Source organism: Nicotiana tabacum, chromosome 19, assembly GCF_000715075.1.
Source record: "Nicotiana tabacum cultivar K326 chromosome 19, ASM71507v2, whole genome shotgun sequence".
Classification (NCBI taxonomy): domain Eukaryota; kingdom Viridiplantae; phylum Streptophyta; class Magnoliopsida; order Solanales; family Solanaceae; genus Nicotiana; species Nicotiana tabacum.
The window spans coordinates 17,252,898-17,324,986 of NC_134098.1; positions in this window are offsets into that span (position 1 = coordinate 17,252,898).

A 72,089-nucleotide genomic window follows, 5' to 3' on the forward strand; every position below is an offset into this window, starting at 1 on the left:
GAATGACATAGCTAACCGTTTACGCCACATGAGGCTGACCAAGAGCTGTCAATAACATATATAAAATTTAAGATGATATCCTCTATAACCATCTTTTCACAAAGGGGCCCCACCACCTCACCCCAATGTATGCAAGTGGAGGTGTAAGAACAATACCAAGACTCTACAGAAAGCGGCCTTGACGCTTCACCCCAACGCATGGGGGTGTAGGTGTATTCTACAATACCAAATCTGTCAATAAAGCGGCTTTGCCTCCTCACCCCAATGTATGTGGGCGAAAATGCATCAATGGTACCAATACCTACATAAAACGGCTGTACCGCCTCACCCCAATATATATACATATGGGTGGTGGTGCATCAACAATATAAAAATCATACACAAAGCGACATTGCCACCTCACCCCAATGTATGCGGGTGGAGGTGTAATCCCAATCACAATCTCTACACCATTTGACATAATAATTTCAACATAAATCACAATTTGGAATCATAACATGTAGATACACAATCCATAGTTTAGAACACATTCTCAATTTATAATACAATATGATAAGAGAATTTGAAACAAGAATTAAACATATATCTTTGTTACAAAATTTATTCGGAATACTCGATTTGTAATAAATATCTTGGAACTTACAAGGGTAGTGGAGGTTCCAATTCTTAAAGAAGAGTTTAGTCAACATACCTCAATTGAGCTTCCTTAAACTCTAAAATATTTCGAAATTCTTTGCAACTTCAATCTATTTTGAAACATAACAAGTTGAACCAAAATTAGGAAGATGATCATGTTTCTAGCTCATTTGGCCATTTTATCAAACACTAGGTGTGCATTAAGGTTTCAAGGTCCTTTTATGGAGGATTACATTATCCCACAACCCATTCTTTATCATTTTTAGCTCATAATCTTCCTATACCATTTGATAACACATGCATGCAAAATAAACAACTCCTATACCCAAGAATTGTCTTGCTAATTATCCATTTTAGATAAATTTTAAAATTAAGGGCTATGGTGTAGAATCTTACCTCTAAGATGAAGACCTAGTGAGTTTTTCTTGTTAATCTTCAAAGAGTTGAACAAGAATCGAAGGAAAATTTGTTGAGGATTACTCTCCCACTCTAGTGCACTCTCTTACTCTCAAAATATCAGGTTTTAGCTAAAAAATGGTCAGTTGCGTCTATTTAAACGAAGTAGGGTCGGGTTATAAAAATCAAAAAGTGAATCTTCGGAACAGGATTTGCGGTCGCATATGCAACCGTAGAATGGACATGCGGTCCGCATATCGGCCATAAAATTTGGTGTCCAAAATTGTTGTCGCCTGCTTGGGTCTGCTGTAGTTATGCATCTGGTAGACCTATTATGCAGTCACATAATGCACCACAGACCTTAATCCAAGTTGGCCTGTCTCTGATTCACTCTGCGTCCATTATGCGGTCCACAGAGTGATTCTGCGACCGCATACTGGGCCACAGAAATGACTGGATGAAATTTTTATTTACTCCCCTATGCATTGTTTAACCCAAAAAGTCCGAGCAAAGTTTTTTTTCTTCTACAATCCTCAAACACATAAGCTTATTTTGGCACCACGAAACCTTAAATTCCTTTGCGAAATTTTATGGGGCCTTATATATGTATGGCCCAACATGTGTGGTCAGATGTGTGTGAGTATATGGAAAGGTAAGGAGTGGGAATCTTGTGTAGAATGACCTGAGGCAGCTTGAAGGGACGATTTGACCAATCCCAACCCACTGGTGTTAAAATTGTGGAGACTTTTAGTGCTTGGTGGTTGTAAGGTAGTGGTCCTTGTATGAGAGATAGTAGGGTAGTGCCTTCCCCAACTCAGGGGTCATCCCAAAGTTTGATGTGCTTGCCGTTCCCAATTTTCCATTGTATACCAAGTTGACAGTGATCCCACCCTTTAGTGATATTACGCCAAGTGTGGGAGTGATTAGTGAGTGTAGTGGTATGTAGGTATTTGTGAAGTAGTAGAGTAGCTCACAGATGGGTTGGTGATTTAAAGAGTTGTTAGGCCAGAGTAGCTAGTAGAGCATTATTTTGATGTCGTAGTTGTAGTATACCAAGACCCCCATTTTCTTTTGGTTGGGTAACTAATTTCCAATTTAGAAGGGGTAATTTCTTCCTTGTTTGAGTAGTACCCCAATGAAAATTACGTTGGTATTTCTCCATTTTGTTGATGATAGATTAGGGACTTAAGATATATTGCATTATATGGTTTGGGAGAGCGCTTAGGGTAGATTTAATAAGGGTAGTGCGACCCGCCGTAGTGAGAAAGTTGGTTTTCCATCCAGCAAGTCAATTCTTAAAATTATCTAATAAGAACTGAAAATATGATATTTTGGGTATTTATAAGAAGACTGGGAAACCTAGGTATTTGCAAAAAAGAAGCCCCTTCCTTCATTTGAAAGGAGGTGAGAATAAAATTTCTATTTCCCTGTGAATAATTTTTCGAAAACAAAAACTTAGACTTTTGAAAGTTAACCTTTTGACCTGAGTGCTGTGTAAAGTGGTTAAGAATGTCAATGATTGTGTGACAAGTTTTGATATTTACTTTAGAAAATAGGATAATGTCATGTGCGAAGAAGAGATGGGATAATTGAGGCCCCATTTAGGATAGGCGAATTGGCTGCCAATTTAGGTAGTCCACAGATAGTGAAATGCTACGGGAGAATAATTCCATACACATTATGTATAGATAAGGTGATAGAGGATCTACCTATTGAATGCCTATTGATGGATAAAATATTTATGTGTGTGTTCCATTGATTAAAATGGAAGTAGAGGTTGTAGTAATACAAGACATTATGAGGGTTATGTGCTTAGGCGGAAAGTTAAAATACAATAATTTTTTCCTAATAAAAGACCATTCGAGGTGGTCAAAAGCCTTTTCTAGGTCCAGTTTAAGGTTCATGTCTCTACTTTTGACTTTCATTCTTTGGAAGTGAGCGAGAGTCTCTTGTACTATTATAGCATTGTCCGAGGTCCACTTACATTGTTGGAAGCTGGTTTGCGTTGGCCCAAAAATTTTTGATATATTGTAGTGCAAAGGCTAATTGGTAAGTATTGTTGGATAGTTTTGGCATTTTTCACTTTAGGAATGAGGCATAAATAGGTACGATTGATTTTCGGAGAAATTATATTGTTTGAAAATACTTGGTGGCAAAAGGTATTGACAGGAGTGTCGATTTGCCCCCAATATTTTTGGTAAAAATAAGGATGTAGTCCATCGTGGCCAAGTGCCTTAAGAGGCTTGAAAGAGTATAGAGCTTGAGTAATTTCACTATTCTTTAAGGGTGTGCCCAAGGAATAACAATCACCAGTGCTTAAGAGATGGGAATTAGTATCGTTGTGTAAGTATTGTGAATGAGTTTGTTCAAAGGTGAATAAGTTTTGGTAGTACCTGAATATAAAATTATGAATATCCGTAGGGTTAAAGAACCAATTACTGCAAGTGTCTTTAAGAGCTGAGATCCTATTCCTCCTACGTCTTTGAATAGTCGTCAAGTGAAAATATTTTGTATTGGCATCGCGGTCATTGAGCCAGTTGATGCGTGATTTAAGTTTCCAAAAGTCTTCCTCTAATCTTAAGATATTACTATATTTGTTAGTGAGATGGTGTTCGAGATTTTGGAGGAAGGCACTAGTAGGCACTAGAAGTGATTCTAACTTCGATTTGAGTTAAGATATTGAATGCCCATGGATTTTCATACCTAAATCTAAGTATTTTGGAGAAAGAGAGACGGTTTTGGCTTAAAGAGTAACTATTTTCTTTAGGGGTTTTCAACATTGATTTGAGGTTGAATTTAGAAACAAAGTACATATTTGGACTTGGGAGGTCATGGGTAACCAGATATTATTTTTAATTTTGGATTTTGGGCAAGTGGGTCTGGGTTGACTTTTTCTAAATTCATTAATGATTGAAGCCTTTTGGATTGGAATTGATTTTAAAGTATTGTTTGACTTCTTAAGTGTGATTTTCTTAGATTTGGGACATTTGGAGAAGAATTTCAAAGAAACAAATAGTATTTCGGGGTTGAAGCTATCCCGAGAGAAGGTAAGTCTTTTGGGTAACCTTGTTAAGAGGGAATTTCTTCCCAAATTATACTTATCTTTTACATGCTACATGATTTGGGAGTGTCGTATATACGAGGTGACGAACGTATATACATAGGCTAAGGCTATGCCATGTTTGGGATAGTTTTAGGCTTCTTTATGCCTTATTTTGTTGTATGCTCTTTTTGACTTATTCTTTGTTTGATTGTATAACTACGTGAGCATAATTTATTCAATCTAGAGATCATGTTTAGGCTTATGACATCTTATTTGAATATGATCGGCTATCCTTGAAATTTTAATATACTTGATTCAACCATTGTCATACTTTATATTATGAATTTTCAACGGTAATACTATTTATTATATCCTTGTGCATTTTATTTTTATCAGCGCATATGCAGTGTTCTTGGAGATAGAGATCTTAATATGGATTGATATGATTTTGGCACATTGAGACATTATGAGCAGAATAATATGTATGGAACGATGACTTTTCATACGACACTTGGATATGAATTCATCCCTCTGGAGTTCGATGATTACTTATGTTACTTTGGGCTCAGTGAGTGCAGGTGATACATGTATCATGTTGGAGCACAAATGATGTGCTGGATCACATTGGAGCACATGGGAAGTGCTGGATATTGGTTATGATAGAGTCTTGAGCACGCATAAACATCCTAGACTCATGTAGAAACATTCATATATGTCATGACCCAAACTCTCACCGGAGTCGTGACAGCGCCTAACACTACTTGCTAGGCAAGCCATCAATCAATAAGCAGGAAAAACTTAAATAGGAATATTAAATAATCTCAACAGCGGAATAATGATAATTAACTAAACTAATAGGCACAATAAAACTAAAACAATCTCACGACATAGTGCCACTGAGTACATGAATGTCATACAATTTAAATATAGAGTTTGATATCAAAATACAGTACTATCTGAAAGATAGAACAACAATAACATAAACTAAGAGGAAAGGGGCTTCAAGGCATGCGAAAGGACCACAATGCTACCTCAAAATCTCCCAGCTAATTCGAATCCAGCTCATAGGAAATTACCATTATAAGCAATACTTAGATCTGCACAGGAAGTGCAAAGTGTAGTATGAGTACAAACGACTCCATGTACTCAATAAGTAAAAAGCCGAACCTTGGACTAAAAGTGATAACGGGTTTTGCAAGGTCCGATGCTCACTTTTTACAAGCCAACAATAGCAATAACAACAAAATAATAGGATTTTTTAAAAAAAGTCAGCTCAAATAATAATAGGCTCAACTTAACACAATAGGAGGAACACCCGACATGCTTTTCAGATGCAACAATCAAGGCATCAACTTTCACAGAATTTACTTAGACCGGTATTTAACAATATAAAACGGTAATATCAAGCTCTAAACATTAAGTAGAGACATCAAATACTAATTAGTATGAGGAATGATATAATTCTATATCTGCAAGTCTTTCATACATCCCAAATCAACAAGAATCACTGTTTAAATATCAAGTATATGAAATCTCAGCACGTTAAAAGTGCCTGGCACACAGTGTCCCTCAATTATAGACTCAACACTCTCACGATGTTTGGAAATATGCCCATGGATCCTCACACACACATATACATACTCTCATCACTGTGCAGCTATTTGACTAATCACATCCAAATGCACACCTCAATAGAGATATGTAACGTTTATTTGCAATAATAGAAACCTGACTAAGAGTCGGATCGAATCCCCAGGGAGCTAAGATGGGAGTTAAGGGTATATTTTCAATGTGAGAAGTTGGACTATCCGGATTATACTTCCACGACAATGATTTGTTTTCTATTTCTGATTTTACTCTAACATTACAAAGTAAAGAAAGAAGACTAGCGATAATTGTTTTTGAGGTTTTTTTTTTAAATTGATAAAAAGCCTATTGTTGTGACCATTACCTAGGTGTTTGGTTGATGGGAAAAAGACTTTAATGCTTGTTTTATTGATTGAGGTGTATTATAGCTATCAACTCTAAATTACCAACTCAATACCTCTCGGTCAGATAGTGATTTTACCCAAATTGACTTTCTCAAGACCAAATAGGTATCACACAAACAGTTAATAAAAGCTCAAGTAGGGTTATTACTATCTCTAGGTTGAACCCTTTAATTGGGTCAATCAATCTCTCAATTGACCCAATTCCTTGTTAGCTAAGTTATCCTATACCAGGTCTCTATTTCTCACGTATAGACTAAGTAAAATAGGCATAATTTGCAACCATTAATTCCACAATAAAAGCATGAACTTAGCTAAATAAAAAATACCCAATCATAAACAAGCACTAAATTAGATACCCATAAGATTTACACACTAGGGTTGGGTCACAACCCTAGTAAACATCTAGCTACTCATACTTTGATTTGAAGAAAATAGAGAAGAAAGACTAATTAAACTCATAATGAAAGCTTGAAATAATTAAATCTATTGTAAAATACCCCAAAGCAAAGTTAACTTCCAAAAATGGCAAAGAAAAATGGTTACAATAATTGCAGAGGTTCAAAAACATGACCTAATTTTGTGAAAGTCATCTATTTATACAAGGCTAAAAATCTCGGACATAAATACCCATCGGGATGTTCTGCGACCACACAATTCCATGTGCGGTCCACATATTTCTTCACTTAACAGGAACTGGAGTTCTGCGGTCGCACATTTCTGCATTGAGGCCATAAGGCATTCTTTTGGGGCTGTAGATTTCTAGACAGCGACCGCAAGGCAGCTCTTCTATGGTCCGCAATATTAGGATTGCGGTCGCAAGGAAATCTTCTGCGGCCACACAAATCTTGTACGGTCCGCAATTCACTGAGGCTCCTGACTTGGTTTTTTTGTATACTCTCTAATCATCGACTCTTAGCCCATCTTTGCGGCTGTACAATTCATGTGGGGTGTGTAATTTGCACAAATGTCTGCTGTACATTTCTTCTTTGTTTGCGGCCGCATAATTCCTTCTGCAGACTGCACATTATATGCTTCTGTGCCTTTTGTTTCCTTGTGCTTGGACTACTCCTCTTTGAGTCGAATTTCATCTCGGGAGCCCAATGTCATGCCTATAACTTGGGGAGCACGACTGGTGCTCAACCGAGTGAACCCGACCGAGCAAGCATGTTAGATTTTCTTCTACCCAAACTCATCCATGAATAAAGAGGAGATGTACTCCACTAATCAAACATTCAAAAGATTTCATTAGCAACACCCATTTCATTTCCATTAGAAACTTCATTCAATAATGTGTCTCATTAGACCGTCCTTAGTGTTCACATATCATATTATACACTTATGTGTTTCGTAGACCGTCCATAGTATTTATTCATACCGTACACCTATACTTCTCATACACAATGCACATATGCGTTTTATAGACCGTCCACAAGATTTTATAACACAATATACCTATGCGTTCATAGACCGTCCACAGGATTTCATATCATAATGTACCTATGCATTTCATACACCGTCCACAGGATTTCATAAAACAATGCACATACGCATTTCATAGATTGTCTATAGGGTTTCATAACATAATATACCTATGCGTTTCATAGACCGTCCATAGGATTTCATATCACAATATACCTATGCGTTTCATAGACCGTCCATTGGATTCATAACACAATATACCTATGCGTTTCATAGAATGTACAAGCGGTTCCATAATACAATATTCCTATGCGTTTCATAGATCGTCCATAGGGTTTCATAACACAATATATCTATGCGTTTCATAGACCGTCCACAGGATTTCATATCATAATATACCTATGCGTTTCATAGACCGTCCACAGGATTTCATAACACAATATACCTATGCGTTTCATAGACTGTCCACAGGATTTCATAACACAATATTCCTATGTGTTTTATAGACCGTCCACAGGATTTCATAACACAATATACCTATGCGTTTCATAGACCGTCCATAGATTTTCATAACACAATATTCCTATGCGTTTCATAGACCGTCCATAGGGTTTCATAATGTAATATACCTATGCATTTCATAGACCATCCATAGGATTTCATATCACAATATACCTATGCGTTTCATAGACCGTCTACAGGATTTCATAACACAATATACCTATGCGTTTCATAGACCATCCACAAGATTTCATAACATAATATTCCTATGTGTTTCATAGACCGTCCATAGAGTTTCATAACACAATATACATATGCGTTTCGTAGACTGTCCACAGGATTTCATATTACAATATACATATGCGTTTCCTATACCGTCCACAGGATTTCATAACACAATATTCCTATGCGTTTCATAGACCGTCCATAGGGTTTCATAACATAATATGCCTATGCGTTTCATAGATCATCAATAGGGTTTCATAACAAAATATTCCTATGTGTTTCATAGACCGTCCATAGGGTTTCATAATACAATATTCCTATGCGCTTCATAGACTGTCCATAGGGTTCATTCATTATTCTCGTTTTGGCAATTGACCACAATTTATGTTCATACTATCGCTTACTTGTACTAGCCACATATGTAATTCTCATTCTAGGCACGATGGCCACATTTCATATTCCACACTGTCAACTCTTTCAATTTCAAAGATCACCATCAAATATCAACATATAGAATATCTCAGAAATCATATACTTCATATCCATTTGAAATTGGAATTTCAAACACAAATGGTTTCTTTCCAAAGAATGAGGCATACCAACCAACAATAGAAACACTCATGAAAAATCATAAACAATCAATACACCATTTATTCTTGCAATACTCTTCCCCAGAAATGACAATGTACAATTTAAACACATGAGTATATAGAACTCGAATCACACTGGATATATTTATAAAGCAAAGCATTAGTTAAAGCAGCCACTGATGGTCTTGATTTGAGTATAAAAGTTGTTAGGCAATTCTACTTTCGAAGTCATTTTAAAACAGTTGAGTCGAGGCTCATTTCATATTCTTTATCATATCATCTCATTTCATTGGTGCCACTGGCCACAAGTATAACTTTCACTCTTGGCACGTTGGCCACACTTTATATCCCCAATTCACTTATTTCACTTCCAACCATCTTTATAGATTATCAACAATAAGACATTTTCAATCAAGACTTTAGGTACACATATGGGAAATTAAGAGTCTTAAGCATATTGTGTTTTCTCACACAATTTGGCATCATAACCTTCATTTGAAACACAACTCAAAGGCATAGAATTTTAATACACATCCCATACTTTGAAACTTACGGGAACATTATGGAATTAGATTCTAAGAGATAAAGTTTAGCTAACATACCCCGCTTTGAGCATTCCTTAAATTACTACAACATTCCAGAAATTCTAACAATCCCAATCTATTTTGAGACATAACAAAATTGAACCATAATTAGGAAGATATTCATGGTCTCGGCTCATTTGAGCATTTTATCAAACACTAGGTGTGCAAATTTAATTACAAGGTTCTTCTACAAGATTTCCTTCACTCCGCAACCCAATCCTTACTTATTTGAGCTCAACAATCTTCTCACAAACCTTATTGGTACAAACATGTATAATTAATACTCTTACACCAAAGAATCATACTCCCAATCACCCATCTTTTACCCAAAATTGGAAATTGAAAACTACAGGTTTGAATCTTACCTCTTGAGTGAAGACCTTGTAAGATTTCCTGGTTGGATTTCAAGGCGTGAACAAGATCTCGATGAACAAAACACTTCATCTAGTTCCTCTCTCTAGAACACTCTCACTTCTCTCTAAAATATCAGATTTTAGCTCAAAAATGACTTAACCCCTCTCTCTACCCGGCCTTGGGGTATTGAATGAGCTCCTACATGCGCGGCCATGCGCCTGGGCAAGTGGCCGCGCACCTGAGGCAGAAATTCTCTAATATGCGCGGCCGTGCATCTGGGCACGCATATGACACAGGTCCAGTAAAATGGCCATAACAATGTGTAGAAATATCCAAATGACGAACGGTTAGATGCGTTGGAAACTAGACTCAAAGGCCTTAGTTGGATAGGTGGATAACCACCTAAGTCATTATATTGAGGGATTTCTACTTATTTGAAGTTGGGTCTTGTGCCAATTGAAACATCCTTTCCACATAATGTGTCCAACTTGTTCCACACAAGTTCTTACCAATTCTAAAACTCCTTAGTATGTCCCAACATACCTTACACATACATTATCAATTCAACGTGATGTGGCTCTATCCAATAGGTATCCGTTAATATTCAAATACGTTATTCCCAAATACTGTTGGCGCACTTTAAAATCTTAAATAATTAGAAACTTTTTACAGGGCCTTACATTCTCCCCACTTAAGATCATTCGTCCTCGAATAAGGAGTAGAGTCCGACCCCAAACACTTAACATAACTCGACTCTCCTTTCTAACATTTCAATCCCCCAAATTTGACTAACTCCAAAACTTTTCAGAAATTTCGGCAGAGTCTCCCCTGTAATTGGGCCTAACCATCATCCAGAGAATCACCAAAACAACCCTAACAACATATCTATAACTCTACAAAGCATCACAGTATATTTCAACAACACTGATCTCAACATTAAGTGCATTACATTAACATAAGTGGTATCTAGACATGAGTTGTACATATTTAAATCGTAACACATAACAAGTACCCTTTTGAACCACGACCATTTGGTTATACAAGAATGTGAGAATACTTCCTTTACTTTGACAGAGGCAGATCTCAATTTTCGGACTTATCTAACAGGGATGACAACTAGGTACCTCTTATATGCAAATTACCCATTAACTTCACCATCAATAGTTTCCACTGGAACGATAGGCAAAGGATGTCCAACAATCTTCTAGAACCTAGATACATGATGCATCGGGTGCATGGAGGACAACAATGAGAAAACATCATACTCATAGTTTGACCTGTTTTCTTCAATATTCTATAAGGCCTAATGTGACTACACATACTTTACCTTCCTTAACAATTCACCCAATATATTCATAGAGAAAATCTTGAGAGTAACCCGTTCACTTTCTTCAACTCTAAATCACTACGCTGAACACCCAAACTAAACCCTTTGGCGATCTCCAACAATTACTCTAAGATGTGTTAGCATAAATATGACCATAAAATTTCATATCCAATATATTAGATCACGGGATGATGCTTCTTCTTTGACATGTTTGAACCTTCAACCCTCATAGGTTACTATAAACAGGAACAATAAGGTCAGAGATTAGGCTGGAAATTTTCAAGAATCTATCAATGTGTTGAGCAGGGCATTTCAAGAGGTTATATCTTAAGAGACATGAAGGTTATTACCAATAGCGCTGGCATGGTTAATCATTGTGATGATGTCATTGATTCGACCAAATAAGGCATAGAGATGCCTAGTAGGAATTAATAATGTAAGGATCAAGTTCATGATTGTGAGATTTAAAAGAAATGAGTTATTTAGACATGTGACATATGGGAGGCATGGTCGGGAGGATAAAGAAATTAATGTCGGTTATTCTTGGAAGACTAAGAGTCATAAAAAGGACATCAACAATTGTTTCATTCCATATGTGCCTTGTTCGACAATAGTAGGCCTCAAAGAAAAATAGTCAAGTACGTGACACCAGTCGCCTCTTGGAATGTAGGGAAAATCAGTTTAACTCGAAATGAGAATATTCTGGCACCCTGAATGTGATATGGGTTTCAAAATACATATAGTTGCATTAGTCTCTTAATATTAACTAACACAACGAATAGATATGCCACAAGCCCATGAGGATGAAAAAAAGAAGTTGAACACTTGTGAGACTATTATCATTCTGACAGCTTAACCCTTGACAAAAGTTGATCCTATATGAGAGGACTAGAGGTAGGACGAACTTGTCTTTCGATTCAATATGCTCATCAAAAGGCTGCTTAACTTTCAAACTCACACAAGTGAAATCATGTAGCTAGGACATCATAATGTTGGGTTGAAATCATGTATTGGTTAGAGAGAATGAACACTTTGCCATGAGCTAGACATGATTTTGCCATAATAACTCTCAAGTTGCAATACTAGGCCAATTCATGGGCAACTACAATGCTAGGAATAATGTGAGTTACTCACGGAGGCATGATCTAGGTGGACATGAAAGTCAATACATGTATTAACCTAGGGTTATAACTCATTCCAAGGAAATCATTATAGAACTCAATTCCTCAAGAGGTCGTAGATAAAAGAATTTTGATAGAGAGGCTTCACGAATACTGCGTCTCGTTCAAAGAGTAGGTACGTGAAATGTTGTGTGATTCAACATTTTGGTTAAGACCATATTTCTGTAGGCCCCTTCAATATGGATGTACATATACAACAAGTAAAATAATACGGTGTTCACAATAAGGTGGCAAGGAGTGACTTACTTGATGACTTTAGATTGACAGGGTAGTACCTGAATTGATGTTCTTCAACTCCACATCCATAACATACATCGGTACTATAGTGACATACCCCTGAATGATATCTACCACACTGCACACAATGACGATGAGGCTAAATTGACTCGCCCCATTGACATGATATTCACCCTTTTTTTATAAGTCATAAGAATCCCTCTTATTTTTCCTCCAGGCCTTCACAACATGAGTAAAAATCTCTGTATCGGATTCCTGTGTGGGCCTCTAGAATTTCCCAAGCGTACCACCCCTAACATATTCCTGAGCATACTCACCATACAACATGACGCAAAAATGTTCCCGCCTGCATATCGGGCAGACCGGTAGGGGTATACCCAACCTAAGGGCATTTATTCTTCTTGTGCCCCTTCTTTCCACAACCATAACATGCTTCAAGAATCATCCAACATAAACCCGAGTGGCTCTTATTTCATATCAAACATTCTGGATCATTGATGCCAATAATCCTCTTTAATTTCTTAGGTGCTCATACCACATATTCCGGTGGCACGGAAACATTAATAGGAACAATGACACTTCCCTAGCAACTAGTTCTTTCAATACCTCCTCGCTGCCTCAAACCCGTGGGTTACTCATATGGAAAATAAAACATGATGAGGAATTTAGCTTCCTACCTTGAGCTCTATCGTACGATCTGGAGTATCAAAGAAGGGTGAAATTCCTAAATGTCCAAGTAGCCTCTTCATTATAGATGCGGTCGACAACACACCGATAAGAAGGACTCTACTAGACACGACTCCGAGATATCCTAGGACACTTTTAAACCTTAGGCTCTGATACCAAGTTTGTCACGCCTCAAATTCGGGGAGCACGACCGACGCTCAACCGAGTGAATCTGGTCGAGCAAGCCTGTTGGAATTTCTTCTACCCAAACTCATCCATGAATAAAGAGGAGATGTACTCCAATAATCAAACTTTAAAAATAATTCATTAGCAACTCCCATTTCATTTCCATTAGCAACTTCATTCAATATTTCCAAAATACCAACATTTCTAATTCAATTTCCCACATTAAATACCACCCACAACTTGTCTGCGGAGCCTCTAAGTACAACAGAAGTGAAATATAGAAATGCTGGTAATAAGGCCCCGGCTATACCTCAACCACAAAGTACATTAGAAACAAAAGATACATGACCCCGAAATGAAGTGGGGCTCACCAAATCAACAGGAGAGAGTGTACCACTATCACTGACCAATATTGCCTACTGTAGAACCACATGCATCCATTAGCCAACATACCTCGCTTTGAGCTTTCCTTAAATTACTACAATGTTTCAGAAATTCTAGCAATCCCAATCTATCTTGAGACAAAACAAAATTGAACCATAATTAGGAAGATATTCATGGTCTCGGCTCATTTGAGCATTTTATCAAATACTAGGTGTGCAACACTTGAGGTAGAAACTCTCAAATATGCGCTGCCGCGCATCTGGGCGCGCATATGACATAGTAAAATGGCCATAACTTTCTGTAAAAAATCTAAATGACTAACGGTTTGATGCATTGGAAACTAAACTCAAAGGGCTTTAATTGGATAGGTAGATAACGACCTAAGTCATTATATTGAGGGAGTTCTACTCATTTGAAGTCGTGTCTTGTGCCAATTGAAACATCCTTTCCACTTAATGTGTCCAACTTGTTCCACACAAGTTCTTGCCAATTCCAAAATTCATTAGTATGTTCCAACACACCTTAAACATACATTATCAATTCAACATAATGTGTCTCTATACCATAGGTCTCCTTTAATACTCAAATACGTTATTCCCAATTATCGTTGACGCACTTTAAAATCTTAAATAATTAGAAAATATTTACGGGGACTTACACCCAACTTCCAGCATTTCTGCAATTTTGCACAATTTTATTAGTTTCGGGACCACAATTCAATGCTTTTTGGCTAAAACGTAAGCTAAAAGGTGTTAGTAAGTGTCACGATCCAATTTCCCCTATGTGTGACGTCGTGACAACACCTAGTCTCTACAACTAGGTAAGCCTAAATGTTTTTCTTAATAATGAAATGAAAACATACTTTTAACCAATTATTCAAAAATACACAACAATCCCAAAACCCGGAACATTGTGAATCACAAACTACAAAAGGAGAATCTAGTGTCTCTATACATCATAGTCTAACAAAGGAAAAATACAGAAGATAATGTACATGAGAAAGAGTAGAAGGGGACTCCGAGGTCTGCGGACGCGACAGATATACCTTGAAGTCTCCAAAGCTGTCCCTACTCACTGATAATGCGGCTGATAAGGAGTACTTAGATCTGCACACAAAAAGATATGTGCAGGGAGTAGCATGAGTACATCACAATCGGTACCTAGTAAGTGCCATGCCAAACCTCGGTCGAGTAGTGACGAAGTCAGGTCAGGGCCCTACTGGTAAATATATAATAAAGCAAGATAAAGTGTAATACCGCAATAAAATAAAGGCTGAAATTTAACAACAACGAAATCATAGAAGGTAACAACTCAGTACAAAGAAACACAACAAGTATTTCTGTATATGCGCAGCCTGGGCTCGCACTTGCGGGTGCACTTGTGCGAAAAATATGTGCATCTGCGCAAATCACTTACTCCCCTTCTGCCTCCGCACCTGCGATAAAGGGCCGCAACTGCGCTTGCGCGCTTGTGGAAATTCTTTGTGCACCTGTGATCCCAGCTTAGGCTGCCCAAATCCGCTTATGTGCCAATTTGCTCGCACCTGCGGGCAGCCTTGCTCAAGTGCGATTACAGTAGAACCAGCACCAGAAAAATCTTCCAAGTCCAAAAATGATCCGATAACCATTCGAAACTCACCCGATGCCCCCGGGACCAACAAGTCCTAAAACACCATACAAACTTAGTCGAATCCTCAAACCACATCAAACAACGCTAAATCACAAATCCACTTTTATTCAAACTTAAAGAACTTCAAACTTTCAAATTCGACAATCGATGCCCAAAACAAACATACCACGTCCGATTGACCCCAAATTTGAACATAAGTCATATTCAACATTACGGACCTACTCCAACTTCCGGAATTGAAATCCGACCCTGATATCAAAAGTCCACTACCGGTCAAAATCTCCAAAAAATTGACTTTTGCCATTTCAAGTCTAAATAAGCTACGAACCTCCAAAACACAATACGGACACGCCCCTAAACCCAAAGTCACCTAATGGAGCTAACGGAACCGATGGAATTCCATTCTGGTATCGTCTTCATATAGTTCCGACTACAGTCCAATTCCTAAGGCTTAAACCTTCATTTAGGGACTAAGTGTTCCAAAACACCCCGAAACCAAAAACAAAACCTCTCGACAAGTCACCTAAGCAGAAAAAGGTATGAGGGAAACAATAAATAGGGGATCGGGGCTATTACTCTCAAAACGACCGGTCGGGTCGTTACATCCTCCTCCTCTTAAAATAATTGTTCGTGCTCGAATGAGCATAGAGACATACCTGAAGTGGTGAAAAAATGAGGATAATGACTGCGCATATCCTTCTCGGTCTCCTAAGTTGCCTCCTCGACCGGTTGTCCCCTCCACTGAACCTTCATAGAAGTAATGTTCTTTGACCTTAGCTTTCTGACCTGCTTGTATAAAATAGCCATTGGCTCCTCAACATAAGATAGATCCTTGTCCAACTGGACTGAGCTGAAATCCAACACATGAGACGGATCGCCGTGATACTTACAGAGCATAGAAACATGGAATACCGGATGAACTCCTGCTAGACTGGGAGGCAAGGCAAGCTCATAGGCAACCTCCCCAACTCGCCGCAACACATCAAATGAACCAATGAACCCTAGGCTTATCTTTCCCTTCTTTCCAAACCTCATAACGCCCTTCATAGGCAAAACCCGGAGCAAGACTCGCTCTCCAACCATGAATGCCATATCGCGAACCTTCCGATCTGCATAAGTCTTCTGTCTGGACTAGGCTTTGCGAAGTCTATCTCGAATCACCTTAACCTTTTCTACGGTATCCTGAACCAAGTCCGTACCTAATAATCTGGCCTTGCCATGCTCGAACCAACCAATTGGGGACCGAAACCTCCTACCATACAGAGCCTTAAACGGTGCCATCTGAATGCTGGACTGATAACTGTTGTTGTAAGAAAACTCAGCAAGTGGAAAGAACTGGTCTAAGGCAACCCCAAAATCTATCACACACGCACGGAGCATATTCTCTAATATCTGAATAGTGCATTCGGACTACCCGTCCGTCTGAGGGTGAAATGTTGTGCTCAACTCAACCCGAGTACCCAACTCATGCTATACAACTATCCAGAACCGTGATGTAAACTGCGTACCCTGGTCAGAGATAATAGATATCGGTACGCTATGAACCCTGACGATCTCACGGATGTAGATTCGAGCTAGCTCCTCGGAAGAATAGGTAGTCTTCACAGGAATGAGTCCGTGGGAGTCCAACAATAAAATCCATAGTGATCCGCTCCCATTTCCTTTCCGGAATCTCCAATTTTTGAAGTAACCCACCTGGTCGCTGATGCTCATACTTCACCTGCTGGTAATTTAAGCACCGAGCCACATACTCCACTGTGTCCTTCTTCTTTATCATCCACCAGTAATGCTGCCTCAGGTCCTGATACATCTCCGCGGTACCCGGATGAATAGTGTATCGCGAACTGTGAGCCTTCTGAAGAATCAACTCACACAATCCATCTATATTGGGCACACAAAGCGTGCCCTGCATCCTCAATGAACCATCATCTCTAGTAGTGACCTCCTTAGCATCACCGTGATGGACCGTGCCCTTAAGTACAAGCAAATGGGGGTCATCATACTGACGCTCCCTGATACGATCATAAAGGGAACACCGAGAGACCACACAAGCCAATATTTGCCTCGACTTAGAAATATCCAATCTCACAGACTGGATGGCTAAGGCCTGAACATCCAACTCCATGGGCCTCTCTGCTGCTGGTAGATATACTCTGATACCAACTTGTCACGACCCAATTTTCCCTCTGTGTGACATCGTGATGACACCTAGTCTCTACAATTAGGTAATCCTAACATTTTTGTGGAATAATGAAATGAAAACATAAATTTAACCAACTATTCAAAAATACACAACAATCCCAAAACCCGGAACATCGTGAATCACAAACTACAGGAGGAAAATCTAGTGTCTCTATACATCAAAGTCTAACAAAGGAAAAATGCAGAAGATAATGGACATGAGAAAGAGTAGAAGGGGACTCTGAGGTCTATGGACGCGGCATATATACCTTAAAGTCTCCAAAGCAGTCCCGGCTCACTGATAGTGCGACTGATAAGGAGTCCCTGGATCTGCACACAAAAAGATATGTGCAGGGAGTAGCGAGTAGTGACGAGGTCAGGTCAGGGCCCTACTGGTAAATATATATATATACTAATATGGAACAAAAGTATCGCAGTAAAATAAAGACTGAAATTTAAACTAAAGGAAAATCACATATAGGATAACGGTACAGTACACAAAATAATAATAGGGGATCTCCCGAGATACCATCTCGTAGTCCCAAATGTAAATGTGCAGGACAGGGGGATCTCCCGAAATACCATTCCGTAGTCCCAAAGTAAATATGCAGTACAAGGGGATCTCCCGGAATATCGTTCCGTAGTCCCAAAGTAAATATGCAGTATAGGGGGATCTCCCGGAATACTCTTCTGTAGTCCCAAAGTAAATATGCTGTACAGGAGGATATCCCGGAATACCATTCTATAGTCCCAAAGTAAATATACATTGAAAACAATAGAATTCAATAGTTACGACACAAAATTCTACAGTTCAACCTAAGTACCAGTTAAGGAAAGACAGGTAAATTCACTAAACATGCTGCACGTAGTTCAAGTAAACGGTTAAGGCAAGTAGGCATGTTATTCTAATCTAGCAGGATACTACACATGCTATTGAAACTATATTCCCCGCTCGTCCGAGCTTTTGTAGGCCGAAGCAAATGCTTAGATGAGAAGAAGTCAGAGCCTCAAATAAGAAAGAAATTAGGTTAATACTTAGTAGAAATTGAGTTTTTACACAATTTGCCCGTGTTTGTACTTGTCACCTCACGTACGCGGCCCTCATATATCAAAAACAGTACAAATCTTATGAGGAGTTTCCCCACACAAGGTTAGACAAGCCACTTACCTCGAACCAAACTCAATCAATCGGTAACAATGCCTTTTCCACGAATATCTGACTTCGAATGGCCCAAATCTAGCCAAAGCAATTACATATCATAAATACAACTATAATAGACTAATCTAATTAATGAAATCAAGATTTTAATAAAAATTCCGAAATTCGCCCCATAAGGTCGACCTGGGCCCACGTCATGAAATTGGGTAAAAGTCACAAAATCCGAATGCCCATTCACTCACGAGTCTAATTATATCAAACTTACAAAAATCAAACACCAAATGGTCCTTCAAATCCACAAATCAAACTTTCCAAATCCCTAGCCTCAAACTCCCAAATTCCACCTTAAATACACACTAACTAGGTGGAAATTAAATAGGGAAGCAAGATTATTGATAAAAAATAAGCACAAGGGACTTACCTAAAGAAATCTTTCGAAAATGCTCTCAAAAGGCGCCCTAAACCGAGTTTGCAAAGTCCAAAATGACAAAAATCGCGAAGCCCTTCGGTTTCAACCACTGCCCAGGTATTTCCACACCTACGGAGCCTGGGCTCGCCCCTACGGGTACGCTTGTGCGGAAAATGTGCGCATCTGCGCAAATCACTTACCCCCCCTTCTGCCTCCTCACCTGTGATAAAGTGTCGCACCTGCAAGTGTGCACCTGTGGAAATCCTTTGCGCACCTGCAATCCCAGCTCAGGCTGTCCAAATCCGATTCTGCGCCAATTTGCTCGTACCTGCTGGCAGCCTTGCGCAGGTGCGATTACAATAAAACCAACACCAGAAAAATCTTGCGCAAGTCCAAAAATGATTTAATAACCATCTGAAACTCACCCGAGGCCCCCGGGACATCGACTAAACATACCAACAAGTCCTAAAACACCATACGAACTTAGTCGAATCCTCAAACCACATCAAACAATGCTAAATCACAAATCATCCTTCGATTCAAACTTAAAAAACTTGAAACTTCCAAATTCGACAACCGATGGAGAAACCAACCAAACCACGTCCGATTGACCCCAAATTTTGTACACAAGTCATATTCAACATTACGAACCTACTTCAACTTCCGGAATCGGAATCCGACCCTGATATCAAAATTCCACTAGCCTTAAAAATCTCCAAAACTTTGACTTTCGCCATTTCAAGTTGAAATATGCTACGGAGCTCAAAAACTCAATCCGAACACGCCCCTAAACCCAAAATTACCTAACGGAGCTAACAAAACTGACTGAATTCCATTCTGGTGCCGTCTTAATACAGTTCCGATTACGGTCCAATTCCTAAGGCTTAAACCTTCATTTAGGAACTAATCTTTCCAAAACACTCTAAAACCAAAATCAAAACTCCCCGGCAAGTCACCTAATTACCCACACTACTTATGTATTATCAACTAGGCGACAAATTAAACAACTTATGCACATATAGTTCTAATGTGACATTTAATCTTCAAGAATTGGCTTCGCTCATCAAGGACTCTTGTTCTATCATGTAGGTCATGGTGGACTCCAAACTCTTCCTCCTCTAATTTCAATTTTCTTGGCTTACTTAAGAAATTTAGCACTCAATCCAAAGATTTATGAAAGGTTCACTCATCTCTCTAAAGAGAATGTCGCAAGTATGGCTTCAAGTACCATAGGCTTGCCCCTCATGTAGATCGCCACTAATGTAAGCTCACTCGGCTTGAAATCAAGTAGGACTTCATTTGGAATGTAATGAAGGCTTTTTTAGTAAGGTTGGATACATTATGGGTGAGTGGTTACACCTTTCCTTAAGCACTCCATTCTTCATTTCTCGGCTCTCACTTTGCCAATTCTTTGAGACACTTTCTTTTTTTAGTGGACTAGAGTGACTTAACATCACTCTTTCTCAATTATTTCATTCATTTTCTCTTTCTTTGATTTCTCCATGTTTGGAATCGTTGCCTTTTTTTTAATCCTTTCAACTCTTCTATTTGTTCACTTTTTTTTCATTTTTCTTTTTGTTCGTTTTCTTTTTCTTGATTTTCCTTCTCATCATTTCTTCTCTGTTTTTGTGCCTTATTACCTTTTTCAAGTTCTTTGTCTCTTCCCCAAACTTACGTTTTTAGCCACTTGTTTCACATGAGTGTTAAGGAATGCTCGGGTGCCAAGAGAAGGTTACGACAAAATGGGTAAAGGCTTGTAACATGGTTATCAAAGAAGAGGCTTGAGGTTAAAAGGGGTTGACTAAGGATAAAGACATAGGTTGGCAATAGAGAACTCAAATGGGCCAAGGAGGTCCTACAATCACATTTCAATCCAAGCAAAACTTAGGATTTCGCCTTGAAACACATTCGGGGAAAGTTCTAGACCCTTCACATGGATATTTGGACTAGCAACAATTCATCTCACCCCGATGACATCCAAATACACTACTAAAAAATAAATAGACACGGTCTCATGCAATATAATTTACCCAACTATGAGTCGGGGACGAATCCCACAGAGAACAACATGTAGGCGATAAAGGCATGTGAGAGAATTATCACTTATTATCCAAAGCCAAACACTTAGAAATGTTTTGAGAATATGTTTATATCTAACAGCGATAATAAAAACTAACCTAGAAAGCAAGTAAAATGATCAATGGCTACAAGCATGGATGTATCGGAAATTACACTCAAGTAACGATCCAATGTATTTCATGATTTAAGAAATATGAGCGAGTTTATGTTAATTAGCCTCGGGTAATAATTCTATATTAGCTTCTTCCGAAGACCAACAAGACTTCCTAATTGAATTATCCCTAAAATAATTAAGATATTAAGCATACCCGAATATGACTACAAGTAGTTCAATCCTATCCCTAGGTAGAATCTATAAAATAAGGGTTAAAGCCACAAGTTCTAGTTAATTAATCTTACCCAACCCCAAATTATCTTTCCCAAAATTGATTTGAAGTTAATAGGCGAGTCCTGGGGTTAACTAATCTATTTGGAAACATTAAAGAACAAGAATAACTAAAGAAACAATAACTCATTTCATAATAAATAAAAATCGTTCAATACATAAGCACAACAAGATATTTAATCCACACTTTAAATATGAATATTTCCATAAACAAGATTCAAGTGTTGAAAAAAATACTACACACTTAAATATTCAGTATAAAGTAAGGAAATGAAGAAATGAGCATAAATAAGTAAGAAATTCTCAACCAAAATCTTCAGATCTTCAAGACCCAAGTGTGTGCAAGAACCCTAGATCCCAAAATTGTCTTCTCTAGCTTAGGAACTAAAGAATAAGCCAAAGATCTGCCAAAGATATTTTTCCAATAAGCTAGGTCGTGTATTTATGGGTTTGGAGTTGAGAAAATGTGAATTGTCATTCCTGTCCAGGTCTGATGCCCGTTGACTGCACCTGCGGAAGGATCCTCGGAGGTGCTGCTCCGCAGATGCAGATAGCCTATCGCAGAAGCGGCCTTTGATGAGAAACACTGGCTCCGCAGAAGCGAACTTTAAGCGCAATGAGACACTCTGCTCGCAATGATATACAACCACATTTTTGCTTCGGCTGTGAAATCAACATATTTGATGCCATTTTTCTTTGTAGCCCAAGTCACTCTATGACCTGGAGGATTTAGCTTTGAGACTAGCCAGTCACCATTGTCACATGTATTTCTTTCTTGCACTGGCTCGAGCGGATGATTTGGGAGCCCATAGACATCATTTATCCCTTCAACTCCGAATCTCACAATCTTCCCCCTTATAATGATTTCATGGTTATGGAAATGTGTACTATTTAAATTGGCATAAAATTCCCTAACCCGTTCCTTATTGGCTTTGCATGGAGTGGTGATGAAGCAGGTCCAGCCTCTTGAAACTAGCCGGTCATGGAAACCCAGAAGGAGCTCGGCCACTTTGTCATCGGCAATCCCCTTCTCAAGTTTGAGCTTCTTCGTGAGGAGATCATCGTAATACCGGGCTTGGCACTGGGAAGGTATGAATCTGTTAGCATCATAGTTTAAGTCCTCAACCACTTATTCAATTTCGTGATCAAGCGGAGCATTGTCGTTCATGTTCTGGTCCATTTTAAATTCAAAGTACCTTCAAAAATCAAGACACGGTTAGTTGGGCATTAGAATCATGTTAATGAATTCAAAATAATGCAATTAGGCCAAAAAATCAAGTAGAATGAGCCCCGAAAGCTCTAGTTGCGAAGCTACTGGAATTTGCCAAGTTTGCCCAATTTCCACACCTGCGAAAACTCCATCGCAGGTGCGGACTCGCTTCTGCGGCATTTCTTTCACATCTGCAGAGTTGCCCAGCTGACCAAAAATCGCACCTGCGGAAGTTTCAATGCAGGTGCAAGGCCGCATCTACGACACTTCTCTCGCATCTGCGTGTTCATTAGAGGGTTCAAAAGCCTAGAAATGTTCGACTCTTTTCACCTCTAAGCATGATTTTAGCACATAATTTACACTCAATAATTCTAAATTAGTGCACTACATGAACCTATGACTGTATTAAACCTGATTTTGTGGTACTTAGCAAAAACATTCTTTTGGACAATTCGTGAAACACATTGCAAGCAGTGAGAAATTATGCTTCTTTACACAAATTGGGTACTCAGATTTCTCCGAAAATTATTGTTCAATAATATACTCTCAACCAATTCCCCCACCCTAATATCAACCCTAATCAAGAGTGGGAAACGAAAATGGGACTGTGGGGGAGAGACTGTGAAGAAGAAAAAGAACAGTGAAAATATGGCAGCTGAGAGAGAGAGTGGTGCTGATTGTCTTATACAAAAGCAGTAGAAATCGAGAGCAATGGAGAATTTAAGTATGTGAAATATGGAGGAGTTTGAGTTTAGGGAAGAAAAGGTTAGAGTATACCTGATGAAATGAGGGCTTGGTTCTTTAAACCTACCCGATTTTTTGCACTTGTGGCTATTGAAGCGCTTCTGCGAAGACGCTTCTGCGAGTGCTTTAATGCACCTGCGCCTGGATTTCTGCTTCTGCGCGAGCACACCTGCGTGATTGTGTCCGCAAGTGCGGTTGCACCAGACTTCAACTGGACAGATCTGGGCAACCACTGTTTTGGCTTGTTCCAACACTTCAAACCCCTTAATTCAACTCCAAAAAATCTGAAACTTTGCAGATTAGTCAAAAATAACATAATAAACTATTCTAAAAAGGAAAATTTCAAAACGACTAAAAATTTGAAATCTATAGATTGCCTCCCACTAAGCGCCGCATTTAACATCGTGGGATGGCGCAAATCAACCTTACGACTTTTCTCGCCACATGGACGATATGTATTGGGAACCTAACTTAGAATCAAGCTTGTGACCACGAGCGATGGGGGGTGGTAAGTTGATGATCAAGCCAAACTTTAATTTCTTCATTTTGCATTTCTTGGCTTTCATGTGAGGAATGTCATTTTGCCTTCTTGTTCCCTCAAATTGTAAGATGTATGGCCTTTTCCTTTCCTCCTCGCAACCCCTCATTGTCTCGTGTAGTTAAATTCCCATATCACCACACAATTCCACTGTTGAAAAATTCTTGGAATGTGACATCAAACCTCTGAATTGCAATTCTTTCCGGATATTGACATCCTCCTTTTCCCCCGGACTAGAGTCAATCTCAACCATATATTCAATTACACCGGTTGACTCTAATTCCGTATTTTTCTTGACATCAATAACAACCATGGAGTCGGTTGGCGGATGTTCAATTCTTGATTCCTCAAAATAAAGCTCACTTTCTTCCTCGATGCCGGACTCTTCTTGATCTCTTTCCACACTCTCATGTTGGTGGGCATAGTGAGCCTCAACCAATAGTTTCAATTGCTTTTCAAAGGTGAGGATATCATCATCATTTTGAGTTAGTGATTATTTTAAGTCCTCGAGTGCCAAGTTCTTCTTCTCCTCACTTTCAAGAATGGCCCCCAACATAAGCATCATCCTCTCATTTTTAGCATTTGAGAGTTCTTCTTGGTTTTGATCAAGTGCCAAGGAAGGATTTTTGGTGTCCAAATCTAAGGAAAAGTCTTGGCTATCATTTACTTCCGAGGCTTTTTGGACCTCAAAAGCTTCAAGCATTTCTTCCATTTGTGAGTTCAACCTTTCAAGCACCAAGTCATTTTGGAGACTATTTTCCAAAAGCTCCTCCAAGGAATATTACTCTTTGTTTCCTCCTTCAAGTAGACATTCTAACATGAGCTTGAACTCTCCATTTTGACCAGGCCCAACTTCTTCCACTTCGATGTACCTATACTTGTCATCACAAAAAGTAGAATCATAATAGAGGGGGATTGGGGAAGGGAAGGACAAATAAGCACAATTATCCCAATGAATATTTTGACGATCACACTTATCACAAATACTCCACTCATGGGTTTGAGATTGTGCGCTCAATCCACCCCCAGGAGAATTTAAACAATTTTGCCAAGAGTGTCGTCCTCCACAATAAGGAAAAGGTTCATCAAAGTATAAACAACTACCATCCGACCAATTTTCATTATATGATGCCATTTTTATTTATTTTTAAAACTAAGCAAATAACAAGAAACAAACAAGAAGATAAACCAATATAAGAAAAATAATTACACAAATATTCACAAGTTTGGCCCAAAGCACTAATGCTTACTTCTCAAACAACCTAAATACGCCAAATTGTTCCCCGGCAATGGCGTCAATTTGATGACGTCCAAATCCACTACAAAAAGGTAAATGGACATGCTCGTATGCAATATAATTTACCCATCTATGATTCGGGGTCTAGTCCAACAGAAAACAACATGTAGGCGATTAGGCGTGTGAGAGATAATCACTTATTATGCTAAGCCAAACACTTAGAAATGTTTTGGGAAGATATTTATATCTAAATGCGATAATAAACACTAACCTAGAAAGAAAGTAAAATGATCAATGGCTACAAGCATGGATGCATTGGGAATTACACTCAAGTAACGATGCAATGTATTTCACGATTTAACAAATATGAGAGAGTTTATGTTAATTAGTCTAGGGTAATAGTTCTATATTAGCTTCTTCCGAAGACTAACAAGACATCGTAATTGAATTTTCCCTAAAACAATTAATATATTAAGCACACCCGAATATTGTTACAAGTAGTTCAATCCTATCCCTAGGTAGAATCTACAAAATGAGTGTTAAAGCCTCAAGTTCTTGTTAATTAATCTTTTCCAACCCCAAATTATCTTTCCCAAAATTGATTCGAAGTTAATGGGCGAGTCCTAGGGTTAGATAATCCCTTTAAAAACATTAAAGAACAAGAATAATTAAAGAATCAATAACTCACTTCATAATAAATAAAAATCATTCAATACATAAGCACAACAAGATATTTAATCCACACTTTAAATATGAATATTTCCATAAACAAGATTCAAGTGTTGAAAAAAATACAACACACTTAAATATTCAATACAAAGCAAGGAAATGAAGAAATGAGCATAAATGAGTAAGAAAATCTCAACCAAAAGCTTCAAATCTTCAAGACCCAAGTGTTTGTGCAAGAACCCTAGCTCCAAAAATTGTCTTCTCTAGTCTAGGAACTGAAAAATAAGCCAAAGATCTGTCAAAGATATTTTTCCAATAAGCTAGGTCATGTATTTGTGGGTTTGGAGTTGAGAAAATGTGAATTGTCATTCTTCTCCAAATCTGAAGCTCATTGACCGCACCTGTGGAAGGATCCTCGCAGGTACGGCTCCGCAGATGCGGATAGCCTATCACAGAAGCGGCCTTTGATGAGAAACACTGGCTCCATAGAAGCGGACTAACATGCGCAGATGCAGAAGCGGTTCTTCTCTCGCAGATGTGATCCCAGGGAAGGCAGCTTAATTCCGCAAATGCGGACCATTTCCTCGCAGATGCGAGGTCGCAAAAGTGACCAGTGTTCCGCAGATGCGGAATCACTAAAGGAATTTGCACTTTTTAACTCTTTTTTGCTCAATTCACCTTCGATTGAATTTAACTCTCTTCACAACATCATTTACTTGAAAATCTAGAAATGCACACCATAAATCACCTCATTTTATAATTAAAGGGCACAAAAACTAAAGAAAAAAGACTAGAATAAATGGTAAAATCACCACTCATCACCCTCACACAACCAGATTGTTAAATAGGACAGAGTCGAGGGCCCACAATGACCAGATTCAAGTTTAGAAATCACTATGGTTCAACTAAACCACTCGATGGTTGACAAAGTCAACACAAGAGTCACAAAGTCACTAACTAGAGCTATTTCTCTCCAACACCATATTTTCCACCCCTTTGCCTCAAAGCTCAGAGTGCTCCTGTGAATAGGAACCCATGCTGTGAACCATGGTGGTGGTGGCCCAGGGCCTGCTAGAATCTATGCTAACCAAGGTCGAGTTGCATCTCCCATTGCACATTTCTCTAGGTATTCTTTATGTTCGACATCTTCAAAACCCATGTACGTGTTGAGAGTATTTTGATCAAATCTAACTTTAAGGTTAAGCACTTTGGTTACCTTTGTCCCTTTTTTGATATGTGCCAACATTGGAATAGAATTCACGGACTAGGTATTCTTGTCATCCACCACACTCTGAGTGAACCACATCGACCCTTTGTGCTCCTTGAACTGTCCCAACACTGATGGGTTATACCTCTCCCGATCCTTCAACTGAAACTGCCACTCAAGAATAAGTGACCTCACTGGCCACCAGTCACGGAAGCTGGTGATGGCAGCCAAACTGACAAACCGTTCCTCCCAAACATTTTTTTTCTTTGTCCTTTCAAGGCCAGAAGCTGTAGCATCTCCCCCTCTGCCATCATCAGGGATGTCCTCAACTGATGTATCTGATTCTAAACCCTCGGAAGTGCTATAAGATGAGGACGACTCGTCCCATAGTTGATACCTCCCTGGCGGCCTTGACTAGACAACCGACTACTCTTGTACAGAGGCTGAGTTTCCCTCTGATGCTTCCCTATATGGGACATAAGAGCTGGTCTCGAAAAAGTCTGCACCTCTCCCTCTGTCGGTTGTAGGTTTCTTTGTGATTGTTCTTTGTTGGACGAGGGGTAAGGCACTCTAGCCTCAACCCCTAAAAGGTTCACCCGTCCCTCTAGAAGTATCACCTCTGCCTCTTGATCGAACCATTATCTGTATCAAGTAGAAGCAGTAGTTAGTGGCAATTCAATGTTCAATTAGACACAGGAGATATATAAGAGAAACACTAGAAAGCATAGTGAAATTCAGAGTTAAATCATGCTTGCAAAATGAAGAATCTGTGGTCGGCACATAATTCTTTGCGCCCACAAATAAGGCCTTGCGGACCTCACAATTCTGTCTTGCAGCTGCAGATGTGAAGTGTTGTCCGCATATTATTCCTTGGAGCCACAATCAGAACCCAGAATTATGCCAAATCTCTGATGATAGAGAATTGGCTGATGTGCGGCCGCAACATGTTTTCTGTGGTCCGCACAATTTGTCTTGCAGCCACACATTTTAGTCACAAATTTGAAAACTCTCATTATAGGACAAAGGCAGTTCTACGTGTGCAATGGGATTTCTTTGGTCCGCACAATTTTCTTGCGACTGCAAACCTATTCTTTACTAAAGTATCCCTAGACTCACATCAGGGGACACAATTTTCTTGCTGCTGCAGAATTCAAACACTATGAACAATCCAGTATGACTAATTAGGTTTTGCAATTTTTGACATGAAAACAACATAAAAGCATGAAAATACATTGACCAGTGCCCAATAAGCAAGTACTTTTAACCCATTACAGATTTACCCCCACATGGTTGTACAATTGAGTTCTATGACAAATGTCCTAAAATTATTAAAACAAAAACTACAATTTAAACTAAAAAATGAAAAGTTCTAACAAGGAATTTAAGCATACCAAATGTGAATGAGTGCAAGGGATGAGTGATCACAGCTGTTGGGCATGTGAGTTGATGATTGACCAAGAGATTTCAATGTGGTGCAAGCTTTTATGCTAAGAGAGGGATAAGTATAACAGTAGCCCTAACCCTCTATTTATACTGTTGATGTTCTAAGGGAAAGAGGGACGAGTACGACCGCACGGTTATGGTCCGCACTCTGTTATCTGGAGTGCTTAATTCATCATTTTGTTTGCGATCCGCAAAATTGTGTGTGCGGCTGCGCATTCCTTGTTACGACCGCAGATTTCCTATTGCGGCCCAGATCGGCCATTTGTCTGACAAACCAACTTCTGAGATATGGTACTTTGAATCCTTCATTTGTAGGGTCCGCATTACAATTATACATCTGCAGAGCACTTTTGCTGCAGCAACAATAATTATGCGGTCCGCACAATTCAACTACGGTCTGCAATTCTTTCAATGCTTAACCAGATTTATATCCACAATTCTTGTAAGACACACTTATCCCTCCAACACAATTCAAATCAAGTTAGCTCAAAAAGAACACCTAACTACAAAATAAGAAAAGAAAAGAAAAAGAAACATGGGTTGCCTCCCAAGAAGCGCCTGATTTAACCTACCATCAATTGAAATGAATGACCGCCACAACGTGGCCATCTCCAACTTTTCCCAAATAGTGCTTCACCCCGTGACCATTGACTCGAAATACCTCATTGTTTTTGTTCTTCAAGACCAATGCACCAAAAGGCATCACACCCACAATTTCAAATGGACCACTCTATCTACACTTTAACTTCACGGGAAACATTCTCAACCTTGAGCTTAACAACAACACAAGATCACCCACATTGAACTCTTTGTTCTAAATATATTTGTCATGAATATATTTCATCTTTTCTTTGTACAAGGACGAACTTTCATAAGCATGGTACCAGAACTCATCCAATTTATTCAAATGTGCAACCCTCAAGTTAGCGGCTACCTCCCAATCAAGATTCAATTTCTTTAGAGCCCACATGGCCTTGAGTTCTAGTTCCACTGGAAGATGACAAGCTTTGCCGAACACCAACCGGTATGGCGGCATTCCGATAGGTGTTTTGTAAGCCTTCTGATAAGCCCATAATGCATCATCAAGATTCTCTGTTCAATCTGTCCGATTAGCATTCATTGTTTTGGACAAAATACTCAATATCTCTCGGTTGGAGACTTCTACTTGACCGCTAGCTTGTGGATGCTAGGGACTCGTGACTTTATGAGTAACACCATACTTGCAAAGTAAAGTGTTGAAATCCATGTTGCAAAAGTGTGGGCCCCCATCACTTATAATAGCCCGCGGAGTACCATACCTTCTGAAAATATTATTCTTCAAGAACGCCACCACACTTCTCGCTTCATTATTGGGTAGAGTAATGACCTAAACCCATTTAGACACATAATCAACCACGACCAAGATGCATGTGTTTCCACAAGAACTCACAAAAGGACCCATGAAGTAAATACCCCACACAACAAAAATATCAATCTCCAAAATGGTAGTGATATGCATTTCGTTTCTCTTCGATATTCCACCGGCCCATTGACATTCATCACATCTTTTCACTAGCTTCCTAGCATCCTTGTAAAGAGTGGGCCAATAGAAACCGCAACTTAGCACTTTTGCTGCCGTTCTCGCTCCACCATGGTGAGCACCATATGGGAAGAATGAGAACCCCCAAGAATTTCACATTGCTCTTCTTCCGGTACACATATTCTAAACACCTCATCCGTACAAATACGGAAAAGGTATGGTTCATCCCAATAATAATCTTGACAATCCCGTTTGACTTTCTTCCTTTGGTTTGAAGAGAACTCATCCGGGATGATACCACACACAAGGAAATTTTCTAGATCCACGAACCATGGCACCTCTTTCATTGAAATAGCCAAGATTTGCTCATCGGGAAAGGAGTCATTAATTTCAAGGCCATCATGCGGCCTCCCCTCATCTTCCAAACGAGACAAGTGGTCTGCCACCTAGTTTTCAGTCCTCTTTCAACATTGGATGTCAATATCAAATTCTTGAAACAATAGCACCCATCTCATCAACCGAGCCTTGGAATATTTCTTGCTCATAATATAATGAAGTGTCGCATGATTCGTGTGGACAATGACCTTGGTACCCATCAAGTACGACCAGAACTTCTCAATTGCAAACTTAATGGCAAGGAGATCTTTCTCCGTAACGGTGTAGTTGACTTGGGCACTATTCGTGGTCTTACTAGCATAGTAGACCGGGTGAAATATCTTGTTGACGTGTTGTCCCAATATAGCCTCAAACGCTACGTCACTTGCATCACACAAGAGTTCAAAAGGGACAGTCCAATTTGGAGCGATGATGGTGGGAGTAGGTGTCAAATTGAACTTTAACAATTCAAAAGCTCTCATGCAATCATCATCGAAGTTGAACTTAGCATATTTCTCAAGGAGCTCACATGATGGGTTCACCACCTTAGAGAAATCTTTGATGAAACGTTGGTAAAATCTCACGTGGCCTAAGAACCTCCGCACACCCTTCACCGAAGTTGGAGGTGGAAGTTTAGAAATCACCTCAATCGTTGCCTTGTCAACTTCAATTCCATTCTTTGAGATTTTGTGTCCAAGGGCAATGCCTTCCTCGCCCATGAAATGACACTTTTCCAAATTAAGCACCAAATTTGTTTCTCCACATCTTGCCAACACTTTATCTAAATTTGCAAGACGATCATCAAAATAATCTCCAACTACCGAGAAGTCATCCATGAAAAATTCAAGGTAGTCCTCCACCATGTCCGTGAAGATAGCCATCATACACCTTTGAAAAGTCGTTGGTGCATTGCACAAACCAAATGGCATCGAGTTGAAGGGGAAAGTACCATAGGGACATGTAAATGTTGCTTTTTCTTGATCCTCTAAAGCAATAAGAATTTAGTTGTAACGCGAATACCCATCAAGAAAGTAATAGAAAGCACGTCCGGCCAACTTATCAAGCATTTGGTCTAATAAAGGAAGTGGAAAATGATCCTTCCTTGTGACTTTGTTGAGCTTGCGATAGTCCATACACACTCTCCAACTGGTCACCATTTTTGTAGGAATCAACTCAATCTTGTTATTCGTGTCCACCTCCATGCCCCCTTATTTGGGACACATTGAACCAGAGAAGTCCACGAACTATCGGAAATGGGTTAGACAACACCGACATCCAACCATTTGATAATCTCCTTTTTGACAACTTCTTGCATAGCCTCATTGAGTCTATTTTGATGTTCAATACATGGTTTGGCACCTTCTTCCAAGTTGATCTTATGAATGCAAAATGCGGGGCTTATCCCCCAAAAATCCGGCAATGTCCACCCAATAGCCTTCTTCCTCTTTTGTAGCACGACCAATGTAGAATCTACCAGTACATTAGTCAAACAAATGGAAAGAATAACCGGTAAAGTAGAACAAGGGACAAGAAATTCATACCGAACATGTGGAGGAAATGGATTCAACTCCATGGTAGGAGGATCTTCAATGGAAGGCTTTGTAGGAGCAGTTGTCCTATTTTCAAGATCCAAAGATAATTTCCGGGGTACATAATTGTACGACCCCATTCCTTGCAAAGAGTTCACACATTCCATGAAGCCATCCATCTCGTCATCATCAAAGTTGAGCAATACGGCCTCCAACAAATCACCAACATTGATTGTGGTACTTATATCATCAACAATAACATCGGTCACCAAGTCCACAAAAGAACACACTTTGTTGCTATTTGGTTTCCGCATGGATTTACACACATGGAAAACCACTTGTTCAACACCCACCCGTAAGGTGAGTTCTCCGGCTTCCATATCACAAAGAGTTTTCCCCGTAGTACGGAATGGTCTTCCAAGAATAATAAACACCTCATAATCAACTCCACAATCAAGAATGACAAAATCCACTAGAAGAATGAATTTATCAACACGAACCAAGACGTCTTGAATCACTCCCAAAGGTCTCTTCATAGTACGATTGGCCATTTGCAATCTCATAGAGGTTTGTCTTGGTTTCACAATCCCCAAGGCCTTGAAAATCCACTAGTGCATAAAATTTATTCTTTCCCCAAGATCAGAAAGAGCTTTAGAAACACGGTACTTCCAATTGTACAAGGAATCGTGAAAGCATCGGGATCTTCCAACTTAGGATCCATTGAATACACAAATGCACTCACTTGATGAGTGACTTTGATAGTTTCAAAATTCATTGACCGCTTTTTAGTCACGAGATCCTTCATAAACTTAGCATAACCGGACATTAATTCCAAAGATTGAACTAATGGTACATTTATTGAAAGACTCTTCATCATTTGAATGAACTTATTGATTCTTGCCATTTTATTTGTCAAGTATTTGAGGGTATGGAGGTAGAGGCTTAGAAAATGGTGCCTTAGCCTTTGCACTACCGGCTCCAGTATTTCAATATCAATAATGCGATCCCTAGACGGGTTCACCTCCTCTTGAGTGTCTTCCATAATGTCATCAATATCAATCCATATTTCATCATTTTATTGCATCACATTTTTCGGTACCTCTTCTTCTTGTACCACCTGCTCATCACCCATAAGTTGTTTTTCACTCGGGGTGGGTGCGTTCCCACCTCTTCCACTTATTGTACTAATGGCCATGGCATGCCCGGTGTTGTTCCCACCCTTTAGTTTCACCACTGTGTCACTTGGTAGTGCCCCCTTAGGACGAGAATTTAGAGCTTGAGAAATTTGACTCATTTAAACTTCTAAGTTGTTGATCGATGTGTTGTGTGAGGCAAGTTGACCATCCGAATCGGCATTCTTTTCCACCATTTTCTTGAACATGTTCTCAATGCACCCCATCTCATTGTTTGAAGAATGTGGGCTACGGAAGGATAAGGAAGCGGGTTGCTCGGTTGTTGATACATCGGGGGCCTTTAAAAACCCGACGCTCGACTGCCTTGATTATTGTTCCATCCACCTTGATTGTTAACCCCCCCCCCCCAAATTTCATTGATTTTTACCACTCTAATTTCCTTGATTTTTATTGTTACGCCAATTCCTTTGATTGTTTCTACCACTCGAATTTCCTTGGTTGTTAGAATTCTAATTGTCTTGATTGTTTTCCACCATTCTAGTTGTTAGATTTCCTTGATTGCACCTCCTCTTCTTGTTTATTATAAGAATTTTCTTGATCTAACCCACTATCATCTTGCACATAATTCTCCACTCGATGTTGCACTTGCGGACCCTTGGTATTTCTTTTGTTCACCATCATGTTCACTCCCTCCATGGAATTGACTTGCTTAGGATTTTGCCCTTGTTGAAGCTGAGTCTTTCCTAATTGATTCATGGTGGTAGTCAATTCGGCAATGGCTTATCCATGGTCATGCAACTCTTTGTGAAGGTGGATCATATTGGGATCACCATATGGAACATTAGCCCGGGATTGACATGCCGATGATGTTTCCTCCATTTCATCTAAAATCTCACATGCTGCCACATAAGGCGTAGTCATGACATTACCACCAACAAGTTGATTCACTATACATTGGTTGGTTGTGTTGATCCCACGATAGAAAGTTTGTTGAATCATATTCTCTATCATATCATTGTTGGGACATTCCTTAACCATTATTCTATATCGTTCCCATATCTCATGTAGTGGTTCATTTCGATCTTGCTTGAATGTCAAAATCTCACCCCGAAGTATAGCCATGTGCCCCGGAGAGAAGAACTTAAAAATAACATTTGCTGCAAACGCATCCCAAGTATGAATGGAATGGTTCGGCAACCGTTCCAACCAATGTAAAGCTTTCCCCCGTAGAGACATGGGAAAAAGCCTTAGCCTCAATGCATGCTCGGAGACATTTGTTTGTTTGCTCCCCAAACAAGTGTCCACAAACCCCTTCAAATGTTTGAATGCATTTTGACTTGGAGTAACAGTGAAGAAACCTCGTTGCTCTAGCAAAGTGAGCATCACATTGGTGATTTGAAAGATGCCCGCCTTAATACGGGGAGGGACTATTACACTTGCATAAAGTTCATTGGGTAACACCTGGTGTGGAGTCGCTCCTGGTGGAGGTGGGGGTGGAACAGGGACATTGTCATGACGCACGCGACCTCCTCTATTGGCTTGAGATTCAAGAGGAACTTCATCAACTTGCTCATCCTCGATGTCCACATCCCCCAAAGCAATATTTCCAACCTCATTATTTGCCATGGTTGTACTTACGATTTCTCAAACAAGTTAGTAAAACAGAAGAAAAGAAGTTATTCCAAAAGCACACCCAAATATATAGCTAACACCGTGTTTAACTCCCGGCAATGACGCCAAAAATTTATCACGTACAAATTCACACCTCAATAGAGATATGTAATGGTCGTTTGCAATAACAGAAACCCAACTATGATTTGGGGTAAAATCCACAGGGAGCTAAGATGGGAGTTAGGGGTATATATTTCAATTTCAAAAATTGGACTATTTATATTATACTTCCACAACAATGATTTGTTTTCTATTTCTAATTTTATTCTAAGATTGCAAAGTAAAGAAAGAAGACTAGCGATAATTGTTTTTGAGATCTTTTTTTCCAAATTGATAAAAAGCTTAGGGTTGTGACCATTACCTGCCTAATGGGATAAAGACATTAATGCTTGTTTTATTGATTGGGGTGTATTATATCTATCAACTCTAAATTACCCACTCAATACCTCTCGGTCAGAGAGAGTTTCTCCCCAAATTAGCTTTCTCAATACCAAATGGGTATCACACACAATTAATAAAATCTCAAGTCCGGTTATTACTATCTCTAGTTTGAACCCTTTAATTGGTTCAATCAATTTCTCAGTTGACCTAATTCCTTGTTAGCTAAGTTATCCTAGACTAGGTCTCTCTTTATCAAGTAGAGACTAAGTCAAATAGGCATGAACTAGTGTTTGCAATAATTAATTCCACAATAAAAGCATGAACTAATCTAAATAATAAACACACAATCATAAACAAGCACTAAATTAGATACCCATAAGGTTTACACACTAGGGTTGGGTAACAACCCTAGGAAAAATCTAGCTACTCATACTTGGGTCTTAGGAAAATAGAGAAGAAAGACTAATTAAATTCATAATGAAAGCTTAAAATGATTAAATCTAATGTAAAATGCAACAAAGCAAAGTAAACTTCCAAAAATGGCAAAGGAAAGCGTCTACAGTAATTGCAAAGGTTAAAAAAGTTGACCTATTTTTGTGAAACTCATCTATTTATACAAGGCTAAAAACTTAGGACAAAAATGCCCCTTGGGAGGTTTTGCGGCCGCACATTTCCATGTGCGGTCCGCATATTTCTTCACTTGGCATGAACTGGAGTTCTGTGGCCGCACATTCCTGCATTGCGGCCACAAAGCATTCTTCTATGGGCGCACATTTCTGGACCGCGACCACAACGCAGCTCTTCTGTGGTCCGCAATATTAGGATTGCGGCCGCAAGACAATATTCTATGGCCACACAAATCTTGTGCGGTCCGCAATTCACTGAGGCTATGGACTTGGTCATTTTGCATACTCTCTGATCTTCGACTCTTAGCCCAGCTTTGTGGCCGCACAATTCATGTGTGGTCCGCAATTTGCACAAATGTCTGCTATACATTTCTTCTTTGTTTGTGGCCGCAAATCGAATTCTACGGTCTGTAATTTCTTCTGCAGACTGCACATTATGTGCTTCTGCGCCTTGTGTTACCTTGTGCTTGGACTACTCCTCTTTGAGTCAGATTTCATCTCGGGAGCCCACCTTCCAGCATTCCTGCAATTTTGCACAATTTCATTAGTTTCGGGAACAAAATTTCAATGCTTTTAGGCTAAAACAAAAGCTAAAAGGTGTTGATAAGCAGTAAAAATCCCCACTTATCAACTCCCCCAAACTTAAGTCTTTGATTTTCCTCAAGCAAATAAATTAGTTACCACCTCCAAAAGTTTAGGGTCATTTCAGCGAGTCAAAGGTGAGCCATCCACACATCAGTTGGGACCAACAATTACCCACACTACTTATGTATTATCAACAAGGTGACAAGTTAAACAATTTATGCACATATAGTTCTAATGTGACATTTGAGTTTCAAGAATTGACTTCGCTCTTCAAGGACTCTTGTTCTATAATGTAGATCATGGTGGACTCCTACCTCTTCCTCCTCTACTTTACATTCGCTTGGCTCAATTAAGAAATTTAGCACTCAATCCAAAGAATTATGAAAGGTTCACTCATCTCTCTCAAAGAATGTTGCAAGTACGACTTCAAGTACCATAGGCTTGCCCTCATGTAGATCGCCACTAATGTAAGCTCACTCGGCTTGAAATCAAGTAGGGTTGGAAACATTATGGGTGAGTGGTTACACCTTTCCTTAATCACTCCATTCTTCATTTCTCGGCTCTCACTTTGCCAATTCGTTGAGGCATTTTATTTTCCTTGGGGGACTAGAGAGACTTAACGTCACTCTTTCTCAATCTTTACATTCATTTTCTCCTTCTTTGATTTCTCCACGTTTGGGATCATTGCCTCTTTTTAATCTCTTCAACTCTTTCATTTATTCACTTTTTTGCATTTTTCTTTTTCTTCTTTTTCTTTTTCTTGCTTTTCCTTCTCATCGTTTCTTTTCTCCTTTTGTGCCACTTGTTTTACAAGAGTGTTAAAGAAAGCTTGGGTGCCAAGAGAGGGTCACGAGAAAATGGATAAAGGCTTGTAACATGGTTATCAAATGAAGAGGCTCGAGGTTTGAAGGGGTTCACTAAGGATAACAACATTGGTTGGCAATTGAGAACTCAAACAGGCCAAGGAGTGCCTACATTCACATTTCAAACCAAGCAAAACATAGGATTTCTCCTTGAAATACATTCGGGAAAGGTTCTAGACCCTTCACATGTATACCTGGACTAGCAACAATACATCTCACCCCTCACACAACCGGACTGTCAAAGAGGCTAGAGTCGAGGGCCCACAACGACCACATTCAAGTTTAAAAATCACTATGGTTCAACTAAACCACTCGATGGTTGCCAAAGTCAACACAAGAGTCACAAAGTCACTAGCTAGAGCTATTTCTTTCAAACACCTTATTTTTAACCATAAGCACATAGCTAAGTGTTTTGGTACCGATTGAAGCACGTTTGACTCTTCGAGCATGATTTAATTAGATCTTTTTATTCATTACTACTACTATTATTACCTAAACACAAAAAACAGACTCATTCCATTCAATTCATCCCAAGTGTGAATTGAATGGCTCGACTAACGTTCCAACCAATCTAAAGCTTCCCGCCGTAGAGAGAAGGGAAAAAGCCTTAGTCTCAATGCATCCTCGGAGACATTTGTTTTTTCGCTCCCCCAACAAGTGTCCATAAACCCCTTTAAATTTTTGTATGCATTTTGACATGTAGCACTGGTGAAGAACCCTTGTTGCTCTAGCAAAGTGAGCATCACATTGGTGATTTGAAAGTTGCGTGTGCTAATACGGGAAGGGACTATTGAACTTTCATATCATTCATTGGGTAACACCCGGTGTGGAACCGCTCGTGGTGGAGGTGGGGGTGGAACAGGGACATTATCATGAGGCACGCGGCCTCTTTTATTGGATTTATGTCTAAGAGGAACCTCATCAACTTGCTCTACCTCGACGTCCACATCCCCCAAAGCAATATTTCCGAGCTCATTGTTTGCCATGGTTGTACCTACGATTTCTCAAATAAGTTAGTAACACGGAAGAAAAAGAAGATATTCCAAAAACACACCCAAATATATAGCTAACACCGTTTTTAACTCCTCGGCAACGACGCCAAAAATTGATCACGTTCAAATGCACACCTCAATAGAGATATGTAACGGTCTTTTGCATTAATAAACACCAACTAAGATTTGAGGTCGAATCCATAGGGAGCTAAGATTGGAGTTAGGGGTATATATTTCAATTTGAGAAATTGGACTATCTAGATTATACTTCCACAACAGTGATTTGTTTTCTATTTCTAATTTTACTCTAAGATTTCAAAGTAAAGAAAGAAAACTAGCGATAATTGTTTTTGAGTTTTGTTTTTCAAATTGATAAAAAGCCTAGGGTTGTAACCATTACCTAGGTGTTTTCCTGATGGGATAAAGACTTTAATGCTTGTGTTATTGATTGGGGTGTATTATAGCTATCAACTCTAAATTACCCACTCAATACCTCTCGGTCATAGAGTGTTTCTCCCCAAATTGACTTTCTCAAAACCAAATGGGTATCATACACAGTTAATAAAAGCTCAAGTCGGGTTATTACTATCTCTAGTTTGAACCCTTTAATTAGGTCAATCAATCTCTCAATTGACCAAATTCCTTGTTAGCTAAGTTATCCTAGACTGGGTCTTTCTTTATCAAGTAGAGACTAAGTCAAATAGACATGAACTAATGTTTGCAACCATTAATTCTACAATAAATCATGAACTAAGCTAAATAATAAACACCCAATCATAAACAAGCTGTAAATTAGATACCCATAAAATTTACACACTAGGGTTGGTTCACAACCCTAGTAAACATCTAGCTACTAATACTTGGGTCTGAACAAAATAGAGAAGAAAGACTAATTAAACTCATAATGAAAGCTTAAAATGAATGAATCTATTGTAAAATACAACAAAGCAAAGTAAACTTCCAAAAATGGCAAAGAAAAACAGCTACAATAATTACAGAGGTTGAAAAACTTGACCTAATTTTGTAAAACTCGTCTATTTATACAAGGATAAATATCTCGGACAAAAATACCCATCGGGACGTTCTGCGGCCGCACAATTCCATGTGCAGTCTGCATATTTCTTCACTTGGCAGGAACTAGAGTTTTGCAGCCGCACATTTCTGCACTGCGACCGCAAGGCATTCTTCTGCGGCTGCACATTTTTGGACTGCGGTCGCAAGGCAGCTCTTTTGCAGTCCGCATTATTAGGATTGCGGCCGCAAGGCAATCTTCTTTGGCCCCACAAATCTTATACGGTCCGCAATTCACTGAGGCTCTGGACTTGGTCTTTTTGCATACTCTCTTATCTTCGACTCTTAGCTCAACTTTGGGTCCGTACAATTCATGTGCGGTCCGCAATTTGCACAAATGTCTGCTATACATTTCGTCTTTGTTTGTGGCTGCAGATGGAAGTCTGCGGTCTGCAATTTCTTTTGCAGCCGCATAACCCTTTTTGCGGACCGAAAATTGTGTGTTGTTGTGCCCTTTGTTGCCTTGTTCTTGGACTACACCTTTTTGAGTCGGATTTCATCTCGGGAGCCCAACTTCTAGCATTCATGCCCTTTTGCACAATTTCATTAGTTTCGGGAACACAATTCAATGCTTTTAAGCTAAGAGGTGTTAATATGCAGTCAAAATCCCCACTTATCTCTCACATAAATCCCTCACCCCAGCACGTAATGTGCGCTTGCACTCACATGCCCAAAGACAATGGGTAGTCACTGATTTCGGAGGGGCGGATCCTAACCCAAGCATTGATCGGATCAAAGTCAACGATCATCATAACACAACCCAAATGGCCTGACACATACGTCACCTCACTATGAATACCGCTCAACATCAATACGACCTATCAACATCACAGTTTTAGGATCAATATACCGCACGGAGTATGCCAACGTGCTACAAATCTTCTCAAAACCATGTCACACAGGTTTAGACGGTAACAACATGTGAGATAGGATGTAAGACGTATACAAAGATGGTGATATAACATGCATATATAATATCATGACTTAAAAGTATGACTAGACGAAGGCAAATTGCTTAACATATATAAAATAACCCTATCATGCCTCAACAAATAAGCAAGTAGCTTGGACATGATTTCTTGCATGAATGTTAGCTTACGTAGTCATACAAATGTAGAAAAACACAATACCAAATAAGCATGATAAAAAAGTAAGGCATATAATGGCCTAAGAACTACGTAGATCATGATTAACTATGGTGCACACATATACGCTCATCACATCTCATATACGTCACCCCAACACATAACAAGTATCACATCCAACATGAAATTACCCTTAAACCAAGCTTAGGGAAGATACTTATCTTATCCGACTAGTCTTCTACCTCAAATCACGTCAAAACCTTGATCCATCCCTCCAATTCCGCATATCCAAGCCAAACACCATCCAAGAAAGTCAATAATACCATAGAAAGAAATCCAGTCCATAAAGTTTCAATCTTTTCAAAAATTCCCAAAAGTCGACAAACGTCAACCCGGTCCCACGTGCCCGAAATATGAAACCAAAAGCAAAATCGGATAACTCATAACCTATCGAGACCAAATATGTAATTTGTTTCCATAACCAAGTCCAATAGGTACTCAAATTCCCAAACTATACTCTCTTAAAGTGTAGTGTCTTGTTCCAAACTTGAGGTGGAGTGGCCGGCACCTGGTGCCATATTTGGCTCGAATATACCACTTTGTAACTATGAACACTAGAGGGGTAACTCTTAACTTAGGCAAATGAAGCCTACCACACAAATGAATGCCGACGAGGCCACCATTAATGTCTACAACCAGCAATACCAAACTAATGTGTACATAGGGATGGCAAGGCCACAATACTGATATACAAAATATACATGACTCGTCTACAAGCGTTTAGAGACAACTGAACTGTATCATGGTCAGGACTAGGCCTCGACCTACCCATCAAACCTGTATATATAAAATGGACTCCAAGGTTAGACCTGGTAACTCCGAGGAAGTGGGGCTAACCAACAAAGCTGATGTTTGACTCTGTATACTGGGAAGGTCTATCCAGCTACCTATCAGGACATGCAGGCATGAAATGCAGCGTCACCAGCAAAGGGACGTCAGTACGAAATAATGTACCGAGTATGTATGGCAATAGAATAACTGAAAGTTGAACTGAATAACTGAAAGTCACTGGGAGTCAACGATAATCTAAAGATATGCTTACATGCTGATACTGGCTCAACTCTCCCAATATAGTAAGTAAAATAGATGTCCGGCCCTATAAGGTTCGGTACGTCTAACTGCTTTGTCGTAGTAGGCTCACTTATAGGCGCTCAGCCAAACTAGGCTTTGTATCTAGACCATTCTGGGCTCGCTCAAAGGTGCTCAACAGTAGTAGGCTCGGTATATAACTTACAATCTGATCAGAAGATTCCCAATAGGGGCCTTCCTACCGATTACGACTTGATGGCGGTGAAAATACATTATTATTGCCCAATAAGGGCATGTCCATCGATTATAGCTGTGTGTGTGTGTGTGTGTGTGTGTGTGTGTGTGTATATATATATATATATATATATATATATATATATATATATATATATATATATATATATATACCATTTGTTCTCTTAACTGGAAGAAGACAATACGTTGAATATAGAGTCCCGATAAGGGAGAATACTGTAGCTTATGAGACTAGGATAATCTACATAAATATTAGGAGTATGAACTTCTCTTTACGACTCATTATCAAATGCATGTATTATGAGATCATGCCAAAATGTAGGAAAGGTTTAGCCTTAACATACCTTTGCAATATTCTGTCCAATCGTCGACCACGCTCAGTATGATCTTCTTATGTCTACAATGAGTAAACCGACTTCGTCGTCATCATATAAGCATTGTCACTATATGGAACACAACCAGCATAATAACACGTCGAGCGACAAGCTCGGTTCATGTCTAATAACACTATATTTTTAACCCTTTCACTCTTATTTATATTCAGGAAAATATTGATAATAACAACACATTATACTCAAGTTATTCCATAAATTTTCCAGCCATAAAACACCTCCCAAATAGTCCAACAATTAACAACTGTCACGACCCAAATCTCACATGTCGTGATGACGTCTATCGTAATACTAGGCAAACTGACCATCACGATAAACCACTCATTTTTAAATTTGAAAACATAACAAAATAAGTTTAAGAGTAGAACCTCATAAATACTGATAAGAAAAATATCGCGACTCAATACAATATCTTCCAAAATCCGGGTGTCACTGAGTACATGAGGATCTAAATGAAAACAAAGTTTGACTGCTAAAAACATTGTCTAGAAAGATAGAACAGTAGAAGTAAATGCAAATAAGAAGAGTCAAGGTCTGCGGACGCCAAGGCAGCTACCTCGATAGTCTCCAATAGATAAAGCTTCAAAAACTAGCAGCCGCCGTACCCGGATGTACCTGAATCTGTACACGAAGTGTAGAGTGTAGTATGAGTACAACCAATCTAATGTACTTAATATGTAACAAGGTCAACACTGGGTTGAAAGTAGTGACGAGCTCAATAGGTACACTCCAAATACAAAATTTAATAGTACATAAATGTAGACATGCTTTCAAATTCAACAGTAGAGCTCAAAACAGATAAAATATGCCAAGAGTGACTCAAATGAGGAATGATACATCTCTTTATCTACATGTAAATTAGGCATGCCAAATGTAATGCAACGCAGTGATAAAGATCATATGCATACACTTGGAGTATCAATTCACTCGGTCCTCCCATTCACTCAATCCTCACAGTCACTCAGTCCTCCCAACCGCTCAGCACTCGCACTCAGTAGATACATGTGCTCACTGTTGATAAGTCAGTCTTCGGATAGGCGAATCCTACACAAGCACTAAAATAAGCCAATCATGGCGTGAATCAATAAAGCTAGTTGCGGCGTGTAGCCCGATCCCATAATTATCCTCACAATCAGGCCCTCGACCTCACCTAGTCATCAATCTCTCCAGTATCTCGGGCTCACGAATATCATGACAATCAACCCAAAGAATGATGATATGATGTATAAATATACGGCAACAAAGACTGAGATATGATATGCAAATGGTAGATGTGACTGAGTATATAAGTTCAAATTAAGCTAGTAATTCAAAATCAACACGACCTCTGTGGGTCCCAACAGTACCAGTATATAGCCTAAGCATGATTTATAACGTGAATCACATCTCAATTTCTCTAACACGTAGAGAATATATGGATAATGACAAGATTATTTGATAACACAGTTCCACGGAATCGACCGAGTCAGAATTCCTACTATGCACATCCACACGCCCGTCACCTAGCATGTGCGGCACCTCAACACCAACCACATAACACGTAATTCAGGAATTCATACCCTCATAACCAAGTTTAGAAGTGTTACTTATCTCAAACCGTGCAAATCTCTACTCCAATAAGCCTTGCATTGCGATTTAGCCTTTAATCGACTCGAATCTAGCCACAAACAACTCGATACAATCAACACAAGCTATAGGAATCAATTCCATGTGAAAAAGCCAAGTTCTTAAGCAAAAGTCAAAAAGTCAAAACGTCAACCACAGGCCCACGTCTCGGAATCTAACAAAATTAACAAAATCCGAACACCCATTCAATCACGAGTCCAACCATACCAAAATTACTCAAATGCGATCAAAATTCAACCTTCAAATCCTCAAATTAAAGCCTATGAAGTTTCTAAAAGTTTTCCCATTTTTTCCAACCCAAAACACTAATTAAATGATAAAAACAATGATAGATTCATGTAATTTAACTAAATCCAAGTTAGAATCACCTACCCCAATCAACCACTTGAAAATCCCTCCAATAATCGCCTTAATTCGAGCTCCCAAAATCAAATAATGAAATATAACTCAAACCCTCATTTTTGCAAACTTATATTTTGCCTAGGTACTCTTTTTCGCGATCGCAAAAAATGCTTCGCAATCGTGAAGCACAAAATCCAAGCTGCCAAAATTTAATCTTCATGAACGCGGATAATTCTACGTGAACGCGACTCACAAGCTCAACACACTATGATCGTAGACCTACTCACGTGACGCGAAGAAACAAATCGCGTGAACACAACTTCTACCTTTCCTCTTCGCGAACGTGACTTAACTCACTCATTCGTGATTCATTGTCTTCCCACGATACGCGATCACAGAACATATCACGCGATTGCATAGACCAACTCACTAGAAGCCCAAATAAGCCTTTGTGATTGGGTACCTTCCCACGCGATCGCATATAAGGAAACAAGACCTGCAACATCAGCAATCTTCTATGTCCAAATTCCAACTTGTTAACCATCCAAAATCCACCCGAGGACCCCGGGACCTCAACCAGACATACCAACAAGTCCTAAAACATCATACGATCTTAATCGAGGCCTCAAACCACATCAAACAACACAAAATACGAATCTCACCCCAATTCAAACCTAATGAAACTAATAAACTTCCAACTTCTACAATCGATGCTAAAACCTATCAAATTACCTCCGATTGACCTCAAATTTTGCACACAATCCATAAAAAACACAACGGACCTATTACAACTTTTGGAATCATAATCCTAGCCCGGTAACTACATAGTCAACTTTTCATGCCCCAAACTTGAAGAGGCATGGCCGGCACCCAGTGCCATACTCGGCCTGAGCGTACCACTTTGTAACTGTGAACTCTAGAGGGGTAACCCTTAACTTAGGCCGATGAGGCCATAGTCTGAATTGTTTGACAATAACGCCTCTCTTATCTGTGGGGTAAACATACCCAAAAGCTAATATATATAATTGTGCAGGCCGACGAAGCCACCATGAACATATACTGATATAAAAAATATACAAGACTTGTAGATAACTGAATTGTACCATGGTCGGGATAGGGCCTCGACCTACCCATCAAACCTATATATAAAATAGACTCCAAGGTCTATACCTGGTAACTCTGACGAAGTAGAGCTTACCAATAAAGATAATGTTTGACTCTGTCTACTTGGAGGTTCAGTCCAAGTGTCAATCAGGACCTGCAGGCATGAAATGTAGCGTCCCAGGCAAAAGAGACGTTAATACGAAATAATGTACCGAGTATATAAGGCAACAGAATAACTGAAAGCAGAAACTAAACTGATAATAAAATAATTGAAAGAAACTAGGAGTCAAAGATAATCTGAAGATATACTTACCAACTAATACTGACTCAACTCTCTCAATATAGTAAGTAAAATAGTTGTTCGGCCTTATAAAGCTGGTGTAGTAGGCTCGCTCGTAGGCGCTCGGCAATACTAGGCTCTGTATCTCGGTCGTTTTGGGTTTGCTCATAGGCTTTCGTCCACAATAGGCTCGACATATAACTCGGTATATAACTCACCATCTGATCAGAGGTTGCCCAATAGGAGTCTGCCAATCGATTATAGCTCGATGGTGGTGAAAATACTTTAATATTGTATATTAATAGACTCTCTACTCTCTTATCTGAAAGAAGACAAAACTAAACTGAATATGAAGTCCCGATAAGGGAGAATGCTGTAACTTATGAGACTAGAAAAATGTACATAAATTCAGGAATATGAACTTCTCTTTATGTCTCGTTATCAAACACATGTAGTTACTGAATCATGCCAAAAAAAAGGTAAGGCTTAGCCTTAACATACCTTAATCTCGTTGAGTCCTTAATAACTTCGAAGCAACTCTTCAAACAACTCAACTTAGTCTACCATAACATAAGGAGATTAAACATCAGTGCTGAGTAAAGGCTAAGTCTGTAACTTAAGCTAGTAGCTCGTATTATGTAAATTTGGGAAGCATCTCCCTTGTAACAAGGGCATCCTCCAATACCATCAACAACAACCTGAGCAATACAATAAGAACAACATCAACAATAGGGTACAAAATATTTCATTAACAAGTCATCAACATATCATGACTAGTGGCAAGTTCGGATTGAATCCCTTCCGCACTCTTCAACCGTATTAGCACCCCTTATAGACTTCTTAAATTATATTAACAGAATCATTAACATGATAATGAAGTCATTCATCAATGATTCCATCCTTATACCATATATTTATAACAAAGGAAACAATCCACAACTCTAACTATCTTCAATTAGCAACTTTATTCACTAGTTCATGTCTAGTCCATCCATTTAACTTAATCAACACCAAGATAACCTTAAGCACATTCAAGAACACAATACAAATACCTCCTATAGTAACTTCAAGTCAAAATCCAAGTTATGTTTAGCTTACAACAGCCCCCAATGGCAGTACAACATCATATAAGTGACTTAAGCTAATCCAAGTATTATCTTGTAGTTTATCATCCTAACAACTTAACCAACATACAAGCTAGCTTAAGCACAATTAGTAGTCTGTTATATTCACCTTAGAATAAAGCAACAACTTGAAATTGCAGTCAAACACAACACATAATTATCCTCAATGACGACACAACCTCAAAAAGGTGTTGTTCTTCACTAGAACTAACTTTTGCTGTTGAAATATGGTGTAATCCATTTGCAGGAATTGAAATAACCTAGGGTTGATATGAAAAACCTGGGAGAGTATTTTACAGAACTTAAACCACTTACTAGTGCGATGGGATTCTCGACGCCTGAGTTGTGTTATTTGCCCTTTATTTGGGTCTTGGATCATGAGAGAACCTTGAGAGAGTGTTTTTAGGTGTCTAGGGTTTGAATATACTGAAAAAGAATTAGTTAAAACGGGGTTGAGGCGTCTTATATATATCAATATATCTCAACCGCCATTATGGGTCCCATAGAGAGAAGCTTGGCGCAGTCTCGTGAAAACGTGAATATCTCTCTACTACGATATCGTATCGATGAACAGTTTAATGCGTTAAAAACTAGACTCATATATCTTCAATTTCGTAGGTATATCACCCCATAATTCAAAGTAAATTGGGAGAAAATCGCATCTATATTTGACCTAACGTTAAGCATATTTATGAATGTAACTAGTGATGACCCTTGCCAACTTTCGTTCCACAACTTGCTTGACTTAAAAGCATAACACACGACTATCATACGACTAAAATAACTCATAAAATAACCTATTTATCTTGTTAAGCACCCTATCCTCATCACAAAAGTACATGTTACAATATTCCCAACTTGTCGACATTCAATGAAACTTATTTTCTTCAATTTGTTTAGCTTGTTAGCCTTTCAACCCTCTTGGTACTTGTTATCCATGATCTTAAAGATTTGTAAAATCCAAGGTAACATGATTAACTTACTATAATGTACTCTCAAAGATGATCTCATTTCTGGGATTACATCAATTGACTTATGAATACTCTTTCGTACGAAGATATGGGGTGTAACATAACTCTCGGCCAAAATTCTCAACTCTCCAAACTTCCATTTTCCAACTTTCGCCATTTCTAGCAAAAATCACCTACGGGCCTCCAAATAATTATCCGGACGCACTTCTAAGTCAACATCCAGTCAAATCGCCATACGAAGCTATCAGAACCATCAAAACTCCACTTCGGATTCATTTACACATAAGTCAACATCTAGTCAAGTCTTTCAACATAGGCTTCCAACCTTGGAACTATGTGTTCCAATTCATTCTGAAACATCCCCGGAACCAAAACAATTACCCCGGTAAGTCACATAAAAATAATTGAGCACATAATAGTAAATGGGGAACGGGGCTACAATACTCAAAATGATTGGCCTTTACAACAACATTACTAACAAGCCTTTCGATCGATATTTCACATGTTCTAGCTTTAACGACTTAGCCGTAACTTGGATAAAATCAAATACATGTAGAGTAAGAGGTTCATTACCTTTAAATATATTGAAAAGCTCCAATTTGAGCTTACTTCACCATGAAATATCCTTCCGACGCAGCCACAAGAACAATAAAGCAAAACAAGCAATCAATTTGGGTTTCTCGGCACTAGAATCACTTTGGAAGACTTGACATCACATAGGGTTTATATGAGAACCTTAGTAGAGTATTTTACAGAACTTAAAACACTTAAAAAAAACCACACGAACTGGAATCTCACCAAAGTCAGCAACCACAAGAAGAACAAGAAACTCACTAGTGCCACGGGATTCTCGACACTTGATTTGTGTTGTTTGCCCTTAGTTTGGGTCTTCGATCATGAGAGAACTCTGAGATAGATTTTTTACGTGTCTAGGGTCTGAAGATAGTGAAAAATAATGAGTTAAAATGGACTTCAGGTGACACATACATATCAAGATATTCTCCATCGCCGAAGTGGGTCCCATAGGGAGTTTCTTGTGCAGTCTTGTGAAAATGCACAATATCTATATACTCCGATATCTTATTGATGAATGGTTTAATAAGTTGGAAACTAGACTCGTATATCGTTAATTTTATATGTGGATCATCACGTAATTCCAATTATATTGGGAGAAAAGCTCAGCTACATTTGACCTAATTTTCAGCACATTTATGAAGGTAACTTGTGATGACCTTTGCCAACTTTTGTTTCACAACTCGCTTGACTTCAAAACGTAACACACGACCGTCAAACGACTAAAATAACTCATAACATAAAATCATTATCATGTTAAGCACCCTAGTATCACCCCATAAGTACATGTTACAATATTCCCAACTTGTCGACTTCCGACGAAACTTATTTTCTTCAGTTGGTTTAACTTCTAAGCCTTCCAACCCTCTACGTACTTGTTATTCATGATCTTAATACTTGTAACCTCCAAGGTAACATGATCGACTAACTTTATTTACCTTCAAAGATGATCTCATTTATGAGTTTACATTGATTGTCTTACGATGTACTCTTAGGTATGAAACTGGGGTATAACGTATAGGCAATACTCCAAATATTTTCCCTTAGATTTCACCAACCAAAGGTCAAATCAATGATAAAATCATGCATAATAATCAAATTCAAGTTAAGAAGACTTACCCAATCTAAGTGGGTGAAAAATTCCCTAATCCGAGCTCCCAATTTGAAAATATGAAAAAATAAAGCCAAACCCTCGATAATAATGTTCAGGCAGTGATACCGCATCTGCGGCAAAAAATGTGGCATCTGCGACACTGCATCAGTAGCAAAGTCCACGCTAATGCAAAATCCACTTATAGCATTTCTCATTTGCTTATGCGATTTCGCACCCCCACAAATGTTCCACGGGTGCGACACACTAGAACGAGTCCTGCCAACATGACACCAAACGATCCAAAATCAATTTGAAACATTCTCAAGACCTACGGGACCCAGTCCAATCAAACCAACAAGTTCAAATACAAAACTCAAACTTATCCAAAGGCTCGAAACAACACAAATAACATCTAAACAAACAATCAAAGATCAAAATCATTCTCTTAACTTCAAGAACTTCCAACCAAGCGTCTGATTTATGCCCAACCCGGATTCCAACCAAACTTTGCACACAAGTCCCAAATAAAGAAATGAACCTATTCCAACTTCCGAAATGACAATCTTATCCCGATACTATCAAAGTCGGCTCTCGGTGAAACTTGTGAATTCTCCAATTCATCAAATTGCCAACTTTCGCCAAACAGAGCCAAAACCTTCTAGGAATATCCAAATTAAAATGCAAACATTCGCCCAAGTATAAAATTACCGTACGAACCTATGGAAACCATCAAATTTCGATTTTGAGGTAGTTTACTCAACAGTTAAACCTTGGTCAACTCGTCCAACTTAAAGCTTCTGAATTTGGAATTACTCTTCCAAATTAACTCCGAACCTCTTCAAAATTATAACCAACTATACACATAAGTCATAACACCATGTGAAGTTGCTCAAGTTCGCAAACCGCTGAACGAAATGCTTGAGCTCAAAATGACCGGTCACGTTATTACAATATAGGTGGTAGTTCGTTCGTACTATTATTATATGCGAACATAGAAATTAAATTATATTTTGGTTATCTCGTTTTGATAAGCATGTTTATCCTATTTTTGATTTGTTCACCTTATTATTATATATGTTGTTCTTGGGAATATTTTTTATTCAATGTTATTATGAACTGTTCAAATTGTGATGGTGAGTATCATATGAACTGTTCAAACTATTCAATGTTATTATGAACTGTTCAAATTCGTCAATTATTTTTTGAGATTAGACTTGATACTTACGGTTGATACTCAACTTTGCCCTCATAATTTTACACTCAGCCTTTGTGGGTCATTATATTTTATAATAGTTTTTAATACTATAAGTATTATTTATAGGATATTTACCTACATTATTGCTCCATGACATGTTTTGGATATTATTTTATCATTTTTATTATTACTTCATAACATTTTTAAAATGGAGGAGTTATATGAATAATTTTTCATTATATATATTATTAGTATTTTGATTGATTTTAGCACTATATAAATGATAAATAACTTACTTATTATTTTCTTAAAATAATTTATGACTGACTAATCGGTCAAAATAATTACATATATTTTATAATATTTTATGCAAATTTTATGGTATTTTTATAACATTTGCTATTTTTTTATTAAACTTTAAATCATTAAGAATTATTTGCAATAATAGCCTATAAGTTCCATAATAATTATATTTATTATATTTTCTAGGTAAAAATAATATTTTTATATTTTTTTAATCATAATTTACTACTTTAAATCTTTAATTTCATAAATAACATTTATATATATATATATATATATATATATATATATATATATATATATATATATATATATATATATATATATTTCTTAATAATTTATCTAATTTATTTCACTTGATTTCATGAACCATTTTTTCACTTTGTTGGTCTACATTTTGGAACCAATTTGGTAAAAACTACCTAGCACGATTCCCCTGATCCAAAACCGATCGACCTAGACACACTGACCCATCCAGGACCCACCTAAACCGACCTTATTTCCCCTATCATCTCCGCCATCCATCGCTCACCAATCCAACGATCCCAATTCTCCAGCCCCTGTCAAATATAAATCCTCAAACCCTAATTTTCCATTTCTCATCCTCAGTCGCCTCTCACTTCCCTCTCCTTGTTGCAAACCCTATTCCCATAATCTAGCCGACATAAGATATTCTCTTTCCATTTTTCAATCCCCATCAATTTAAGATTCCTCAGTGATATCCTCGCCTTCCCAGACCTTTTTTTCCCGTGGTACTTACTCGGTTTGTGGTAGGTTTTTGCTGAGAAACCTAATGATACTTGATACTTGTCAAGATCTTGAATGCGTCTTCGATTAATGATTCTAAAAAGAATCATGGCTTGATATATTTTATGAAAAATCTTGTGATGACCTGATAGGTCATTTTGAGTACTAACACTTATTTTCGTGTTTCGAGACCTCTATTACCTCCATTTGCTATTTTTCGATTTGTGTGCATAGTCCGTATCTTTTTCAAAAAAGTTTTTACGTAAATATTTTAAGAAAATATGATTTTTGGATTTAAAAACAACTTTAGTAATACTGGATATATTACTAAGTTCAAGAATGAATGATAATGGGGTTGAAGAGTGATAAAGGGATTCAATCTGAGCTTGTCGCTCGTCGTGATATGTTGGAATAGGGTATTGGAGGAGGCCCTTGTTACAGGGGAGATGCTGCCAGATTTTACATAAAAGAGCTAATAGTTTAAGTTGCGGACTTAGCCTTTACTCAGCAACGATTTTGAATCTCCTCATACTATGGTAGATTGAGTTGAGTTGTTTGAATGAATAACTTGGAGGGTACTAAGAACTCAATGGAGTTAAGGTATGTTAAGGCTATCCCTTCTTTGCTTTTTGCATGATCCATATGATACAATGAAATGAGCAAACACGCAACTTTCACAAATGACTCTATTCTTAGAAGTACTTGGGGTGCCTATGTTCTTGATTTCCCATGTGTCCTGTTATTATATCGTCTATTCATGGGTCTTAGAAAATACGTAAGTTGATAAATTTTATTTAATGATATTAACCCAAAGCATATTGATCTTATGACATTTAAAGAGATCTTATTGGCTTACTTCATTATGCATTGTATTCATTTATACATGTATATTGACCCATGACCAGATGGCATTATATACGCATATATTATATGTATATGGGGTATGGGGAAAGGTTATGGCATTATATACGCATCGCCACCTGATCAGTTGGTATAAGTTAATGATTTCGCCCACAGAGGCCGAGATGATATGATGGGATGCCATAAGAGGCTTGATGATATTATGTACGCATATACCTATGCATGGTATGACATTTTTATGCATATGCATGACATTATAAATATTTCATAATTCACAAAGCTATTCAGACAAAGAGGTTGACTGGAAGGTGTTGGTGCACGCCACTTACTTTGGAATTTCCTATTTGGTCAGTATGCTTTGGACATGTATTGATTGGTATGGTGGGGCCATGTCCCGACCTTTATGATGTTTATGTACTCTTAGAGGTTTGTAGATAGATGTCATGTATATGGATACGTGTATGGCCTTGTCGTCCTATGGTTTGAGTTTACAAATAATCATGTCGGCGTTATAGGACCGTATGTCACATGTATAAGTTTCTATATCATGTTGGGTCATCTTATGTTTGTATTTTCTTATGTTTTATTCTGTTATCTTATGATGGCCCTACTGGCCCATTTTCCTGTGATAGTATAATAAGAAAGATAAGTTACGTTGGTACTCAGTTGAGTAAAGCACTGGGTGCCCATCGCGGCCCTCCAATTTGGGTCATGACAAAAAGTCGCATCAGAGCAGTTCTATCCTATGGAGTCTACAAGCCGTGTCTAGTAGAGTCTTGTTTATGAATGTGTTGTACACCACACTTATAAGCAGAAGGCAACAAGGCATTTAGGACTTTAACTCTTTCATCTTACTCTAGATCGTGTACTAGAGCTGAGTTGTAACAATTCAAACTCCTAAATTCTATTTTATTTGTAATATAGCGATACCTACATCTAGAAAGACAATTGGTAAGATATTGAATATGGCTGTGGAAGAGTTGAGTAGGAGGAACTTGATTTTGTATCATGCTTAGGATGAGTAAATGTGAGGTCTTTAGCAGATCATCTGTGTACTAAGACGTGTAAGTTTCTTGATAAGGAACCCTAAGGCATGAATATCTATCCACCCATATAGTATAAATCAATAAGAGAATCAGAAGGTAGATACAAGTTTCAACAAGTAAAAGAAGTAAGGTGAAGAAAGGTACGAGGTACCCAGTTAGTGAAGATTACCAGTATTTACAATTCATGCAAGGAAATATAAGCATTTTTTGTTACCTTCAACAGTAGCAAAGGTATGTACAATTGACCACACCCATCTGAGTTATTCCTTACGGGAGTTGATAGATATAGTTTAAGAGAATGATGGGATATCAGGATCTAGCTGGGGTAAGATTAACCTAAAATGTTTGATGGATTGTTATCATTAGCTAAGATTTCCGAAGCATAGTGCAAACTTGGTAATAGATCTCCTTGTGAGACACCCAGATGTTTGCACTATAGAATAGTACAGTAAGATATGATTATTATAATGTTCAGAAATTTAAGAAGATAGGCAGTGGAATCCTATAAGGGATAAATATTTACCTTAGTATGACTCCCACCCCTAGGAAAAAAGAGAATGTTAGGCGACCCGAAGAGCCGATGAGATGAAGCAAGGGGATCTAAAAGTTAAAGAACGTTTTGTAGAATTTTTCAGAATAATATGATAGACAGAAATATTAGTAGGAGAATAAGAAGAGAGTAAATGAAGCATTATGAGTGACATGTGAAAAATGGGTGACAACGGTAAATCAAAATATGACACGATGACAGAGTCTATAGTCAAGTGAAGGAAAAGACTAGAGGTGACAGGCCTTGAGATAATAAAAGAGTATAGGCCAAAGGTCATATCCTCATTTTGAGAAATGAGTTGGTGACTCTAACGTGATTACTCGAAGGCTAAGTTAGACCCCATGTAGTAACAGAAATTAGTATGGTCTAGTAAACAAGATAAAACCGAACATGAATTAGGGACCAGCGGACTTGATAATAGTCGACATCATGATAATTTCAAAGATTGTGTTTTGGCAATAATAGAATGGACAACAAAAGAATTACCTTTAAAGGTCATTCGGGAAGACGCTTCCCTAAAGCAAGCACTGTGAGAAAAGTTAAGCTTAAGGGAGTAAGTGTGGTAGTTACACTATGTGTTACCTTCGTGCGTAAGAAATTCAGTAATCCCTGGTACATAAAGGTTACTACAAGGCAAGTAAGAGTACGTGAAGATGTGAAAAGACGCCAATGATGAAGAGGTTAAACATTTATAGGTAAATCTTCACAGCATTAAATCTTAGTACTCCCCTAAAGAGGGAAGATGGTGTGATGTGGTATTAAGTTGGAGTTATGTGGTTATGGTAACTATGAAATAGTAAAGGAAGAATGTGGTAGAAAGGCGAAAGGAATGTGATTTCATTTATACAGATCCTATTGATATGATATGACTCAAAAACATTATGTAAGCACGACGCCGGTAAGAGGCAGGAAGGGTTCCAACTCTAGATGTTATTGATAAATAAGTGCAAATGAACACTTGATATATAAGGAGACACCGCGAGGGGTAAGTTAAGACAAATGACATAACCTAAGAGAGATTACACAGAATTTAGATATGAGAATGGACCAACGAGTAGTTAGTAGTTGATTCAGGAAGAGCCTATTTATGGCTAGACAAGAGGATACAGACAAATCAGCAGACTGTGCAAGATAAACGTAGTGAACCCCAACATAGTTAATTTAGTCTCGCAGATATGACATCGTAATCCATGAGAAATATTCAGATATGAGTTAGGGTAGTTAAAGGTACCGTATAAATGTTTAAAACAAAAAGACAGTAACACTGGGAAGACAGTAAAAAATTTCAGTTCAGAAGCAACCCTACGAGCACAAGGGAACGAAGGTAAGTAACTTATGATAATTATAGGCGAGTAAGAAAATCAAAGAAAGACTAGCCGAGGAAATAAAAAAGTAGGCTCAACTTAAGCATAGTTACATAAAGAAGAAATGGTCTGGGAACAACGGCTTCACTACGTCATTGTATGCACTCCGTAAGAAAGTGGCACCTATCGTGGCCAATGAACGAGAAGAAGAAAAAAATCAAAAGATGATATTTGAGATCATATGATTTACATGAAATTACAGTATTCGTGGGCAATGAGATACGCCACGTATTCATGCAACAAGTGACAGAACGACCGGGAAAAGTAATTGCTTATGTTTAAAGACAACTGAGAAGGCATGAAAGGAAATCTATGGTGCTAGCAAGTTAAAGGAATGTTGCGAGTAGTCTGAATAGATATGTGTAGGCTACAAGGTAAAGCATGGTAGAGCGAAAAGGTTTTAGGTAGATAGGAATAAGGATAAAAAAGTGAGTGAGAAAGTGACGAAAATAGGTAAGTCCTCAAGATTAAACCCATAAAAACAAGAGAGTTGAGGGCTTCCGTAAGTTATAGAAAGCTCGGTACAACCTGAATGAACTTAGAGGAGTCTATGACTAGAAGCAATAAGAAGAGATGAAATGCTTCCCTGGTAGTAGAATAAGGGTATAATGGTGTTAGATAAGAGGATGGCGTTTAGGCCTTTGATTGAGTAAAGATTTTGAGAAAAGGAATTTCATGAATTGCATGGGATTATTACCCATATGATGAATTACATTGGATGCTATGAAATACGATTATTGAAGTATAGTATCGTTCTTAGGTGGATCAGGGAAATCACTTCAAATGTTCCTCGATGAGACGTGAGCTCTAGTGATAATGTATTACGTAAGAGGTTTCAAGTTATCAATGGTAGATTATGGATCAACATTAAGGTGAATCAGCATTGGATGGATAAAAGTTACAACGTATGAGATGAGATTAGGTTGTCATTCTTAAGATGAAAAGTAATGAAGAAGAACTAAAGGACTTAGATTTATACATACATGATAAGCATCGAGAGAGTAACCTAGAGTTGGGTAGTACACCTCGGTAATAATAAATCGAAGTAAGTGTTACAGTATAGTATAACCTACCAAGATGTATTAAAGCTCTAAGAATAGATAACTGAGGCTATGAAACAAGATATAGCAGTAGCTGTAAGTTCGAGAAAGTGCCAAGAGAATAACTTCAGTACACCTATAGATGTCCCGAGGGATAGCTTGTCATAGTTCTATATATGTTCACAAAACGAGGCCTAAAGATTGGCTAACGACTAGAGGAAAAAGGAGAGAAGGATCACATAGGTGTGCTTACAAGATCAGAGACGTACAAGCTGCATGATAGATGGTAGTAATAGTTACGAGATTGAAAGGATTCCAACCACAAATCGTGGTGTGAGAAAGAGGCCTAAAGGGGGAATGTCCCGGCCTTTGAACTTATTCACAGAATAATCGACTAGATGGAAATGACAACATTAAAGTATTCTAAGGTGCTATAGGTTATGAGACTGATAAGCACATCAGTCAACATTCGAGGAGAATGTTCCAATTGGGGGAATCAAGTTACACCCCATGTTTTCGTACTTAAGAGTACATTGTTAGACAATTGATGTAAGCTCGAAAATGAGATCATTTTTGAAAGTACATAAAATAAGTTAATAGTGCTTCATTGGAGGTTACAAATCTTTAAGTTCATGAATAATAAGTTCCAAGAGGGTTGGGAAGCTTAGAAGCTAAACGAAAAATAAGTTTCGTCCAAAGTCGATAAGTTTGGATTTTGTAACTTGCACTTTGGGGTGATACTAGGGTTATTAACATTATAAGGAGGTTATGTTATGAATTAATTTAGTCGTATGATAGTCGTGTATTATATTTTGAAGTCAAGCAAGTTGTGGAACAAAAGTTGGCAAAGGTCATCACAAGTTACATTCATAAATGTGCTGAAACTTAGGTCAAATATAGCTGAGCTTTTCCCAAAATATATTCAGAATTTAGGGGTGATCTGCCTACCAAATCGAATATATACGAGTCTAGTTTCTAATGAATTTAACCATTTATCGATACGACATCGGAGCAGAGAGATATTTTTATTTTTGCGAGACTGCGCAAACAGCTCCCATGGGACCTAAATAGTCGGTGTAAAACTCTCGCTTTTATTTCAGGCAATTCTAAGTCGTTTTAACTCATTTTTCTCGTCCAAAAAAGTTCCTAAACCCTCCTAAATGCTCTCCAAGGTTTCATCCATGATTTTATGGTGAAAACTAAGATACAAACATGAATCCAACGTTAGAAATTTCATGGTTCTTGCTGGATCGTAGTTCTTCATCTTGTGGTTGTTTTGGAGGGTTATTCAAAGGTAAGTGACCTCTTATTTCGTGTTCTTATTGTTGATTAAGGTAATAGTCAGTCCCTCCTTCATATATATTAGATTTTCAAGGCTAACAACAAGTGTTTACATACCAACTTGAACTCCAAATGTTGGTTCAAGAAGAGAATACATAACCTATAGTGTTGTGGTGTCATTGAGGATAGTTGTGGGTTGTGCTTGGATGAAATTTCATGTTGTTTCTACTAGTTAAGGTGAGTATAACATATTAATACATGTGCTTGAAGATATTTGTGTGTTGGTTGCATTATTTAAGCAAAATACTACAAGAGGAGACTTGAAATAGTTTGAGATGTTATTGTTTTAATGGACTATTTTGGAAAGGTTGTTTCCATGAACTATAAATGATTGGAAATACTTTAAAAAGTATTGGTTATTATACTGGATATATTACTATGTTCAATAATTAATGATAATGGGGTTGAAGGGTGCCAAAGAAATTCAATCCGTGCTTGCCGCTCGTTGTGATATGTTGATGACTTGTTAATGAAATATTTTATACCCTATTGATGATGGTGTTCTTATTTTATTACTCTGGTTGTTATTGTTGGCATATGGTATTGGAGGAGGCCGTTGTTATAGGGGATATGCTGCCCAAATTTACATAAACGACCTACTAGTTTAAATTGCGAACTTAGACTTTACGCAGCACTATTTTTGAATCTCCTTATGCTATTGTACATTGAGTTGAGTTGATTGAAGAATTTCTTGGAAGGTATTAAGGAATCAAAGGAGTTGAGGTATTCTAAGGATATCCCTTCTTTTATTTTTGCATGATCCATATGATACCACGAAACGAGCAAACACGCAACTTTCACAAATGACTCTATTCTTAGAAGTACTCCATATTCCTTTCATGTCTATTATATACTGCCTTTCATGCCTTACATACTCGGTAATTTATTTGTACAAACGTCCCTTTTTTCTGGGTGATGCTGCGTTTCATGCCTGCTGGTCAAGATAGACAGGTTCTTAGTCCACCTAGTAAGCTATCAGCTTAGCCGAAAGTGTTGTTGCAATCCAGTTGCTCCGGAGATTCCTATTTGGTCAGTATGCTTTGGATATGTATTGATTGGTATGGCGTAACCCTATCCCGACCTTTATTACATTTATGTACTCTTAGAGGCTTGTAGACATATGTCATGTACATGGATACTGGTATGGCCTTGTCGGCCTATGTTTTGAGTGTATAAATGATCATGTCGGCCTTTTAGGCAAGTATGTCACATGTATAAGTTTCTATTTCATGTTGGGTCGTTCTATGTCTGTATTCCTTTATGTTTTATCCTGGTTATCACACGACGGCTCTTCTGGCCCATTTTCCCATGATAGTGTGATAAGAAAGATAAGTCACGTTGGTACTCGGTTGAGTAAGGCACCGGATGCCCGTCGCGGCCCTCCAATTTGGGTCATGACAAAAGGTTGTATCATAGCAGTTTTATCCAAGAGAGTCTAGATATACGAGTCTAGTTTCTAATGCATTTAACCGTTTGTCGATACGACATCGAAGTAGATAGATATTTGCATTTTTGCGAGACTGCGCAAACAGCTCCCATGGGACCCACATAGCCGGTGTAAAACTCTCGCTTTTATTTAAGGCAATTCTAAGTCGTTTTAACTCATTTTTCTCGTCCAAAACAGTTCCTAAACCCTCCTAAATGCTCTCCAAGGTTTCATCCATGATTCTAGGGTGACAACTAAGAAACAAACATGAATCCAACGCTAGAAATCTCATGGTTCTTGCTGGATCGTAGTTGTTCATCTTGTGGTTGTTTTGGAGGGTTATTCAAAGGTAAGTGACATCTGATTTCGTGTTCTTATTGTTGATTAAGGTATTATTCAGTCCCTCCTTCATATATATTAGATTTTCAAGGCGAACAACAAATGTTTACATACCAACTTGAACTCCAAATGTTGGTTCAAGAAGAGAATAGATAACCTATAGTGTTGTGGTGTCATTGAGGATAGTTGTGGGCTGTGCTTGGATGAAATTTCATGTTTTTTATACGAGTTAAGGTGAGTATAACATCTTACTACATGTTCTTGAAGATATTTGTGTGTTGGTTTCATTATTTAATCAAAATACTACAAGAGGAGACTTGAAATAGTTTGAGATGTTATTGTTTTAATGGACTGTTTTGGAAAGGTTGTTTCCATGAACTAAAAATGGTTGGAAATACTTTAAAAAGTATTGGTTATTATACTAGATATATTACTATGTTCAATAATTAATGATAATGGGGTTGAAGGGTGCCAAAGGGATTCAATCCGAGCTTGCCGCTCGTTGTGATATGTTGATGACTTGTTAATGAAATATTTTGTACCCTATTGGTGATGGTGTTCTTATTTTATTACTCTGGTTGTTATTGTTGGCATATGGTATTGGAGGAGGCCGTTGTTACTGGGGATATGCTGCCCAAATTTATATAAACGAGCTACTAGTTTAAGTTGCGAACTTAGCCTTTACGCAGCACCGATTTTGCATCTCCTTATGCTATGGTAGATTAAGTTGAGTTGATTGAAGAATTGCTTGGAAGGTATTAAGGACTCAAAGGAGTTGAGGTATTATAAGGCAATCCCTTCTTTTATTTTTCCATGATCCATATGATACCACGAAACGAGCAAACACGCAACTTTCACAACTGACTCTATTCTTAGAAGTACTACATATTCCTTTCATGTCTTTTATATACTGTTTTTCATGCCTTACATACTCGGTAATTTATTTGTACTGTCGTCCCTTTTTCTGGGTGATGTTGCGTTTCATGCCTGCAGGTCAAGATAGACAGGTTGTTAGTCCTCCTAGTAAGCTATCAGCTTAGCAGAAAGTGTTGTTGCACTCCAATTGCTCCGGAGATTCCTATTTGGTCAGTATGCTTTGGACATGTATTGATTGGCGTGGCATAACCCTATCCCGACCTTTATTACATTTATGTACTCTTAGAGACTTATAGACAGATGTCATGTACATGGATACTGGTATGGCCTTGTCGGCCTATATTTTGAGTGTACAAATGATCATGTCGGCCTCAGAGGCAAGTATGTCACATGTATAAGTTTCTATTTCATGTTGGGTCGTTCTATGTCTGTATTCCTTTATGTTTTATCCTGGTTATCTCACGATGGCCCTTCTGGCCCATTTTCCCATGATAGTGTGATAAGAAAGATAAATCATGTTGGTACTCGATTGAGTAAGGTACCGGATACCCGTCGCGACCCTCCAATTTTGGTCGTGACAAAAGGCTGTATCATAGAAGTTTTATCCTAGAGAGTCTAGAAGCCGTGTCTAGTAGAGTCTTGTTTATGGGTGTGTTGCGCACCACACTTATAAGCAGGAGGCTACAAGACATATAGGACATTCACTATTTCATCTTACTCTAGATCGTGTGGTAGAGCTCAGTTGTAAGAATTCAAACTCCTAAATTTTATTTTATTCGTAATATAATGATACCTACATCTAGAAAGACAGTTGGTAAGAGATTGAATATGGTTGTGGAAGAGTTGAGTAGGAGGAAGTTGATTTTGAATCATGCTTAGGATGAGTAAATGTGAGGTCTTTAGCAGATCATCTATGTACTAAGACGTGTAAGCTTCTTGATAAGGAACCCTAAGGCATGAGTATCTATCCACCCATATAGTATAAATCAATAATAAAATCTGAAGGTAGGTACAAGTCTCAATAATATGAATACTATAATGTTCAGAAATTTAAGAAGATAGGCAGTTGAATCCTAGAAGGGATAAATATTTGCCTTAGTATGACTCTCGCCCCTGGGAAAAAAGAGAATGTTAGGCGACCCGAAGAGCCAGTGAGATGAAGCAAGGGGAGTTAAAAGTGAAAGAATGTTTTGTTGTATTTTTCGGAATAAAGTGATAGACAAAAACATTAGTAGGGGAATAAGAAGAGAGTACATGAAGCATTATGAGTGACATGTGAAAAATGAGTGATTACGGTAAATCAAAATATGACACGATGACAGAGTCTATTGTCAAGTGAAGGAAAATACAATAGGTGACAAACCTTGAGACATAAAAAGAATATAGGACACAGGTCATATCCTCATTTCGAGAAATGAGTTGGTGAATCCAACTTGATTACGAGAAGGCTAAGTTAGACCCCATGTAGTAACAAAACTTAGTATGGTCTAGTAAACCAGATAAAATCAGACATGAGTTAGGGACCAGAGGAATTGATAATAGTCGACATCGTGGTAATTTCAGGAGGACTCTTTCCTAATGCAAGCACTGTGAGCAGAGTTAAGCTTAAGGGACTAAGTGTGCATGTTACACTATGTGTCACCTTCGTACGTAAGAAATTCAGTTATCCCTAGTACATAAAGGTTACTACAAGGCATGTAAGAGTCAGTGAAGATGTAAAAAATGCCAAAGATGAAGAGGTAAAATATTTATAGGTAAATATTCATAGCATTAAATGTTAGTACTCCCCAAAAGGGGGAAGTTGGTGTGATGTGGTATTAAGTCGGAGTTATGTGGTTCTGGTAACTATGAAATAGTAAAGGAAGAATGTGGTAGAAAGGAGAAAGGAATGAGATTTCATTTATTCAGATCCTACGGATATGATACGACTCCAAAACATTATGCAAGAACGACGCCGGGGAGACGCAGTAAGGGTTTCAGCTCTAGATGTTATTGATAAATAAGTGCAAATGAACACTTGATACATAAGGAGATAGTGCGAGGGGTAAGTTAAGACAAAGGACATAACCCGAGAGAGATTATGCATAATTTAGATATGAGAATGGACCAACGAAAAGTTAGTTGTTGATTCAGGAAGAGCCTAGTTATGGCTAGACCAGAGGATACAGACAAATCAACAGATTGTGCATGATAAATGTAGTGAACTCCAACATAGAGAATTCAGTCTCGTAGATACACCGTAATCCATGAGAAATATTCAGATAGGAGTTGGGGTACTTAAAGGTACAATATAAGTGTTACAAAAATAAAAGACGGTGCCAGTGCGAAGACAATCAAATATTTAAGTTTAGAAGGAACCCTACGAGCACAAGGGCGCGAAGGTAAGTATCTAAGGATAATAATAGGCAAGTAAGAACATCAAAAATACTTTTGCTTATACAAAGTAATAAGATGGCATCTTTACAGGAGTCAAAGGGTATCCCTTAAGTACTTGCTGAGGAAATAAGGAAGAAGGTTTCAACTTAAACATAATCACATAAAGATGAAATTGTCTTGTAACACTCTCACTACGACATTGTATGCACTCCATAGGAAAGTGGCACCTATTGTGGCTAATGAACGGGAAGAAGAAAAAAATCAAAAGGTTATATTTGAGAACATATAAGTTACATGAAATTCCAATATTCGTGGGAAATGCGATACGCCATGTATTCATGCAACAAGTGACAGAACAACCATGAAAAGTAATTGCTTATGTTTAAAGGCTACTGATAAGGTACGGAAGGAAATCTATGGTGCTAGCAAGTTCAAGGAAACTTGCGAGTACTATGAATAGATATGTGTAGGTTGCAAGCTAAAGTATTATAGAGCAACAGGGTTTATGTAGAAACGAGTAAGAATAAAAAAAAAGGTGAGTGAGAAGGTGGCGAGAATAACTACAAGTGTTTACACACCAACTTGTACACCAGAAGTTGATTCAAGAAAAGAATACAACACCTATAGTGTTGTGGTGTCATTGAGGATAGTTGTGCACTATGCTTGGCTTAAATTTCATGTTTTATCTACTAGTTAAGGTTAGTATAACATCCTACTACATGTTCTTGAAGTTTTTTGTGTGTTGGTTGCATTATTTGAGCAAAATACTATAAGAAGAGGCTTGAAATAGTTTTAGATGTTATTGTTTAAATGGACTATTTTGGAAAGGTTGTTTCCATGAACTATAAATGGTTGAAAATCCTTTAAAGAGTATTGGTTATTTTACTGGATATATTACTAAGTTCAAGAATGAATGATAATGCGGTTGAAGGGTGCTAAAGCGAGCATGCCGCTCGTCTTGATATGTTAATGAAATTTTTTGTACCCTATTGTTGATGTTGTTCTTATTGTATTTCTCGTGTTGTTGTTGGTATATTGTATTGGATGAGGCCCTTGTTACAGGGGAGATTCTGCTCAAATTTACATAAAATGAACTACTAGTTTAAGTTGCGGACTTTGACTTTACTCAGTACCGATTTTGAATCTCCTTATGCTATGGTAGATTGAGTTGAGTTGTTTGAAGAATTGCTTGGAAGGTATTAAGGACTCAAAGTATTTAAGGTATGTTAAGGCTATCCCTTCTTTCCTTTTGGCATGATCCATATTATACAACAAAACGAGCAAACACGCAACTTTCACAAATGACTCTATTGTTAGAAGTACTAGGGGTGACTATGTTCTTGATTCCCCATGTGTCCTATTATTATAATGTCTGTTCATGAATCTCATAACATACGTAAGTTGATAAAGTTTATTTCATGATATTAACCAAAGGCATATTGATCAGAGATCTTATTGACTTACTTCATTATCATTGCATTCATTTATACATGTATATTGACCCATGACCAGATGATATTATATACACGTATATTATATGTATATGGGATATGGAAAAAGGTTATGGCATTATATAAGCACCACCACCTGATCAGCTAGTATACGTTGATAATTTGCCCACAGTGGCCGAAATGATATGATGGGATGCCCTCAGAGTCTTGATGATGTTATAAACACATATACCTATGCATGGTATGATATTTTTACACATATGCATGAGATTACAAATGTGTCATTATTCACATAGCTATTCAGATTTACAGGTGGAGTTCTTTACTACATGTTCCTTTCATGTCTTTCATATACTGCTTGTCATGCCTTACATACTCGGTACTTTATTTGTATTGACTTTCCTTTTGCCTGGAGATGCTGCGTTTTATACCCGTAGGTCCTGATAGACAGGTTGTCAGTCCTCCCGGTCGGCTATTAGCTTAGGGGAAGGTATTGGTACATTCCACTTGCTTCAGAGTTGCCTATTTGGTCAGTATTCTTTGGACATGTATTAGTTGGTATGGCAGGGCATTTGTAGATAGATATCACGTATATGGATACTTGTATGGTCGTGTCAGCCTATGTTTTGAGTGTATAAACGATCATGTAGGTCTTATAGGCACGTATTTCACATGTATAAGTTTTTATATCATGTTGGGTCATCCTATGTCTAGTATTACCTTATGTTTTATTCTGGTTATCTAATGATGACCCTTCTGGACCATTTACCCTTGATGGTGTGATAAGAAAGATACGATATGTTGGTATTCGGTTGAGTAAGGCTCCAGGTACCCTATCGTGGCCCTCCGATTTGGGTCGTGACACGATCGCGGTGGTTTTGTATCGTATTTTAGACCTAGGCATATTCCCAGAATTGAATTTGGATATACCTAGCTTAAATTGACTTGTTTTGCCGAAAGCTAATAATTTGAGTGTTTGGAAAATTCCTAGGTTTGACTGTAGGTTACTTAATCATTTTCGGGTTTGGTTTTTGGTTCCAGAACTTGGTACAGGTCCATTTTTCTATTTCAAACTTGTCTGCAAAATTTGGTTCAATTTGAAGTTGGTTTGATAAGATTCAGACGCTTGGTTGTGATTTTAGAGGTTCTTGCGTTTTCATTGAATTTTAGTGTCTGATTCGTAATTAAATATGTTATTTTGGTGTTTTTCTCGTGCGAGAAAGTTCATATGATGTTGTTACATTTGTGTGCATATTTTCTTTGGAGGCCGAGGGGTTCTGGTGAGTTTCGGGTAGGCTACAGACCATTTCAGACTTAAGAAGTTCTTGGTTTTCAGCTGTTTCTGATATCAGGTGAATTGTTCTTCGCTATCGCGAAGGGGGATATTGGGGATGGCACATATTTGTTCTTTGCGGAAGGGGGGACTGGTTCGTAAATGCGGAAGATTCATCACGAACGCGAAGGGTTCATCGCGAACGCGTAGGCCATTTGGGCTGCTTTTCTTCGCAAATGCGTCAGGTGCTTGGCGAACACGAAGAACATGTGACACCCATGTATTAAAATATTTCAAAGACGGGATTTTGAAGAGGTTTTTCATCCCAACTTCATTGGTTATTGAATTTTAATTGGTTTTATTATATTTTCATAAACACCCATTGATTTTAACCTTTAATCTAGGATGTTTCATTGTAGAAATTAGGGATTTGAGTAGAAATTTGGGGATTTTGTAAAATTGAGATTTAGACTCAAATTGAGGTTGGACTTCGAAACAAGTCACATAACCGGGCTCGGAGGCGAATGGGTAATTGGGTTTTGGTCCAAATCTCGGATTTTGACCAAGCGGGCTCGGGTTTTACTTTTGTTGAACTTTTCACAAATGACTAAATATTGAATGTTTTTCACTCGTAGGTAGTTTCAAAAGCCTAATTTGAATTTTTTTGAATCATATTTGGCTATATTTGATTGGTTTGGAGGCTAATTCTAGAGGAAAAGCCACGGTTGTGCCTTGATTTAGCTGCGGCGCGAGGTAAGTGTTGTGGTTAACCTTGACTTGAAGGATTAGGACTTGTTGGTCTATTTTCTACATGTATTATGTGTGGGGACGACGTATATGTGAGGTGACGAGTATATATGCATTGTCATTGGGTTAAAGCATGTAGGTGGAAATTGTTTCTTATACTAGGTTGTTCCATTGACAATATTTCCATACTTAGGTTAGATTATTACTTCTTTAATTATTCGCCTCATATTTATTGTTGATTTAAAAGATGTTGGGAATTTTGAAAGTAGAGTTTGTTATCATGGCACTATAATTGAAATGAAATTGATTCCCTCCTTGCATTGTTAACTCAGATTTGTATTGTTGCTTTGTGAGGAAGAGTGAAAATCACGAAGGTTGTTGTCGTGCCTTATTTGCATACATTATCATCTATTGAGATATTGTGAGGAATAAAGTACGAAGGGTGATGAGGTCTATTTGATTGCTTATCATCAGTTATCATATCATGTGAGGTTGAGAGAGTAAAAGCACGAAGGGTAATGCCGTACTATTTCATTTGTGATATTACATGGTGACGACGAGGGTAAAAGCACGAAGGGTGATGCCGTGCCATCATTGATTTCATTGCTTTACTTGGTTTCCGGTTTGATGATTTAATCGATTGCATTATTATTGTTTATCAGGGAAAGATTATTTGGTGATTTTGTACTTTTCGTTCTTATCTTACTCCCTTTTTACAGGCCCTATCCCAGTCAATATTTTAACCGCCTACTTGTTATTTTGTTGCTTTACATATATATCTATACAATATTTTACGTAGGTGTCTTGTAATAGCCTAGTTACTACCTCGTTGAGGTTAGGATTGACACTTACTGAGTACATTGTGTCGGTTGTACTCATGCTACACTTCTGCACTTCTTGTGCAGAGTACTGGTGTTGATCCCAACGGTGTCTAGTGGTGTTCTGCTCAAATTCAGCTACATTTAAAGACTTTAGGTATAGCTGCACGGCGTCTGCAACACTAAATTAAATTCTTCTCCATTACAGTGTTTATCTTATCTCAAATAGTTGTACTTTGTTGCAGACCATCTATGTAGTATTCTAGTTGCTCATGTTGTTGTGACTTCGATTTTCTGGGAGTAGTTAGAATCATGTTATTTCTATTAACACTGAGTTTATTTATTGTTAAATATCATTACTCTGTGTTAATTGTTAAAAACTCGATAATTAGTTTAATAATGTCGGCTTGCCTAGCAGGTAGATGTTAGGCGCCATCACTGTCCCGAGGTTGAATTTCGGGTCGTGACAAGTTGGTATTAGAGCATTAGATTTACTAGGTCTCACGAGTCATGATCAAGCTTAGTAGAGTCAAGAGAATCGGTATGGAGACGTCTTTACTTATCTTCTAGAGGCTATAGAGCTTTATGAAAATTTTGCTACTTTCTTTCTTTCTCTATCATGCGATTTTATTCTGTCATTGATGTTTGAATCATTCTGTTCTTGTTCTACCGCAGATGGTTAGAACATGCACAATATCTATAGCCGGGCAGGATCCGGAGCCCCCTGTTGCACCCACTACCAAGAGTAGGGGTTGGGCCGAGGTAGAGGCAGAGCTCAGCCTAGATCTCCTACAGCATCACCCATTGCGAAGCCCCAGGTTGAACATGAGTAGCACATCCTAGTACAGATGGCACCAGTTGGACCCGCTCAGGTCCTGGAGGGATTCATAGCCACTCCCGTTCATCAGGACGCTCTAGTTTACTTAGCGATCCTCATGGAGAGCGTGGCCTAGACCGGTGCATTTTCGGTGGCACTAGCTGTCTCTCAGGCTGGGGGAGGAGCATAGACTCTTGATACTCACACTCCGCAGCAGATGGCTCCCTTATATCAGAATCTAACAGTCCTGCCAGTTGGGTAATTCACCCTATTTTTGCTACACAGTCCCGAGAGAGGCCCTCCATGTCTTCTAAGGGATTGATGAGGTTGGATATGTTCACAAATCTCTTCTTTATTCATTTTAGTTGTGCACCTTCTGAGGACCCACATGACTATTTGGATAGTAGCTACGAGGTATTGCGCAACATGGGTATTGTTGAGTCCAATGAGGTCGACTTTGTAGTGTTGCAGATGACTGGTTCTGCAACAAGGTGGTGGCAGGATTATGAGCGGGGTAGACCATCAAGTTCACCACCCCTCACATGGATCCGGTTTCGCATCTTTTTTCTGGAAAAGTTTATTCCTTTCACTCTGAGATTGGAGTACCACAGGTAGTTCGAGTGCCGTCAGCAGGGTAGCATGACTGTTACAAAATATAAGACCCGATTTGTGGACCTAGCTCACCATGAAGTTATCTTACTCCCTGCTGAGAGGGAGAGAGTGAGGAGATTCTTTAATGGACTTACTTTCAGTATCAGGCTACAAATGGCCAAGGAGACTGGAGATGATATTTCTTTCCATAGGGACGTAAAGATTGCTCGACGGATTGAGATGATTCATAGTCAGGGTAGAGAGAAGGTGTCTGAGAAGAGGACTCATCATATCGGTGACTTCGGTGGTTCAGGAAGTCGTGGTAGAGGCCATTATCCCAGGCCAATTCAGTCAGCTCTCCTGACATCCAGCGGTGCTTCAGACAGACGTGGTTTATATGGGTATCATCCGGAGCAGCCAGCCTATAGTGCACCTTCAGCACGATTAGTGCACCACTGATTCAAAGCTATCACAATGAGTATCCGGGCTATCCGGGTTAGTCTCAGCTTCAATAAACACAATAGTCGAGGTTTTGTTATTTATGTGGAGATCCGTGACACATCATGAGGTATTCCCTACGTCACATGGTAGCATGCCACAACAGAGTTCTCGTGCCATAGTTCCGACACCGATTGCTTTGCTGCCCTTTCAGATAGCTAGAGGCGGGGGTCGGGCTGCTAGATGTTGAGGTCAGTCGGCTAGAGGTGGTGGTCAGGCCGTTAGAGATAGAGGCAAGCCAGTTAGAGGTTTCCCCAGGGGCAAAGGTTAGAGTGGTGGGGGCTTAGACTCATTTTTATGAATTCCCACCAGAACCCGAGGCAGAGTTATCTAACACCGTCATTACATGTATTGTTTGGGTTTACTATTGAGATGCCTCCATTCTATTTGATCTGTGCTCTACTTATTCATACATGTCATACTAGTTTTATTCATATCTTGTGACACCTCGTGATTATTTGAGTGCTCCTGTCTATGTGTCCATGCTTGTAGGAGGTTCTATTGTAGTAGATCGTGTTTAATGTTTGTGTGTGGTTTATTTTGGGAGCCTTGAGACTAGTGTAGATCTTATACTTCTTGATATAGTGGACTTTGATGTTAACTTGGGCATGGATTGGTTGTCACCTTATCACTCTATTTTTGATTGTCATGCCAAGACGGGGATCTTAGCCATACCGGGGTTGCCCCGATTAGAGTGGAGGGAGGACTTTTGGACATTCTACTTGTCATGCCTCGAAATCATGGAGCGCGACCGGCGCTCAACCGAGTAAAAACCCAGTTGAGCAAGCCTAATTTACATTAATATCTCATCATTACTCATGCATGATTTACCATAACATAATAAAATCTTGACTGCCATATTAAATACACTTCGCTTAATGGCCCATATTTTCTTTCTCGTGGTGGTTACACAACTCTATATATTGTTGTAACTACTATGAACATAAATACATGACAAAACTCAAATCTTTAATTACATGACCCACAGTGTACATGGAGCTTCTATGACAATGGATACCTATATACATAAAATGAACTAAACCCAAACACCCATTAGAACTGTAGCGGGCTCACCATAAGCTGAGTAGTGAAGAAGATCCCTATCAAAGATCCACATCATCCTCAGGAAGTATACCTTCATCCATTAAAAGATGCAACGCCCCCAGCAAAAGGGACATGAGTACATATGGAATAGAACTCTTATGTAAGCCAGTCAAAAGAACATATGAAAATACGGTAACTCAAATGAGAGGCAATTAAAGTATATCAAGAAACTACGAAACATCCAATAAAATCACATTTCAAGTCTTATTATACTTGCATAGTTCTAACCTTCTTTTAGGATCAACTGCGCCATATGAACTATATGTGGATTACATAATGTAATGTAATTGTAATAACATGTACAAATGATTCCAACAAAACTGGCACCTTCCTCCCTTAATTTACGCATATACATTTCGTAGACCGTCCTTAGTGTTCACATATCATATTATACACTTATGCGTCGCATAGACCGTTCATAGCATTTACTTACACAATACAAATACAACTATTCAAGGGCTTGGAAATACAACATGAATATGATGAATCATGGTAACAATAAATGGGTTTAGATAGTCGTTAATGTCAAGCAAATTTATTAAGAGCTTCCATTCAAATTTATCGATATTAAGTCAGGGAACCTTTATAACCACCCTCACACAAAGCGGCGATGCCGCCTCACCCCAACATATGCGAGTGGAGGTGTATTGTGATACCACAACCTCTACACAAAAGCGACCATGCCGCCTCACCCCAATATATGCGGGTGGAGGTATATCACCATACCACAATCCCAAAACAAAGCGGCCTTGCCGCCTTACCCCAATATATGCGGGTGGAGGAGTATTCCAAAGTACCACAATCCCAACACTAAGCGGTCATATCGCCTCACCCCAATATACGCAGGTGGAGGTGTATCGCAATACCACAATCCCTACACAAAGTGGTCTTACCGCCTCACATCAATATACGCAGGTGGAGGTGTATCACAATACCACAATTCCTACACAAACAGGTCATGCCACCTCACCCAAATATATGCGGGTGGAGGTGTATTCCACAATATCACAATCCCTACACAAAGCGGTCCTACCGCCACACCCCAATATATTCGGGTGGAGTATTCCAAAATACCACAATCCCAACACTAAGGGGTCATACCACCTCACCCCAATATATGCAGGTGGAGGTGAATCACAATACCACAATCCCTACACAAAGCGGTCCTACCGCCTCACCCCAATATATGCGGGTGGAGGTGTATTCCACAATACCACAATCCCTACACAAAGCGGTCATGCCGCCTCACCACAATATATGCGGGTGGAGGTGTATTCCACAATACCACAATCCCTACACAAAGCGGTCCAACTGCCTCACCCTAATATACGTAGGTGGAGGTGTATCACAATACCACAACCCCTACACAAAGCGGTCATGCCGCCTCACCCAAATATATGTGTGTGGAGGTGTATTCCACAATCCCTACACAAAGTGGTCCTACCGCCTCACCCCAATATACACATGTTGAGGTGTATCACAATACCACAATCCCTACACAAAGCTGTCATGCCGCCTCACCCCAATATATGTGGGTGGAGGTGTATTCCACAATACCACAATCCCTACACAAAGTGGTCCTACCGTCTCACCCCAATATACGCATGTTGAGGTGTATCACAATACCACAATCCCTACACAAATCTGTCATGCCGACTCAACCGAATATATGCAGGTGGAGGTTTATTCCACAATACCACAATCCCTACATAAAGCGGTATTTCCGTCTCACCCCAATATATGCGGGTGGAGGTGTATTCCACAATACCACACATAAACTCAAAGCAACATAGTTTGTCATTACATTTAACGTCGTAATTACTCATATAATTGGAATACTTCATGTTCATGCTCATCATGGAGAAACACAACTCATTTCATTAGCGCATGCATGGTAAATCAACAAGTCGATTACACTGGCACATGGGCCCAATTCCTTTTCTTAAGGTTCATCGTCATTTACAAAAGGACATCTCCCATCCATCTCATTATTCACTCCCTTGACCTCTTGAGGTCATTATCTAGCTTCATGACTCT